Source organism: Lolium rigidum, chromosome 4 (genome assembly GCF_022539505.1).
Source record: "Lolium rigidum isolate FL_2022 chromosome 4, APGP_CSIRO_Lrig_0.1, whole genome shotgun sequence".
Taxonomy (NCBI): Eukaryota; Viridiplantae; Streptophyta; class Magnoliopsida; order Poales; family Poaceae; genus Lolium; species Lolium rigidum.
Genome location: NC_061511.1, coordinates 118,695,123 through 118,767,211, shown reverse-complemented (window position 1 = coordinate 118,767,211; position 72,089 = coordinate 118,695,123). Strand labels below are relative to the sequence as shown.

General features: G+C 45.1%; 2 protein-coding genes, 1 long non-coding RNA gene, 1 other non-coding gene and 1 pseudogene across 6 annotated transcripts; 3 read left to right on the top strand and 2 right to left on the bottom strand.

The window, feature by feature from the left end:
• Positions 1 to 4,167, top strand: part of LOC124705391 — a 6,381-nt pseudogene extending 2,214 nt beyond the window's left edge.
• Positions 4,168 to 33,862: 29,695 nt separating this feature from the next.
• On the bottom strand, positions 33,863 to 36,901 carry LOC124705387. Of its 3 annotated transcripts, none has more exons than XR_007003983.1 (4): positions 36,263 to 36,901; positions 35,341 to 35,916; positions 34,685 to 35,227; positions 33,863 to 34,286 (listed from the first exon to the last, which is right to left on the bottom strand). It is a non-coding gene; the product is annotated as an uncharacterized LOC124705387 (long non-coding RNA). The 3 variants fall into 3 exon arrangements; XR_007003982.1 differs by having other exon boundaries at positions 34,685 to 35,546; positions 35,777 to 35,916; XR_007003981.1 differs by having other exon boundaries at positions 34,685 to 35,916.
• Positions 36,902 to 58,496: 21,595 nt separating this feature from the next.
• On the top strand, positions 58,497 to 61,881 carry LOC124705386 (eukaryotic translation initiation factor). Its single transcript, XM_047237117.1, has 5 exons — positions 58,497 to 58,738; positions 59,903 to 60,071; positions 60,197 to 60,322; positions 61,470 to 61,535; positions 61,643 to 61,881. The coding sequence occupies exons 1-5, from the start codon at positions 58,512 to 58,514 to the stop codon at positions 61,691 to 61,693; spliced, it is 639 nt and encodes a 212-aa protein (XP_047093073.1). The 5' UTR covers positions 58,497 to 58,511; the 3' UTR covers positions 61,694 to 61,881.
• A 993-nt stretch (positions 61,882 to 62,874) lies between these two features.
• Positions 62,875 to 66,997, top strand: LOC124705384 (cellulose synthase A catalytic subunit 7 [UDP-forming]). Its single transcript, XM_047237116.1, has 8 exons — positions 62,875 to 63,076; positions 63,192 to 63,307; positions 63,408 to 63,477; positions 63,582 to 63,741; positions 63,845 to 64,934; positions 65,021 to 65,584; positions 65,788 to 66,138; positions 66,240 to 66,997. The coding sequence occupies exons 1-8, from the start codon at positions 62,875 to 62,877 to the stop codon at positions 66,825 to 66,827; spliced, it is 3,141 nt and encodes a 1,046-aa protein (XP_047093072.1). The 3' UTR covers positions 66,828 to 66,997.
• TRNAG-GCC lies at positions 65,683 to 65,753 on the bottom strand. Its single transcript has one exon. It is a non-coding gene; the product is annotated as a tRNA-Gly (tRNA).
• Positions 66,998 to 72,089: the final 5,092 nt, after the last annotated feature.

The following is a 72,089-nucleotide window of genomic DNA, read 5'->3' as shown; positions in this document are numbered from 1 at the left end:
CACAATCCTAATATCCATGAAGGTTCTTTTTTTTTCCCTGTGGAATGGAACCATGTTTGGTTAGAAAAATGGAATGGTCCCCCACCTTAGTACTAACTCCTTCAACAAATGAAAGAAACTACTAGGACTATGTCCTTTTAACCTATTTTAGCCTAGTTGTGGTACTGCAATGATATTATCGATCAAACAAGTCTGACAGGTGATCAACAATTAAGTAGTTATGTTATTAGCTTTTTCCTACAGTGGTTGTAGTTGATTGTAACTTTCCGCACATTTCTTTCAGATGGTTCCTTTTCAGAGTCATTATACGGTCTCAGGCGGAGACCTGTTAAGGTTTCAGTGAACCAAAGTATTCCTGGCGCTGAATCTGATGACAAAGTGTATGACTCTGCACTAAGGAAGCGCCAGAAAACCCTCTCAGTTATTTTTTTGGTATGATGTCCCCTGGCAGAGTTTAATTTCAAGTATTTTCTGCAACTGTATGTTTGATTTGTTATTTCTTGGGTTTAAGTATGTTTATTTATACTGATTTTGCGGTTGCTATTGCCTGTGAGTAACTACTACCCAAGCCCTACTAAATTCATTCCTCTATTGAATGCATCCAACATTAAATCTGGGATCTCATCAGGTTAACACTAAATCACTAAGAATAAAACTCACCTTATGTTATTGTTAGCCCCTGGTGTGATCTTCTAATGTGTAGGTGCTATGAGCCACTCTTTTATTTTGAGCTGCCTTGTTTACCGACACTCCAACAGACATCACTGCCTGGGTTATTTTACATCGCTCGCCATTCAACAATGTGAACATCCATGTCTCCTTTGCTTTAGTTACAGTCCCTTGTATTCTTATTATATCACGAGTGCAGTATTTTCAAACTAAAAGCTGAGCACAGATAAGAATTATGGTTTTCAATCTTCAATCAGGCTGTTGTTCTGTTGGCTGTTGTTTCTAATATTTGCCATCACAGTGATTCTTCCAGTTTAGTTAATTCATGTGAAGAGATCTAGTATTTAATGTGTTTCTGTTATAAACTGCACTGCTGATAATCCATTCCTTGATTCCAGGCATATTAAGCCCCAATTTTTTAATGTGCCTGTTTTGAATTTGATTGGGATGCAACTTTATTTTGCTTAGCATCTCAATGTTAAAATATAATATCTATTCAAGCACTCATATTATTTGAAGCCGTGATTTTTTTCTTAATACACTTTCCCAAGGTTCCTCAATAGCACAAACACATCAACGTAGATATTGCCATTGTCAAGTTGAACCATCTAATTTTTATTGTGTCTTGTTAAGATAAGTAGATATGATATGTAAATTGATCTAGACAAATATATATGTAATGATGAAATAACTCTGTTTTGGACTATTTCTTCTATTTATGCTAACCTGCTCTAGATATCTATTTAGGTTGTTTTACCATATTTCAAGTCAAAGTTGCAGTCCATATATAACAAAGAAAGGGAAGCAAGATTGCAGGCAAGCCTATGGGATCAGGGTGAGGTTGGTTTAGATGAAGCAGGCTTTGTATCAGATCAACAAGGGGCGACTTCTGAAGCACAAATTGAGACTGCAACTGGAGAAGTGTCACATTTGACACGTCTTAAGACGAGTTTTACGGCACTAATAGGTGTTTGTTATCCATGGATTCATGCAACCAATGAAGGTTCATACGCTACTCATATATCTTAACATCTTCCTAAGCTTCTTCTGTAGCTCATAATTTTGGAGAGCTTACTTCATTGGCGCCAGCCAGTTTCAGTTTTGCTGTTTTATTACTTTTGTATGACCTCCCTTTTCTTGTGTCAGTCAATACACTTTGTCCTGGTTTTTTTGTTTCCATTTTATGTAAGCAAAATAATTCTGCATTGATGCTCTGGCTGTTTCATTATGTGGGTAACAGAAATGTAACTTATGCTGCTATATTGATTTGCAGGCCTTTCATTTGCTTACCAGTTGCTGTATCTGCTGGATGCTACTGCATTTTATAGTCCAGGACTTCATGTGCTTGGGCTTCATGTTTGTCGTGCTACTGGACAAGAGCTGGTATAATACTTACCAGTTTGCATTAGCGTATATATATCTGGTTCGCATGTAACACAACATATAAGAAACATACTTGTCTTACTTTTCATGATAAACACATCTTTGCGTAATCTATTTAATTGGATTTGCTTACTGGTTAAAGCCCTTTTTTAATCAAATGAAGCATTGTGAGATGACAAAAGCATTTACTGTTTCCCATTTTGTTTAGATATTATTATTCTGCTGAGATACTTCCTCTTGCTTTTTCTTGACAAAGTAGATGGATTCATCTTCTAGGATATCAAGGATTAGAAGTCGTGAACTCGAGAGACTTCGTGGTCCTCCATGGTTGAAGGTATGAAAGGACTCAGACACTACTCGATAGTGTGATTGCTTACAATTATAAATTGCCAAGAATAACTTACAAAAGTTTATTTATATGATCTGTGCAGACCATGCAAAGGGTGCTCCTTAATTGTATGTATACGACTCTAGATTATGCACAAACTGGTTTAATTGCTGCGGTCTTCTTTTTCAAGGTCAGCTCAAATTTCTGCCATATGAATCCAAGAGACTAATATATCCTTTAAGGTTCAGTCACTTGTATAAACATTCTCTCAACAGACGAACAGTTTAGGTAGATTGAGTAGTAGTTTTGATATGAATACTTGGATCTTAGCTTTCTGTTATAAAAATTTATATGGTTGTCCTAGCATACCCTTCGGTAAGTGCATTATGATATAAAACATGATTCCACTGTGGAATCACACTTAATGCTGTGGTTGATATGCATTCTGATGCAAAACACCATTCCATTGTGGAAGCACACTTAATGCTCTCTTTCTAATCCTATTTAGATGATGGAGTGGTGGTATCAATCTGCTGAAGAAAGAATGTCAGCTCCGACTGTATATCCCCCACCCCTCCTCCGCCACTACCAAAGGTATATCTGCTGACTACTATACGTAGTTGTAAATGTTTGCAAGAAAGCTACTACCACTCTTTGGCATCTGACTATCAATCTCTGACAACTTTGTTATGTGAATCATTGATGATATCAGATTCTTGATTATGCAACTATGCTGTTGTCTGTTGGCTTGTGGAGTACATCCAGTTGTTTACTACTCCCTCCGTTCCTAGATATAAGCCATATAGTTTTTTGAGAAAATTTTCAGAATATAGGGTATATTGTGTTGCACCACTCGTCTAGATAGTTTTTTAGGGATTTGAGTATGTTTCCTTATCTTATGCAAAGTCCTCTATTTTCTCATGTCAATTGTTCAGGGTTAATCCTGTCCAAACCTGATGTAATTTTTCCTCCATGTGTGTTCTTTAATTTTTCCTGAGGGAGTATTACGGTTTGATATGGACGTCTTGTCATTTTTGCCAGGTTGCTAAAGATGGACTTCCCTTGCCACCTGACAGGACGCTGTGCCCTCTGTGCTGCCAGAAGCGCAATAACCCCTCTGTTCTTTCTGTTTCTGGTTTTGTGTTCTGCTACAGCTGCATATTCAAGTCCGTCTCTCAGGTAGATATTCTGATAACCAGCCATTCGAAGCAGCCTTTTTCAGTTTTTCTGTGTTGCATCTCTATAATGTGACATTGTTGATCGTTCCATTACAGCATAAAAGATGCCCTGTGACGTTGATGCCTGCAACTGTTGAACAAATCAGGCGCCTCTTCCATGATTTGTAGCTCGAATAGACACAGTTTCTGCTTCCCGATAACGAAGAGGAGGCTAGTTATACAAAGTCACACTTCACAGCCGTCCATTTTCGTGTTACAAAATCACTCATGGCCATGGGCACCGTAGGCGCTGATGATATATCTCCCTGAGGAATCTGTATGTCCATACATCCCTTTGTGCCATTTTGTTGATCGTTGAAACTTCAACTCAAGATTTAGGTAGTGGGCTATAACTATCAGTAGGTGATTACTGAGTTGATTTATTCAGGGGTTTTGACTGAAGTGGTCCTTATCCATTTTCGTGGCACTCTGTAGTCATGTAGAGGTTGTATCTGCGTTTCCTATTATGTAGGAATTGGCTGTAATGTTGATGTAAACCTGTAACAATTCGGTTGCTCTGTTTCTCACAAATACGAATTTAACCAATAGGAGTAAATGGTCTTACGAGTTTCCTGAAGGTTTATTTAAAATATTGAGAATCTCACGAGTGCAAATTTCAGATTCTGTTTGAAAAATTTCAGGTTTTAGTTTGAAGTATAGAAAATTGTCAAAAAAAATGATGAAAGAAGACATCTAATTTGTTAATGCCACCATGTATAAACTGCGTGGTTGTCCCCTTGGACATCTAATTTGTGAATGCCCTGGTCAATTTCAACAGCCTTGTTGGATCCACTTCTCTTCTCTCATTGTTCTGGGAGCTACTGTTTTTTCGCCTTTGTTCGTACACACGCCTTCCCTCATCCCTGCAGGCCAAAGAGGTGTGGGGCGGAGGGGCTTGACCATCTCCTTCGTCCTCTCCCAACTCTTGCATGTTTGGACCTAGTTTTAGGTTTTAATATACCTCCTCTTCTGTGTCATAAATGGATGATTGTATCCAAATAGGCGACGCTGATTCGGTGGACCTGGGTGCGTGCGCAACCGATTATGAAAATTCAAGAAAAATGATATTTCAAAGTTTTAGAAAAAATTAAAAAACTCATGTATATATATTATCTTGATACTTGGTACTCGCGTAAGTTTCGCGGAAAAATACGATTGTATGTGATCTATACAAAAATGAAAAAATGGAAATTTCTATTTCATTAAACAGTACAAATCAAATCATTATAGTGTCATTTGAATATTTTATTATTTTCATGTAGATCACATACAATCAAATTTTTCTGCGAAAACTTACACGAGTATCAAGATAATATGGACATGCAAAATTTTATTGTACATTTTTAAAAACTTTTAAATAGTATTTTTTTTCAATTTTGAGAAACCGGGTACGTGCGCATCCAGATTCTTGTTAAAGCTTTGTGTCTTCAAGGGTGAGTTAATATTAACCACGATTTAGCCTTCACCTGTATCTCCTATATATATGATCTTGGTGGTTTGTGATTGCAACCGTAGGATTTTTTTATTTCTATGCAAAGGACCCATCATCTCATTCTTTTCCCTCCTTTCTCTCTCCAACCTATTATCTTTATACTTGGTACTCGCGTAAGTTTCGCGGAAAAATACGATTGTACGTGATCTATACAAAAATGAAAAAATGGAAATTTCTATTTCATTAAACAGTACAAATCAAATCATTATAGTGTCATTTGAACATTTTATTATTTTCATGTAGATCACATACAATCAAATTTTTCTGCGAAAACTTACACGAGTATCAAGATAATATGGACATGCAAAATTTTATTGTACATTTTTAAAAGCTTTTAAATAGTATTTTTTTCAATTTTGAGAAACCGGGTGCGTGCGCATCCAGATTCTTGTTAACGCTTTGTGTCTTCAAGGGTGAGTTAATATTAACCATGATTTAGCCTTCACATGTATCTCCCATATATGATCTTGGTGGTTTGTGGTTGCAACCGTAGGATTTTTTTATTTCTATGCAAAGGACCATCATCTCATTCTTTTCCCTCCTTTCTCTCTCCAACCTAGAGAGTCTCCCGTGCACCCCTGACCCTCTCCTCCTCTTCCTTCGCCGGCACCGCCGGCTGGAGTGAGGATGAGGCACTACTAGGAAAAGGCCTAACCGTAAGAAGGGTGTCAGTGGCGCACCTCAAAAGTAGTGTGACACTGCTAGTTAGCAGTGGCGCACCAAAAAATGGTGCTCAACTGGCGCACTGCTTAAGGGGTGCGCCATCCCTAAAGGGAGGAGTGGTCGGGATTCTCCCGCTGTAGATAGTAGGTCCTTTTCTCCCTCCCGTTGCAGATGTAGGATTAGAAGTAGGGTTTGGTTTGCCTAGATGGTGTTTTCGTGGATGACATGGAGTTCTCCGTTCTAGCGTGGTGGCGTGGCGCTGGACGGTCGTGCCCGAGGTTCTCCAGCGTGCTTCCGAGGTGGCAGCCGAAGGTGGGGTGATCTGGGTGCGAGCTCCTTCAATAATCGCAGTTTCTTCCTATCAATCTGGAGCATCGCTGTGGTGTTTCTTCTCCTGGACAACCGTGGCGGTGCGGGGGAGGAGAAGTGTAATATCCCAGGTTTAGAGACGATCGAGGGGTAGATTTTAGAAAGGGATGTGCATTGCATCGTAAATTCTGGGGAAATTTCGCGCTTTTAAAACAAAACTGCATCGAAGGGGGACAAGTTTCTCTCTCGACACCTTACAGGGTTAGGGTTTCGAGAGTGCGACAAACTTGTTTCTCATTCAACTAAGTTAGGGTTTTGAGAAGAGAGGGAAGATATTGCATCACAACTTAAGTTGCATGATTGAATTCAAACTTAAGTTGCATGATTGAATTCAAACCTAAGTTACATTTGAATTTCAAATTCAAACAACATATGAATATCTCATAATTCAAATGCGAGGTAATTCATTAAGCAAATATGAACAATACAAATAATAAGTAAAGCTCATTAGAGAAAAATGGGAGCTTTATTAATAAACACACAAGATACATTGTCTTTACAATATTCAGATTATGAATTATAGAATATTACAATACATTACAAGAATTGGCAAAAATAGAAAAAGAAAAAGAAAGAAAATTACAATTCAATGATCTATCCTAAACTACAAGCTAATCTTCATTAGATACTTGAGCCTGATGATCTTGATCTTCACTTGATCATCATCTTGATTCCCTGCACACAACAAAGCAAATCACCAGTTATGCCAAGTGGCATTGCCACTTGGCAGGTTAGAAAGGAAATGGTTAATTGAGAAGATATGATCAAGCTCTGCCGAGCTGATCTTCTCACAGCCAAGTACCAAGCCAGGTACCAAGCACCTGGTACACACACACACACACTAGCTGCTCACACAGCTAGTGTGCATGCCCAACAGCAAGTCACCATGGGTGCATGCAGCACAGCACACACACACAAGCCAGTGAGTCACCAAGTGTTGCCAGGCTAAGCTGTCGACCAGGAGAGCAAAGAATGGATGGTATAAAAGCCTCCACAGTAAAACCTAGCCATTTCCATCGACAAGCAGCTGGGTAAGTCACCGAAAACCAAGAACACAAGAACAGGAAGAACAACCACAGTTGCTCAACCTGCCCAAACCACCACAAGCACTGAATCAAGCACTTCGGGCATGCAAGGAGGAGCAGGGCAAGCATCATCACCACATCGAAGAAATCCTCTACACCAACAAAGAATCTAGGAGCTGGAGTGAGGTATAAACAAGATCAACCTCGAGCAAAACCATGTTTTGCTCATAATTAAGCATACACTTGCATCACGAAGCAAAAAGGGTATGAAACCCTGGATATATCATCACTTGGTTGCAAAACCATTTGGTGCCAGTAAATCAAACAAAGGCTAGAAGGAAAACAACCAAGGAAACACTGGTTGTGTCAACACAGTGACACAACCAGAGAAATCCAGCATGGATTCAGTCCTATATAGCCAACCAAATTCACCAGCACCTAAAAGTTTAGCTATACCATCAGACAGATAGGCAAACTGTGCCTATTTTTTGTTTGTCAACATCAAAAGCCACTGGAAGTCCAGTATTGGATCAACTAGTGAGCCATTATCCAAATCCCAGCAAACAATCACCAACCATAGCAAGCCACGAGAGAGGGAGCTACCCATGACAAGCATCACAAGTGCTGCTAGGGCCACCTCAACCCACGACCAAGCAATTGAAACCACCACATCATCACCCATTTGGGTTCAGTAGAGGGCTAGGGTACCAACCAGTGGTTGTCATCCAGCTAGCCCTAACAAATCCATTGAAATGATCATCACTGAACCACAGTTCACATCATTCATCCATCTATTAAAACAAGATAAACAGATAAATGAAACAGATAAGCAATTGATGCACCAGGGCCTTGCAAATGATCCAATAGATCATGGCAAGCATCCACTGATGCTTAAGCAAGCACCAGCACACATCAGGCCAAGCCTGTGTGATGCTCACACAACACAGAGTGAGCCATAGTGAGGCACAGACAGGGAACAACATTTTTCACAAGCAACTGTTGATCAATTGATCATCAGAGCTTGCTAGCTCTTGCTACAGATTGCCATAGCCAAGTACAGCAACAGGAATTAACCAGCTACTGAAGAAATCCAACCAAGTCATAACTGAATAAATAGATAACTGAATTAATGACTTTATGATTCTATCCAGAAGCACATCAAAGGCATGATGAACCACTGGATCAAGATACACAAGTAAAGCACATAGCATTCATCACTGAATAATACTATTAAGCCAACAGCAATGCTCAATTGAGCATGCTCATGAGTTTGAGCACAAGAAATAGCACACCATGGCACTGGCACTTCAAATTTGCAAGGAATATACACGGTATTCAAGCCAGGTCCACATAATTGACTACACTTGAGTATCTGGCAAGCATAGTAACAAGAACAGAGGCACAGGGATAGAATTAAGCAAGAAATGCAAGCATAGCAAGCACTTAGACTAGGAATTCTTGCACAGGATCAGGGATAGCATGGCAAAGCGAGTACAACACCAATAATCTTGCACGGAAGCATGGCGGGGCTGCACACAGCGAGTAACACAAGCCTGGCATGGTCATGGCAGCAAGAGCCAAGGCCGATGAAGCACGGCATCACAAACAACACAGCGACAGCAGCAGTAGCATATGCATACACAGCTAGCTAGGCATAGCAGCAGAGCATCAACACGGCAGGCATCTCCACGAGGTGGAGCAGCCGTTGCCAGAGCTAGAGGATGAGGAAGAAGAACAGGCACAAGAGAGAGAGAGAGAGAGAGAGAGAGAGAGAAGGGTGGCGCACATACCCGGGGCGAGCAGACAGCAGTCGCGGCCATGGCGGCCACGGCGGCGCGCGCCGAGTACATGGCAGCACCTGGCCAGGCCAGGCCACGCTCAGACAAGCGCCACAGCGCCCCGCACCACTGCGGCGAGGCCCACGGCGGCGCCATCGTGTCAGGAACCCTGGGAGCAGCGAGATCGCAGTGGATCCCGTAACCCTAGCCATGGCGAGGGGGTCGAGGACGAGCAGGAGCAACGCCAGCTCTAGATCGACGCGGAGGAGAAGGACCGGCGTCACGAGGCGGTTCGATTGCGCCCCATGGCGAGGGCCATGGTGGTCGGAGTTCGCCGGAATCGGCCGGCGACGGCGAGGGCGACACAAGTCGCCAGAGAGAAGGGGATTAGGGTTCGTCGAGGCGACGTGGTGGGGGAGAGAGTGAGTGACCGCTCGGGTCGGTTGGACCCGAGCTGGTCTAACCCAACCCACTGGGCTCCACTGACAGGTTGGCCTAGGGGCAATTGTGTCAATTCACAAAATTCATAAAAATGCTGAAACTTTGAAAATCAATAGTAAATGTTTAATAGCTCTAAAAAAAATAATTAAAAATATGAAAACCACTCAGTATAAAAATCTCTATCATAATAAAATATTAAATATAATTTTTGAAGTTAAACAAGAATAAGTTCAAATTTGATGATTTAAATAATCATTTAAATCACACCTTTTATTTTCAATAATGAAAATAAGTCCATAAAGTATTTTGGACTTTAAAAAAACACCTTGACAACATTTCAAGGTTGTATTTTACCCTATATAGAGTATCCCTAAGTCATTCTTAGTATTAACCTCTCACATGAAATGATAAAGACATCGGAAGTGGGGAACAAACCCTAAAACTGGAATCATGCATAAATGCTTCTTTAACCATTGCCCTTATCGGACAATGATGCTATTTTCAGTAACGGAGGACAAGGGTCAGTCCACACCATCCAACTGCAACACTTTGCAGTGTTCAGGCAAGTTCATCACTTGCTCATGTCATTCGAGTATTTTTATCAAATTACTTGCAAAGTACTATGTTTATCACTATTGCATAAAAAGGCAAAACCATTATTTTCATAACTATGAATATGACTAAGTGGTGGGCAATGGAACCATGGATTGTGTTGATATGGTGGAGGTTCCATTGCAAGGGTTTATATCCATCTAGGATTAAACAACAAATGTCGTCCAGTGATTCTTGTGCCGTAATACCCGTGTTAACCATAAGATCTGGAGTGGGACGGAATAGTCAATCGTATTTCCACCTCTTGTACATCAACGGACGCGCTTTACCGTAGACACTTGTAATCCAAGGGTGCAAGCGGTGGGTTGGGGAATCCTAAAGTACCCACGGCATTGTTCGTAGACACTTGTAGCCCGAGGAGCAAGCGGTGGGCTAGGGAAGCCTAAAGTCCCCACGGTTATTGCGGTCTATGATGGGCTACATCCCCGGCGAAGGAGTTCATGGTAGAAAGCCCAGAACTATTGTCGTGGTCGGGGTCCATCCTTAAACTGTATAAGAGGACCGGCGAGGACCCAGGGTCGGAGTTTGCAGCAAAGGGTGGGTGTATGAGGTAGCGGAGGAATATGATTGGCTATGACCTTATACCGGGCCTCACACCGAAGGAAGTGTGGACGGGAAAGCTGCCCGGTTGGCACCAAGGTTAAGATCTCTTATGGGAAAAGCAACACACCTCTGCAGAGTGTAATGAATCGTGACCTGTCACTCCTTGTTCCGGGATTTGGAACTACGAACGCTGCCGGAAAGGAACTACATGAAGTTCTAGTGAACCGGTGAAGGCTGATGGACGTAGTTCTTTGAAATAAAAGCAACCTCTTGAAGAAATGTTTATCAAAACCTGCATTGGTATTAGACTTTTTGGTCTAATATCGTAGCTAGTGCATTAAACACCTCTTTTCTATAATGAACTTGTTGAGTACGCTCGTACTCATACCACTCTTAAATACCCTGCTTAGATTGTCTGAACCATCTGGAGGAGGACAACGACAACCCTGAAGGAGCCGACATTATCGGCTATGAAGAACCAGACCTCTCTGGAGGTGTCGAAGGTGTAGACTACCTCATAGTCTACGGAACCGAGGAGGGTTCCGGAGGAGAGCACGTGAAGACCTACCAAGTAGTGTTAGTATCCGAGCAGTACGAACTCTTAGTATTTAACTGCTTGAGGAAATAAATGTATAACTTAGTAAGACTTCTATATTGTAAGTTGAGTTGGGTTCGCCTCGAACCCAGGAGTATTCCTCTTAGGACCTAGGAGGAGCTCCGATATGATATGTACATTATGCTTGTAATAATAAATGAATGAGTTATGGACCTTCTATGTTCTGTTGTACTACTCTGAGGGATGTAATATTTGCGGATTGGTACTTCGTGAATGTTATATCAACGACTGGCATACTACAACATGCAGTGGTATGCAGGGTCACCACAGTTGGTATCAGAGCAAAAGCTTTGACCTTAGGTTGGAACCTAGTAAATGAGACGAAACATTAGGAGTCAAATAGGATTAGTAAAGAATTCTCTAAAAATATGGTGTATATTCACTTGAGAATAAAACAATCATATGTTTTAGTGCGATAATTCTTTATTATCTCTATTATGATGCATTATTACTAATATTATATTTTTCTATTCTACAGCCAACTATGGAAAGTTCACGCTCGGGACGTAACGTGAAAGTGAAGTCGTCAAACTTGAGTGAATACGACGGAGGACTGGCAGACATTCTTCGTGCCATGTTACTTGAATTTGGGTGTGATCCCCAGATCCAAGTAATGAAATACTGGTACTACGACGGACCAGTATTGGCGAAGTGTAGGGTAGGGCTAAGACTTCCAGAATCCCTAGGAATGAGCGTAGTGATGCCAGCTGGTGAGGCTAGAACTATCAACACAGCCTACCACATAGCCATAATGAGAGCCATCACTGATATTCGGGAGCATAAGACGAAGGAGCTTATGGGTTCCGAATTTGCTCATATTCCTCATATGGAGGAGGAAGATGATCCTATGCTTAACCACTTCAAGCTTGCAAAACGCAAATCAGCAGAAGCCGCTAAGTACATGGATAACAGCCGCAACCTACTGTCATTGTTCTTTCAGTTGAACCGACATTTGTCGGGAGCAATTGATACAATGCTGGAAGAGTTCACTGAGCCCAAGGAGGAGACTAAGGGGAAGGAACCAATGGAGAATGAGGTTCACACACCAGTTTATTCAGCTGGTGATTACATTAGTATTGACCATCCCGAACAACTAACCACACCCATTACCCCTAGGTACTTTCCTAGTAATTCCCATGGAGGTTATGAGGGTGGAGAGGAATCTGGAAACAATCAGCGTTCCGAGACTCCTATAGAAAACTCCACGGGTTGGCGTTGGGGATCAGATACTGGAACCCATAGTGATTCAGTTAGATATAATCCTGAGATGAATGAGGATGCCACAACCCAGAACCAGAACTATGAGGGTAATAGGGAGACGATGAGGAGTATCCGATACTGATCGAGTCGGATACAGATGGTGGATATACTTATGGCGGAGTCACAGGGGAGTACACTTGATGGGTGGATTATGATGCACTTAATGACCAGTTCATGAACACAGATTTCTCCCTGGGATCATCCTCTGATACCGACTACCAGCCGACGGGAAGACCCTATGTTCCAGATTCTGTCAGGAGGACTACACGTTCGACCGGATGGAAGCCTGAGATGTATCGGGAGTGAAGCACGACTAGAGGCTACCATGGGAGGCGAGACTACAATACAGTAGTACCACATGTATTGTAGTATGTAATATTTTGTAGAAATTTGTACATATACTTCAATAAGTGAGTTTGCATACTCACATCGTTACTGAGTATTGTAATAAGACCACTTAAGTATGTATATACATGGTATATGTTTTGTATGATTTGGATTTGCTTCTTGATTTCCATTGCGTGACTAGTTCTGTGCACAAAGTTGAGCTCAGAAAACTTGCGCATGGAGTAACTATGAGTACCACTTTGTGTTGCAGAACTAGGGGGAAATGTCGGGATTCACGGGTGAGGAGAGCGAAGCACAGCGCATCGAGCGCGAGACCAAGCAGAAGGAAGAGGCTGATGAAGCAGCCAGAAACCAGTTTCCACCACCACCACCACCCATGACGCAGCAGAATTTCCTCCAATACATGCAAATGTTGGAGGAAAGGCAACGTATGACCATGGAGCAGCAAAACAAGTTCTTCCAGGAGCTGCTTCAGCAGAACAGGGTGGAGAGGCCCGAGAACCAGGGAGTCACCTTGTCAGACTTCCAGAATACTAAGCCTATATCCTTCGCATACGCGCCCGAACCAATGGACGCGGAGGATTGGCTGATGGACACGGAGCAAAAGCTCAATACTGTTGGATGCAGCGACATGGAGAAGGTCAGGTATGCAACACACTTGTTGTGTGGACCCGCCGCATCATGGTGGGACAATATAGTAGCCGTTTATCCGGCTGAGAAGGTATTCACCTGGGAGGAGTTCAAGAGGAAGTTCAGGGAATCCAATATCCCTGAAAGTATAGTGGAACTGAAGCGTCGAGAATTTGAAAGTCTCGAGCAGAAAGACAAGGCTATCCTGACTTATGTCAGGGAGTTTTCAAAGTTGTCCCGGTATGCAGTTGAGGAGGTCAACATCGAGGACAAAAATAAGAAGAGGTTCTTGCGGGGATTAAGTCCCCAGTTCAAGGTACAACTCAGAATGATGAGAGCGACAGAGTTCCAGGAGTTGGTGGATGCAGCCATCACTCTTGAAGATGATTTCAAGCAGCTGCAACAAGAGAAGAGGAAGAAGGCTAAATTTGAGCCTAAAAGATATATTAGTAACAAGCCTAATACCAGCCTGAGTTTCAAGCCGAGGTATAACAACAACAACAACAGCAACAACAACAGGAGAAACCAAGGATTCCAGTCGGCAAACCAGATTATTTGCCATAACTGTGGAATTAAAGGACATGTCGCGAAAGATTGCAAGAAGCCCAGAATTATATGCTTTGGGTGTCGTCAGGAGGGGCACATGCTGAAGGACTGCCCCAAGAGAAATACTGGAGGAGGTCAGTCAGGAGGAGGAGGAAGCCGAGGAGGAAACACCGGAGGGAATTGGAAGAACAAGAAACCCTTCGGCAAGTTAAACTGCACCAGCTTGGAGGAGGTGGTGAACTCCGATCAGGCAGTTATAGGTACGCTTCAGATACTTACTCATCCTGGCAAAGTACTTTTTGATACTGGTGCAACTACATCATTCATTTCTCAGCAATTCATCATCAAACATGGGATTAGTTGCACTAAGTTAGATACACCTATAACCATACTTTCCGCGGGGGAACGATAGTAGTAACCCATACCAAACAAGGACAAGTCATTATGATCAATAAATGTGCGTTTGACGCAGACCTGTTCATTTTACCGATGAAGGACATTGATGTCATTCTTGGTATGAATTGGTTAGAGGCTAATGGAGCATTGATCGACTGTGTGAACAAGACTGTGTCTTTGAAAAGCCCCGATGGAAGTAGAATGATCTACCAAGGAGATAAGCATACATAGATTGAAGTAGAGCTACAGTTGAATAGCATGAAGGAAGTGAAGTTGGAGGATATACCTGTAGTAAATGAATTCCGGGATGTTTTTCCTAAGGAATTACCTGGAATGCCACCAGATAGGGAGATAGAATTTACTATCGACCTAATTCCAGGAACAGCTCCGATTGCTAAAGCACCATACAAGATGTGGCCTAAGGAGTTGAAAGAACTCAAGGAGCAACTGGATGACTTGGAACAGAAAGGATTCATACAGGAGAGTATCTCACCATGGGGATCACCTGTTATCTTCGTGGATAAAAGGGATGGAGGCCGAAGGATGTGCGGAGACTATAGGAATCTGAATAATGTTACTATCAAGAACAAGTACCCACTTCCTAGAATACAAGATCTATTTGATCAAGTTAGAGGCGCGGGAGTCTTTTCCAAGATTGATCTAAGGTCCGGTTATCATCAGATAAAGATCAAGAAGGAAGACGTTCCAAAAACAGCCTTTGTATCGAGGTACGGACATCATGAATATCTAGTAGTACCTTTTGGATTAACCAATGCCCCAGCAATTTTCATGAATCTTATGAATAAGATCTTCATGCCATGTCTAGACAAGTTTGTCATCGTATTCATCGATGATATCTTGATTTATTCCAAAGATAAAGCTGAACATGCTGAACATCTGAGGATAGTGTTGCAAACACTAAGAGAACACCAACTCTATGCCAAATTTAGCAAGTGTGAATTTTGGCTAGATCAAGTAGAATTTCTTGGTCATGTTATTAGCAAGGATGGAATAGCTGTTAACCCAAGCAAAGTAGCAGCAGTTTTAGACTGGGAAGCACCAAAGACTGTCAAAGAAATTCGAGGATTCCTCGGAATGGCAGGATACTATCGGAGGTTCATTGAAGGATTCTCCAAGATAGCAGGACCGGTGACTAAGCTGTTGATACGCGTACAGCACGCGTCCGTTGGGAACCCCAAGAGGAAGGTGTGATGCGTACAGCGGCAAGTTTTCCCTCAGAAAGAAACCAAGGTTTATCGAACCAGGAGGAGCCAAGAAGCACGTCGAAGGTTGATGGCAGCGGGATGTAGTGCGGCGCAACACCGGGGATTCCGACGCCAACGTGGAACCCGCACAACACAACCAAAGTACTTTGCCCCAACGAAACAGTGAGGTTGTCAATCTCACCGGCTTGCTGTAACAAAGGATTAGATGTATAGTGTGGATGATGATTGTTTGCAGAAAACAGTAAAGCAAGTATTGCAGTAGATTGTATTCGATGTAAAAGAATGGACCGGGGTCCACAGTTCACTAGAGGTGTCTCTCCCATAAGATAAACAGCATGTTGGGTGAACAAATTACAGTCGGGCAATTGACAAATAGAGAGGGCATGACAATGCACATACATGATATAATGAGTATTGTGAGATTTAATTGGGCATTACGACAAAGTACATAGACCGCTATCCAGCATGCATCTATGCCTAAAAAGTCCACCTTCGAGTTATCATCCGAACCCCTTCCGGTATTAAGTTGCAAACAACAGACAATTGCATTAAGTATGGTGCGTAATGTAATCAATAACTACATCCTCGGACATAGCATCAATGTTTTATCCCTAGTGGCAACAAGACATCCACAACCTTAGAACTTTCACGTCAGCTGTCCCGCATTTAATGGAGGCATGAACCCACTATCGAGCATAAATACTCCCTCTTGGAGTTAAGAGTAAAAACTTGGCCGAGCCTCTACTAATAACGGAGAGCATGCAAGATCATAAACAACACATAGGTAATAGATTGATAATCAACATAACATAGTATTCTCTATCCATCGGATCCCGACAAACACAACATATAGCATTACGGATAGATGATCTTGATCATGTTAGGCAGCTCACAAGATCCGACAATGAAGCACATGAGGAGAAGACAACCATCTAGCTACCGCTATGGACCCATAGTCCAGGGGTGAACTACTCACTCATCACTCCGGAGGCGACCATGGCGGTGAAGAGTCCTCCGGGAGATGATTCCCCTCTCCGGCAGGGTGCCGGAGGTGATCTCCAGAATCCCCCGAGATGGGATTGGCGGCGCGGCGTCTCAGTAAGGTTTTCCGTATCGTGGCTCACGGTACTGGGGGTTTTGCGACGAAGGTTTAAGTAGGCGGAAGGGCAACGCGGGGGGCCACACGAGGGCCCCACACAACAGGGCCGCGCGACCAAGACCTGGGCCGCGCCGCCCTGTTGTGGCGGCGCCTCGTGGCCCCACTTCCTTTCCCCCTCGGTCTTCTGGAAGCTTCGTGCAAAAATAGGACCTTGGGCGTTGATTTCGTCCAATTCCGAGAATATTTCCTTACTAGGATTTCTGAAACCAAAAACAGCGAAACAACAGAATCGGCTCTTCGGCATCTCGTTAATAGGTTAGTGCCGTAAAATGCATAAATACGACATATAATGTGTATAAAACATGTAGATATCATCAATAATGTGGCATGGAACATAAGAAATTATTGATACGTCGGAGACGTATCAGCATCCCCAAGCTTAGTTCCTGCTCGTCCCGAGCAGGTAAACGATAACAAAGATATATTCTGGAGTGACATGCCATCATAACCTTGATCATACTATTGTAAGCATATGTAATGAATGCAGCGATCAAAACAATGGTAATGACATGAGTAAACAACTGAATCATAAAGCAAAGACTTTTCATGAATAGTACTTCAAGACAAGCATCAATAAGTCTTGCATAAGAGTTAACTCATAAAGCAATAAATCAAAGTAAAGGTATTGAAGCAACACAAAGGAAGATTAAGTTTCAGCGGTTGCTTTCAACTTGTAACATGTATATCTCATGGATATTTTCAACATAGAGTAATATAACAAGTGCAATATGCAAGTATGTAGGAATCAATGCACAGTTCACACAAGTGTTTGCTTCTTGAGGTGGAGAGAAATAGGTGAACTGACTCAACATAAAAGTAAAAGAAAGGTCCTTCAAAGAGGGAAGCATTGATTGCTATATTTGTGCTAGAGCTTTTATTTTGAAAACAAGAAACAATTTTGTCAACGGTAGTAATAAAGCATATGTATCATGTAAATTATATCTTACAAGTTGCAAGCCTCATGCATAGTATACTAATAGTGCCCGCACCTTGTCCTAATTAGCTTGGATTACCGGGATTATCGCAATACACATGTTTTAACCAAGTGTCACAAAGGGGTACCTCTATGCCGCATGTACAAAGGTCTAAGGAGAAAGCTTGCATTTGGATTTCTCGCTTTTGATTATTCTCAACTTAGACATCCATACCGGGACAACATAGACAACAGATAATGGACTCCTCTTTAATGCATAAGCATGTAGCAACAATTAATATTCTCATATGAGATTGAGGATATATGTCCAAAACTGAAACTTCCACCATGATTCATGGCTTTAGTTAGCGGTCCAATGTTCTTCTCTAACAATATGCATGCTTTAACCAATAAATGAGTGGTAAATCTCCCTTACTTCAGACAAGACGGACATGCATAGCAACTCACATGATATTCAACAAAGAGTAGTTGATGGCGTCCCCGAGAACATGGTTATCGCACAACAAGCAACTTAATAAGAGATAAAGTGCATAAGTACATATTCAATACCACAATAGTTTTTTAGGCTATTTGTCCCATGAGCTATATATTGCAAAGGTAAAGAATGGAAATTTTAAAGGTAGCACTCAAGCAATTTACTTTGGAATGGCGGAGAAATACCATGTAGTAGGTAGGTATGGTGGACACAAATGGCATAGTGGTTGGCTCAAGGATTTTGGATGCATGAGAAGTATTCCCTCTCGATACAAGGTTTAGGCTAGCAAGGTTATTTGAAACAAACACAAGGATGAACCGGTACAGCAAAACTCACATAAAAGACATATTGTAAACATTATAAGACTCTACACCGTCTTCCTTGTTGTTCAAAACTCATTACTAGAAATTATCTAGACTTTAGAGAGACCAAATATGCAAACCAAATTTTAGCAAGCTCTTCGTATTTCTTCATTAATGGGTGCAAAGTATATGATGCAAGAGCTTAAACATGAGCACAACAATTGCCAAGTATCAAATTATTCAAGACATTTCAGAATTACTACATGTAGCATTTCCCGATTCCAACCATATAACAATTTAACGAAGAAGATTCAACCTTCGCCATGAATACTATGAGTAAAGCCTAAGGACATATTTGTCCATATGCAACAGCGGAGCGTGTCTCTCTCCCACACAATGAATGCTAGGATCCATTTTATTCAAACAAAAACAAAAACAAAAACAAACCGACGCTACAAGCAAAGCACATAAGATGTGATGGAATAAAAATATAGTTTCGTGGGAGGAACCTGATAATGTTGTCGATGAAGAAGGGGATGCCTTGGGCATCCCCAAGCTTAGACGCTTGAGTCTTCTTAAAATATGCAGGGGTGAACCACCGGGGCATCCCCAAGCTTAGAGCTTTCACTCTCCTTGATCATATTGTATCATCTCCCTCTCTTGATCCTTGAAAACTTCCTCCACACCAAACTCGAAACAACTCATTAGAGGGTTAGTGCACAATAAAAATTCACAAGTTCAGAGGTGACATAATCATTCTTAACACTTCTGGACATTGCACAAAGCTACTGGACATTAATGGAGCAAAGAAATTCATCCATCATAGCAAAAGAGGCAATGCGAAATAAAAGGCAGAATCTGTCAAAACAGAACAGTCCGTAAAGACGAATTTTATTGAGGCACCATACTTGCTCAAATGAAAATTCCCAAATTGAATGAAAGTTGCGTACATATCTGAGGATCACGCACGTAAATTGGCATATTTTTCTGAGCTACCTACAGAGAGGCAGGTCGAAATTCGTGATAGCAAAGAAATCTGTTTCTGCGCAGTAATCCAAATCTAGTATGAACCTTACTATCAACGACTTTACTTGGCACAACAATGCACAAAACTAAGATAAGGAGAGGTTGCTACAGTAGTAAACAACTTCCAAGACTCAAATACAAATAAAATGCAGAAGTAAAATAATGGGTTGTCTCCCATAAGCGCTTTTCTTTAACGCCTTTCAGCTAGGCGCAGAAAGTGTGTATCAAGTAACATCAAGAGATGAATCATTGGCAGAGGGGTTTGGAGCTTTCTCAACTATGCATTGTATCCTATCTATGTAAATTTCAGAGGCTCCTTTTCCATTACTCTTATGATTGCTATTCTCATCAAACAAATTTTCAGGAACAAGCCAACCATAGTTATTTTCTAGAGCTTCATGCATTCCTAGGAGCTTCCTAGGTATCGGTACTTTAATCTCCCCTCCATCATTAACATTATTAGTGTACTTTATTCTATTCATGTCCATCTTTTCAAGTGTTCTTGCAAAGTCGGTATAAAAGCCAAGCCTCTTATGCTTAATAAAAACTTTTCTAGCTTCTTTAGCTATATCTTCAAATTCTCTACGGAGGACTTTTAGAACAAAATTTCTCTTTTCTTCCCTTTCCATGTCAGAGAGTGTAAGAAACATATGTTGAATTATAGGATTGAGATTAACAAATCTAGTTTCCAACATGTGTATCAAACAGGCAGTAGCACTCTCATAAGTAGGAGCAAATTTTACTAAGGGTGTATCTTCAAAATCTTCATCCATACTAACATTGGTGAAAAATGCTTCTATATTATCTCTCCCAATTATAGACCCTTGTCCCACAGGTATATATTTTACAGTAAAATTAAAAGGAAACATGTTGAAATAAGTAAAGCAAATGCAAGTAACTAATTTTTTGTGTGTTTTTGATATGGAGAACAAGACAGTAAATAAAGTAAAGCTAGCAACTAATTTTTCTGTATTTTGATATAATGCAGCAAACAAAGTAGTAAATAAAATAAAGCAAGACAAAAACAAAGTAAAGAGATTGGATTGTGGAGACTCCCCTTGCGGCGTGTCTTGATCTCCCCGACAACGGCGCCGGAAAATATGCTTGATACGCGTACATCACGCGTCCGTTGGGAACCCCAATAGGAAGGTGTGATGCGTACAGTGCAAGTTTTCCCTCAGAAAGAAACCAAGGTTTATCGAACCAGGAGGAGCCAAGAAGCACGTCGAAGGTTGATGGCAGCGGGATGTAGTGCGGCGCAACACCAGGGATTCCGGCGCCAACGTGGAATCTGCACAACACAACCAAAGTACTTTGCCCCAACGAAACAGTGAGGTTGTCAAATTCACCGGCTTGCTGTAACAAAGGATTAGATGTATAGTGTGGATGATGATTGTTTGCAGAAAACAGTAAAGCAAGTATTGCAGTAGATTGTATTCGATGTAAAATAATGGACCGGGGTCCACAGTTCACTAGAGGTGTCTCTCCCATAAGATAAACAGCATGTTGGGTGAACAAATTACAGTCGGGCAATTGACAAATAGAGAGGGCATGACAATGCAATACATGATATAATGAGTATTGTGAGATTTAATTGGGCATTACGACAAAGTACATAGACCGCTATCCAAGCATGCATCTATGCCTAAAAAGTCCACCTTCGGGTTATCATCCGAACCCCTTCCAGTATTAAGTTGCAAACAACGAGACAATTGCATTAAGTATGGTGCATAATGTAATCAATAACTACATCCTCGGACATAGCATCAATGTTTTATCCCTTGTGGCAACATCACATCCACAACCTTAGAACTTTCTCGTCACCGTCCCGGATTTAATGGAGGCATGAACCCACTATCGAGCATAAATACTCCCTCCCGGAGTTAAGAGTAAAAACTTGGCCGAGCCTCTACTAATAACGGAGAGCATGCAAGATCATAAACAACACATAGGTAATAGATTGATAATCAACATAACATAGTATGCTCTATCCATCGGATCCCGACAAACACAACATATAGCATTACAGATAGATGATCTTGATCATGTTAGGCAGCTCACAAGATCCGACAATGAAGCACATGAGGAGAATACAACCATCTAGCTACTTCTATGGACCCATAGTCCAGGGGTGAACTACTCACTCATCACTCCGGAGGCGACCATGGCGGTGAAGAGTCCTCCGGGAGATGATTCCCCTCTCCGGCGGAGGTGCCGGAGGCGATCTCTAGAATCCCCCGAGATGGGATTGGCGGCGGTGGCGTCTCGGTAAGGTTTTCGTATCATGGCTCTCGATGCGGGGTTTCGCGACAAAGGCTTTAAGTAGGCGGAAGGGCAACGCGGGGGGCCACACGAGGGCCCCACTCACCAGGGCCGCGTGGCCAAGACCTGGGCCGCGCCGCCCTGTTGTGGCGGCGCCTCGTGGCCCCACTTCCTTTCCCCCTCGGTCTTCTGGAAGCTTCGTGCAAAAATAGGACCCCGGGCGTTGATTTCGTCCAATTCCGAGAATATTTCCTTACTAGGATTTCCGAAACCAAAAACAGCAGAAAACAACAACTGGCTCTTCGGCATCTCGTTAATAGGTTAGTGCCGGAAAATTCATAAATACGACATATAATGTGTATAAAACATGTAGATATCATCAATAATGTGGCATGGAGCATAAGAAATTATCGATACGTCGAAGACGTATCAGCTGTTAAGGAAGAACACACCGTTCGTGTGGTCTGACGAGTGTGAGAAGAGTTTTCAGACTCTGAAAGAGAAACTCACCACAGCACCGGTGTTAGCAGTCCCGGAAGTTGGCAAGGATTACACCGTGTACTGTGACGCATCCAAACATGGATTGGGCTGCGTACTCATGCAAGATCGGAAAGTAATATCTTATGGATCGAGGCAACTCAGACCTCATGAAGTGAACTATCCAACACATGATTTAGAATTAGCAGCAGTAGTATTTGCACTTAAAACTTGGAGACATTTTCTCTATGGATCCAAGTGTGAGCTCTATACGGATCATAAGAGTCTCAATTACTTCTTCACTCAGAAGGAACTCAATATGAGGCAGAAAAGATGGCTTGAACTGATCAAGGATTATGATTTGACCATCAATTATACTCCAGGGAAGGCTAATGTTGTAGCAGATGCCTTGAGTAGGAAGAGCACTGGGAGGAGTGGAACAAGAGTTATCACCGAGTTGAGGAAGGAAATAAGCCAAGCCCAAATACAACTTTGGGAGAAAGAAGCTCATGAAGGACTTTCGGCTTTACAAGTAGCCGATGAGCTAAGTGTTAACTTAAAGAATGAGATAATCATGGGTCAATTGGACGATCCATTCATCGTAGAGGAGATGAGAAGGATAGATGAGGGTAGACCATCAGAATTTCACCGAGGAGAGTCTGGATCATTATGGTTCCAGAAGAGGATTTGCGTTTCGGATATTGATGAAATCAAGGAAGTTATACTCCGGGAAGCACATCAAACACCCTACTCTATACATCCGGGAAGTACAAAGATGTACATGGATCTCAAAGAACTATTCTGGTGGAATAACATGAAGAGAGAGATAACACAATATGTGGCGGAATGCCATACCTGCCAAAGAGTTAAAGCTGGACATCAAAGTCAGGCAGGAAAGTTACAACCTTTACCAATTCCAGAATGGAAATGGGAAGAGATAGGAATGGATTTCATCACCGGACTACCCATGACTAATAAAAAGAAGGACATGATATGGGTAATCGTGGACCGGTTGACGAAAAGCGCACACTTCTTAGCAGTAAACCAGCATGATAAAGGAGAGAAACTCACCGATCTTTACATCAAAGAGATCGTGAGTAAACATGGAGTGCCTAAGAAGATCGTGTCAGATCGAGGATCCGTGTTCACATCAGCATTTTGGAAGCAACTACATGAAGCTTTAGGATCCAAGTTAGACTACAGTACCGCTTATCATCCTCAGACAGGTGGACAAACAGAGAGAACAAACCAGATATTGGAAGATATGCTTAGGGCTTGTGCCCTAGACTTCGGAGGATCATGGGAGGAGCACTTACCACTAGCAGAGTTTTCTTACAACAATAGCTACAAAAGCAGCATCAAGATGGCACCATTCGAAGCTCTGTATAGAAGGAAGTGTAGATCACCGATATGTTGGTATGAAGCAGGATCAAGCAAGGAATTCAACCCTGATTATGTCAAGGAAAAGCAACAGATCATTGACATCATAAGAGATAGGCTGAAAATAGCACAAAGACGACAGAAGAGCTATGCTGACCAAAAGAGAAGGACATGGGAGCCACAAGTCGGAGACATGGTGTACCTTAAGGTAATCCCGATGAAAGGTCTTCAGAGATTTGGAGTAAAGGGAAAGTTGAGCCCTAGATACATTGGACCTTTAAAGATACTGAGTCAAAATCGAGGGTTAGCCTTTGAATTGGATCTACCGGGAAGGTTAGCTCAAGTTCACAATGTATTCCATGTGTCGCAACTCAGGAAATGCTTAAAGACCCCAGATGAGCCAGTATCACATGATGAGCTCGAGTTACAACCAGACCTGACTTACATCGAGAAGCCAACTAAGATTCTCGAGGAGAACTGGAAACAACTCAGGAATCGAGCTATTAAGTACTGCAAGATACAATGGAAGCATCACCCCAAGAGAGAAGCCACCTGGGAAAAGGAAGAAGACCTGAGGAAAACATACCCCGAACTCTTCAGGTATTACAACCACAACTTCAGGACGAAGTTTTCTTTAAGGGGGAAAGGCTGTAATATCCCAGGTTTAGAGACGATCGAGGGGTAGACTTTAGAAAGGGATGTGCATTGCATCGTAAATTCTGGGGAAATTTCGCGCTTTTAAAACAAAATTGCATCGAAGGGGGACAAGTTTCTCTCTCGACACCTTACAGGGTTAGGGTTTCGAGAGTGCGACAAACTTGTTTCTCATTCAACTAAGTTAGGGTTTTGAGTAGAGAGGGAAGATATTGCATCACAACTTAAGTTGCATGATTGAATTCAAACTTAAGTTGCATGATTGAATTCAAACCTAAGTTACATTTGAATTTCAAATTCAAACAACATATGAATATCTCATAATTCAAATGTGAGGTAATTCATTAAGCAAATTATAATTAATTGTTGCGGTCAGAAACCCACCGGCGAGCAGCGACGGGCAACACAGTAGAGCCGGGAGGCTCCCAGGACTGCGGCTGGCCCTGGTCCCTCGAGCGATGGCCCGCAAAGACTCGGCACGCACGTCCGATGCTGGTGCAAGGGCGTGCCACCTGACCTATACCTGGTCAGGAAGGTGATGGATTTGCCTTGCTTAGTTTCCTGCATGACATACACGTAAACATTAAATACGAGCCTCGATCGGCTCTCAGGTTGTCCTGTGAATCGGCTCAAGGAGCCGATCCACCCATGATTCGTACGAGGTGTACGATCAGATGGTGGTCCTGCTTGATCAAAATAAAGCTAAAACAACCTACTACGATTTAGGGTTTTCACCACATAATCGGAACATCCTACGCGTGATTGAGCCTGGCGGCCACGCACGGTGATCGTAAACCGACCCTATACAAGGCCTAAAAACCAACATAAAGTTGATCCCCGGAACATCCTGTCTAGGACTAGCAAACTACACCCTACGTGCCACTGGATCCTTCAACCCGTTTGTAAGGCCTAACTATGCAGATATTAAACTAATCCTTGAAGAACAAGGAGCAATCATAACGGATCGGATCTACTGAATAATGATCAAGCGAGGTGCCGCCCTCACACCTAAGATAGGTGTAAGGGCGGCTAGATGTCTAAGGGTTGCACGGACGAAAGCATATGATACGATGAAACAATGCTAACCCTAACACATCTATGATAACTACGTTGCTCGCCATCAACAAGGCTTCAGCACGAGCAACGCATGAACAGCGAATAAACGTGTCTTGCCTAGATCGCAAGATGCGATCTAGGCAGCATGATGCTTACCCGAAAGAAACCCTCGAGACAAGGGAGTTGGCGATGCGCCTAGATTGGTTTGTGGTGAACGTGATTGTTGTTTATTTCAGAAACCCTAGATACATATTTATAGTCCGTAGACTTTCTAACGTGGGAATAATCCCAACCGTGTACGAGCCAAACTTTATCTAACCGACACGTATCCTACTATATTACAGATACACGGGCAAACTAGCCCAAACTTTGCATATAAGGCCGATTCATGTATATTCTTCAAGCCCATCTTAATCGCGGCCCACCTCTGATCCGGTCAAATTCTGGTGATAACACATGCCCCCCTGGTTTTGGAAATGACAATTCCAAAATCACTCTGTTTTTTCTTCGTCGGGTCATGTCGTGGCAGAGCAGAACTGTCGCGGTATCCATCATCATGATGCCTTGCCTCCTCAACTTCTCCGTGGGACCTGGCTAATTTTTTCTTTTGGACACCACTTCCTCGGAAACTGCTGCGGCATTGAATCTCCACCATATCCCTTTTATTTAACCGCATCGAGCAATTTGCTTCTTCATCCCCTCCTCATCCTCCGTTCCTCTGTAGTACTCGAAAACCCTTCTCCCACCATGGACTCTTCCTCCTCTTCCTCCTCCGGTCTTTCCTACCGGTCTTCCTCTTCCCGCGAGCCAACGCCGGAGGACATACGCGCCCCGGAGGAGTGGGACCAGAGGACCACGCCTCCTCCAATTGGTCCGAGGACGACAAGTCCTTGACCAGCGGAGATGAAGACCTCCAGTTCCTCGCTGATGGGGAGCTGGAATCGGAGAGCGAGGACGACTCGTTCTCCTAGGACGGTTACACCCCCTCTGAGGAAGAGGAGGAGGACGACGACGACGACTCCCTCGAGGGTTACCCACCGGCGAAACGCCTCCGCACCTGGTGGGATGACGACGACAGCGACGATGACGAGGAGGATGAAGCTCCCGTAGAGGGATACGGGAGCAGTGACGAGGAGCCCGCCGGCAGCAGTGCCGACGAGAGCTCCGAGAACGACGACGAGGGCAGCGATGGCCCGTAGACTAGGATCTACTAGTATAGGCCTAGTAGTAGTAGCAGATTGGTCAATAGACCTTCCTTTTGTTCTTCCTCCCTTGAGCAATCGGCTCTTCCTTTGTAAGAAATCCCATTATTAATGAAGAAAATATTCCCCTGTTAATTTTGCTTTCTTGTCAATTTTGCCGATTGTCGAACGAAGTCGCTGTACAGAGAGCCGATGGCAGGGCATCGGCTTGCACTATAAACGTGATTTGAGGCCAAACAGTTGCCTATTCACACGGTCAAACAGGTCCAGCCCATGTCCAAACCATCCTCCAACCTTAAACGCGCAGATTCAACTCCTCAGCAAATCCACTAGGAGATTCATCTTAAATATCATGATCTCTGGTCTGAAACCGATCTGTTAATCTGATCAATCGAGCTTGTTCCTCTAGAGTCGATAGCAATGCATCGGCTTTTATTATTCTGAAGTCGATGTCCGTGCATCGGCTGTACTAGCACTACTGTTGTCTTCGCATATTTTCTCAAGTCGATGTCACGTGCATCGGTCTGTGATTTGTATGTACACATTTTTTTTTACTGGCCGATCTAAAATCGGCCCCCATATCTCACTGCCCATCATCCCACATGCTTGGGAAATACTTCTTGAGATGTCGGCCATTGACGGCCACTGGGAACTTCACACCATCAAACTGTTCAAGCATGTAGGAATTGCCCTTCAAAACCTGGATGACTTTGTAAGGACCGTGCCAATTAGGAGACCATTTGCCATATGCTTTATCCTTGGTTCCTAGTGGCAACACGGCTTCCCATACTAAATCACCAACTTGAAACTCCTTTGGTCTCACCTTCTTATTGTATGCACGAGCTACCCTGGCTTTGTTCTCTTTAATCTTCTCCAACGACCAAAGTCTAAGTTCCGTTGCATCCTCAATAGTGTCACTCATCAGGGCTGCATATTCTTCCGCCGTCAGGTCATTCTGAAACGTGACACGTCTCGATCCAGCCGTAATTTCCCAAGGTAATACGGCTTCCTGCCCATAGACAAGCTGGTACGGCGAAGTCTTTATAGCTCCATGGCATGACATGCGATAGGCCCACAAAGCTTCGACAATGTCTCATGCCACACCCTAGGGTTCTCGTCAATCTTCCTCTTAATCAGCTTGATCGAGGCTTTGATTGGATGCTTCGGCTTGCCCGTTGGCTTGAGCATAGTATGGAGATGATCGGATCAGCTTAATCCCCATGTCATCGCAGAACTTTCTGAATTCTTTAGAGACAAAAACCGAACCTCCATCGGTCATGATGGTTTGGGGAATCCCGAACCTATGAATGACATGCTCTTTGACAAATTGGATAACATCTTCCGATTTTACCTTCTTCATAGGAACGGCCTCCACCCATTTGGTGAAATAATCTGTAATGGACAGAATCCACTCGTGGTTTTTGCTCGACGGAGGATGGATTTTGCCGATCATATCCATGCCCCAACCTCGAAATGGCCAAGGTTTGATGATGGGGTTCATCGCTGATGCGGGTACCATCTGAATTTTTCCGAACATCTGACACGCTTGGCATCCCTTGTAGTACTTGAAGCAGTCCTCAAGCATGGTGGGCCAATAAAACCCTGATCGCCTAATTAACCACTTCATCTTATGAGCCGATTGGTGAGTTCCACAGGCGCCTTCATGCACCTCATGTAAGAGCCGATTAGACTCAGTTGGTCCCGGGCATTTGAGTAGTAACCCTTCCAACGTCCCGTAGAACATGTCATCTCCTATAAGGACATATTTCATAGCCTTGTATCTTATCCGTTTAGGTGCCCCCGAGCCGAATCCTTCAAATAATTGAAGATATCGGTTCTCCAGTCCTCCTGTTCCAGGAACTGCACCTGAACTTCTGACGCGTCTGGTATGTCCTTGTATCCTGACGCCATCTGTGCGAGATCATTGGCGTCGGTATTCTGAGACCTTGGGACCCAATTGAAATTGATGTACCGAAAATGTGTCATCAGCTCACGACATTCCATCCAATATGGAAAAAGTGACTCACTCTCGCACTTGTATTCGTCCGTGAGTTGGGAGATCACCAACTTCGAGTCTCCAAAAAGCTCCACCGCCTCGCCCGGCTTCCAAAAGCAACTCCATTCCCTTGCGCACTGCCTCATACTCAGCAATGTTGTTGGTGCAAGGGGTAGATAGCCTGATGGCGAAAGAAAATGTTGCCCCCCGAGGCGACACGAGCAGAATGCCGATGCCACAACCATCGTCACAAGCTGATCCATCGAAGAACATAGCCCATGCACGTACAGATAGTGCCGCTATATTAGTATTAATCTGTTCAGCTATAAGATCGGCCAACGCTTGTCCCTTGATCGCTTTGCAGGCGATACCGAAGATCGAACTCCGACAACGCAAACATCCACTTACCAAGTCGGCCTTTCAAAACAGGGGCCGACAGCATGTTCTTGACAACGTCTGACTTGCATACGATGATGATCTCTGCCGTCAAAAGGATATGATGAAGCTTGGTGCAGGTGAAGAACAGGGAGAGGCATAGCTTCTCGACCTCAGGATACCTTGTCTCCGCGTCCAACATCCTTCTGCTGAGGTAGAAAACGACCTTTTCAACAGCCTCATAGAGTTGCACTACCACCGAAGCGATGGACGTGTCGGCCTACGATAAGTAGATATAGAACGGCTCTGTCTTGTTGGGGTGGAACTAGCACAGGCGGTGTTGTCGAATACCGCTTAATCTCCTCAAACGCTCGCTCGCTGTTCCGCCCCCGGTGAAACTCGTCATCAGATTTAATTTTTACCAACGCCATGAACGGCTCGATTCGTCCTGACAGGTTAGAGATGAATCGTCGGACGAAGTTGATCTTGCCGATAAGACGTTGGAGCTCCTTCTTCGTGCATGGTACGTACTGCCTCTTGACTTTTCAGGCCGATCTCAATTCCCCGTTCGTGAACCAGAAAACCTAGGAACTGACCGGCCGTCACGCCAAAAGCACACTTCTTTGGATTCATTCTCAGTCCGAACTTCCGAGTTCGGTCTAGGATGCGTCGCAAATCATCCAAGTGCCCCTCCATGGAGACAGATTTGACCACCACGTCATCGATGTAGATTTCCACCAACTTGCCGATCAGATCGTGAAATATATAATTCATGGCTCTTTGGTATGTCGCACCAGCATTCTTCAACCCAAAGGTCATGACCACATATTCAAACAAGCCTACTGACCCTGGTACTTCGAATGCGGTCTTGTGTATATCTTCCGGAGCCATGAAAATTTGGTTATAGCCGGCGTTGCCATCCATGAAGCTCAACACCTTGTGGCCGGCAGCTGCATTGATCAACGTTTCGCCACGAGCATCGGATACTCATCTTTTGGAGTGGCTCTGTTGAGATCTCGGAAATCTATGGCCACGCGCCATCGGCCGTCCTTCTTCTCTACGAGTACGATCATCGGAGATCCATTCGGCGTACTCGCATGGCTCCGATGAACCCGGCGGCCAACATCTTCTCGATCTCTTTCTTGACCTCTTCCTGAATTTCGGCCTTCATCCGACGTGCTCGTTGTTGGAACGGCCGAAATCCTTTCTTAAGGGGGAGCCGATGTTCAATGATGCTCCTGTCTAACCTGGGCATCTCTGTGTAATCCCATGCAAAGCAATCCGGGTATTCTTTTAACGGAGCTATCATCCGACTCCTAAGATGTGGATCTAACTTCTTGCTGATAAAAGTTGGTCGAGGCTTATCCCCAGGACCGATGTCGACTTCTTCTAGCTCATCAGCCGATGTAAACCCATACCCTAGCTTTCCGTCACCTGTGAGGTCGACACCGAATACAGAGAGAACGTGTGGTAAGGATAATACGGGCCGATTGCTTGGAATCGGCCTTCATCTTGATTGTAACCGGGATTTTTGGAAGTGTCGGAGCCGATCGCGTGGAACGGCTTCCTCGTTGTCCTCGCTATGAGAGCAAGCTGCCCTCGTCTCCGTCCTTACCGGGGTGGTGTCCGGGTCCTACCATGTTGATGTTGAACTGGTAATCACTAGGGTCACCACCGATCTTGTAGACGACGTATGCTTCGGTGAACTCGGCACTTCCGGTGCTGCCAACGTGAATGGCGGCGGTGGTCGGGACCGGAGTGGCATCTCCCCTTGGTGAGTCCCTAGAGCTGGTCCTGACGGAGAGTACGATGCCTCATGATTTCCTGGATCACCCGAAGAGCGACACGCTCCAAAGTGTTCACCAGGCTCTCGAGTGGCGGTGCGGCGAATGAGCTACCATGAAGTTAATCTCCGACGCGAGACCCGGTGCGTTCTTCCGACGGGGCGGACAGGTCCACTCCATCGAGCGCGCCTTCGGGTGAGAACCCTTTCCACCCGATGCCGTGTGAGCGGGTTCTCGTGGAAAGAGCCGATGAGGTCGGCTTCGAGGATCGCTTTGACCTCGTCATACTTCTTCTTGAGCTCCTCGGTCAGATCCTCGTACGTGACTAGAGTGCCTTCCGCCATCTCAGATGTAGATGGCGATGCGGTTGATGTCACCGGGCGTGCCAGAATGTGTTGCGGTCAGAAACCCACCGGCGAGCAGCGACGGGCAACACAGTAGAGCCGGGAGGCTCCCAGGACTGCGGCTGGCCCTAGTCCCTCGAGCGACGGCCCGCAAAGACTCGGCACGCACGTCCGATGCTGGTGCAAGGGCGTGCCACCTGACCTATACCTGGTTAGGAAGGTGATGGATTTGCCTCGCTTAGTTTCCTACATGACATACACGTAAACATTAAATACGAGCCTCGATCGGCTCTCAGGTTGTCCTGTGAATCGGCTCAAGGAGCCGATCCACCCATGATTCGTACGAGGTGTACGATCAGATGGTGGTCCTGCTTGATCAAAATAAAGCTAAAACAACCTACTACGATTTAGGGTTTTCACCACATAATCGGAACATCCTACGCGTGATTGAGCCTGGCGGCCACGCACGGTGATCGTAAACCGACCCTAGACAAGGCCTAAAAACCAACATAAACTTGATCCCCGGAACATCCTGTCTAGGGCTAGCAAACTACACCCTACGCGCCACTGGATCCTTCAACCCGTCTGTAAGGCCTAACTATGCAGATATTAAACTAATCCTTGAAGAACAAGGAGCAATCATAACGGATCGGATCTACTGAATAACTAGGAAATTAGGCGCGGCGCACGCCGCGCCCGTGGTGCATTTTCTAATACTAACTTGAAGAGGCACTAAGTATTTAAATATAGCTTCATGTTCTAAACAAATATTTGTGAAATAGAATCATTAGTAGATCATCTTATCATTTGAAGGTTATGGTTTACCCTGTTGTTTGAGTTATAATTTTGATTTTTATATTAGTAAGTGTGCACATCTTTTAAATATAACACAAGACTTTGGAATCCCATTTCTCCTTTGATGAGTTGTACTTTGTTACTACATATGTATCATGGCTCAGTGATGTAAACGTGTGCGTGCAACACACGGATACGCAAAAACAATATATTTAAAATTTGCGTAGCATAAAATAGATTAAAATTTACTGCATAGATATTACACTTCAACACCATATTGAAGTGATGTTTAAAAAATAAGCAATAAGCAACATTATTCACAATTTATTTTCTGATTAAGGTCATCTATTTATGCGATCAATAATGCCCTTTCGACGGCAGATGTATTGTTTTTCAAATATGTAACAACAACGCTGGATCTGTTAGTGCCACACAACCATATTGAAGTAATCCACGTCCTTATATTTGTTTAATAAGACAATTATCAATGTATTCAATGGAAAACAATATAAAAGCATCTTAATAGTCTACCGATCTAACATGAGCTTGATAAAAGATCATTTATTAATATCCTTACTGTAGCTATTGCGTATGATAGCGTGAGGCTGCCTGATCGTCCTAAAAGAAAAAGAAAAAAAAAAACAGCACAGCTGAAGCGGACACGCTTCAATTCTCTACCTCCCTGTTCTCACTGTAGCTGGATCTCCCTATCTGTCAAGCCTCCTCTGTCTTCTGAGGTCTTGTAGAAGTTCACCGGCGCCCCCCTCCCACCTCCTCCCGTGTCTACCCGGTCGGCTCCGCCGCCGTGGCCCATCCCCAGCGTGTCTCCTCATGGTCTCTCCTCCGCATCCACTGCCGCTTCTGGCTATCCCTTCCCAGCTCCAGCGCATCCGACCACCGCCGTGACCCCGCGCCTCCCGCCGCCCATCCTGCCGGCGCCGGACCAGCCAACGGTCCCCACTCTACCGGCACTTCTAGCTAGGTCGTCGTGCGCTGGCGCGCATGTCGTGAGCAGCGCCCAGCAGGTAGCAAACCTGCAGCTCACCGTCTCAGCTCCTCTGCTCTATCCTCTAGCGGACCTGCATCCTATATCAACTTTACTGCAGTCCATATTATATCTATTGATTTGCGAGGTACATGATATGTATTGGGAAAGTTATAATTAGGTACAAATTGACTCATGGTTCTGTAATTATAATAACTTTATGAGTGTGCTGTATTTTGGTACCGTTTATTTTGTTTTGGAGCAGCTTTTTTTATAAGAAAATGTTTGTAGTGGAGTTAAACATTAAATATTTCAGATAATGATTGAGAATACATTCTTATTCTATGAATGATTTCGTTGAAAGGAAACTTTAGGAGAGGAACCCTGTACCTGGCTCTTACTTTACCATGGTTTCTTACATACAGGAATATGTAATATGTCCTCATTGTGTGTTTCCTGTTGTAGATAAATCTGCTTGCAAGGCTCTTGATGATCTAACTAAAACTTTTCCAAGCATAGCTGTCTTTTTTAGCAAGAAAGAATGAACACTTATTGCAATCGCTCAATTTCTTTGTATACAAATCTGTAGCATCTGATTTGCCAACACAATATTTCTCTTCTTAGTTTTTTTGTGCATAGTATTTTTTTGCCTAGTATTCATGAGTTTCTTTCTGGGTTTTGTAAGCAAAACATGGAAGTTCCATTGGGGCAAAAAACAAATAGCATTAGTTCATTATATGCGCCCCTAAGGAAGGTTGATACCAGAGGTTGTTAACTCATTTAGGAAACAAAAAGGAAGAGAAGCAATGCTTTTTCTTAACATTTGCAATTTTGATAGCAGAGGTTGTTAACTCATGTAGGAAACAAAATTATATGCGTTTCTGCCTAGATGTTTTTCTTAACATTTGCAATTTTGATAGCAGAGGTTGTTAACTCATGTAAGAAACAAAAAGGAAGAGGAGCAATGCTAACATGGGACTCGACGGGCCATTTTCCAAAGACTGCGTGCCTCCAAGTATCTGGCCCCTAAGGAAGGTAATTGGAAAAGGTTGAACTTTCACTCCGAAAACTAAGATCTGTTGCACCTTATAAGCATTGAACATGCCTCATGACCTCAAACAAAGCATATATATAGTACTGTTATTTCCTTGGCTCAGAGTATTTCAACACAGCATACAATAAATAGCAAGAAATCCATGGTTCAGCTCTCTTGAACAAAACATCCCAAATATTTGTGATCTGGAAATGACAACATGGAACTAACCTCTAGTTCTAGTTCAGTATCCTCACAAATTACAGTTCAACACTCCTGCCATCTATGGTTCACCACTTTTGTCATCTCTTATTGGGCATTTCTAAGATACCCGATTGCTTTATCAGTAATCTTCATATTCTTCTTCAGCTTTGCATCAACTTCTCCGAGATAGTTGCAAGATCTCAACCACTGTGTAGAGTTTGTGGCTCTACATTTGATATGACATCCTGGTCGGTCATCTATGACCGCAAGGATTTTCCTGAAAAGTACCACTCTGTAGCAGCTAGAAATAGAAAGTAGGGAAATGATAAGCAAAACGTGGCATAGTGCAAGAGGGGATATATTTTGTGATGTGAAGTCTGCATATTCCTGCTTTCTTCTATCGACAGCAGCCCCCTAACATGCAAAATTATGGCCCAACCCCTTCCCAGATAAACTGAGATATTACGAAGTACTATCAACTAAAAAGTGGCATTGCCATCTATATACATATGCCCTGTCACTCTCAATTGCAGGACAACAAAACGGGAAAAATCAAAGTTTGACATTATCAAATTTTGACCCTTTGAGCATATATATCATGTGACTTAATAGGTGATACTTTTTCAGTGTATATGTAGGAATTTAAAAGAAACAATACAATAAAAATTATCATCACAAGGGGCAAAAATGTAAGGATACCTTCCAAAATGTCCCTGAAAATCATCTGGTCATCGATAATTTTGAATGTCTTCTCATACAAAATCAGGACCCTTTGGTCTATCATCGACCCCATATTTTTCCATCGCCGCGCCGCCTGTACTGCTGTCTTCAACAACAATATTGCTCGGGAAAGAAATATCATAAATTTATAATTATCATGCACTTCGCAACACTAATCATCCAAAAACAACTCTCTGACACCAAAATATGGGGAATACACAAATAAAAAATGTTAGCAGCATTGTAATTTACCGGCAACAATTTTGAACATAATTTAGTCAAGTAACTAATAATAGAATGCATTAGCAGCTTGTAGCAATGGACTACAAAACAATTTCACTGCTCGCTGAAAATGGACAATTAAGTTTGTAGGGTTCCCACTTTGGAATCCTGAGATCTCTTAATACAGAGGTATCTACTTTGCTTATATTGTACATGATATGATATTTGAAGCATAACAAACTAATTACCTTGCTAGAGCCGCTCCAATCATTAGTGAATGAAAAGTTTCAGAGGGAAGCCCTATAGGGGAGCAAATAATAGGAACTAACACAGAGGTCTCCAAACAAATGAAATCTCAGCTCTCAAAATAAATGATTGAGTGTGAAACTGAAGTACACAACTTAGTATCTAACCTTGTGATTTTCTGGGTATTCTTCTGGTACATAATGGTAGCCTTGGATTAAAAGACCTCAACCGTACATGATACACATTCCACCAATTGTTTAGCATAGTACTGAGAAAGATCAGAACCATGACTCCTCTTGGCTAAAGGACCACAAATGAACAAAGTAGCAAAACCCACAATATGAATATCTCATTTCTGTATGTATTGAACTGCCTGTAAGCACCATATAGTTATATTATTAGTAGTACATATAAGGTTGAATTGGCATACATCCTTTTCCCTAGAAGCAGGAAAAATGTCAAAGTAATACCTAAGATAGACTGTAGCATGTACGATAGCATCCGCAGTGACAAAAAATGCATTAAAACAACATATAGCTGGCATTCAATAAGCATTGAGAATTTCCAAAAAGAAGGTTCTATGTCAAATGCAGAACTGCCTACATGGAATCGGAGAACTATGTTCCTCCGATGATCATCCAGCATGTACGGTATGGCTACCTCTTTGTGTTTTTAACAATTCTTGTTTCTGCTTGCTCTCATGGAGGGTCTACATTTTCTTTTTCTTCCTTGCAATTTTCCACCTGCATCAACGCGGGAAAAAGATATTTAGGTTTTAAAAAATAGAAAAAATGTGCTATACTTTACGGCATGATTAGGAGTTGTTGATTGGCCAGTCTGACCTAGAGGTCACCAAGGCGACGGGACAGTAGCTGGCTTCTCATGCAAAAACAGATGTTTGATTGGTTCCTAATTACGACATGCTCCTGTGCAAACAAATAGTCTTGGTCTTTGCATAATATGATTCTAAAGACTTTACATATCATATGCAATAATACGACATGCTCCTGTGCAAACAAATAGTCTTGGTCTTTGCATAATATGATTCTAAAGACCTTTAATTTCCAAAAAAAATGCCGGTAAGCTTACATGTGTGTGCTTCTCTTTTTCTTATCTGCGTGCAGGGAGGAGAGGGAGACCCGAGAAAAAGGTAGCTTACTGGTCCGCCACTGCCTCCATGACTCCATCTATGAGTGGGATCTGGAGGCCATGTAGTGGCACACGAAGGTGTTGCCCATAGCCGAAGCCGAGTAGAGGGCGTGTAGGTTATCTCTGATTGGCGCCCTCCATGAGTGCAACCTCGCCGGTTGAAGTGGCCGAAGGATTAGGCCGGGAGAGGCAAGAACCACTGCGGCAAGGTATGACCGCCACTTCAATCCAACCAGTCTGCTGGCGACCACACGCAAGAAGATGACGAATCAGCAACACCAGGGAGGATCAGACTACCGCGCCAACAGCCGCGGAGAGACAGACTACCGCGGTGCCACCCACCTCAGGAAGGAGAGGAGGGCGCTGAGCTTCTCATCTGCGCCGGCAGCCGCCTCAGGAGAAAGAAGAGGACAGATCGCCAATAACTTCCTAAGTAAAAGCGATGGTGGTCAAAGAGGGAGAGGGGACGGAGGGGAATACGTGGGCGGAGGCACGGCGGCCGGATAGAGGAGGGATCTTGCCCTTGGGATGACATGGGCGGCCGGCCCGCCGGTCCGGCGGCAGTGAAGATGAGGGAGAAGAAGGAAGAGACGGGAAACCAGCGAAGCCTCCACTCGTCTCGCGATGTTTCGATAGCGGTGGGCCTGAGACGTGGGCTTTAACTATCGACCGCTTTACCGCTTTGACTGAAACAGCAATTAAGGAAAGCAAGGACCAGGAAACCGGCAGCGGTTTGGAAAAAAAAGAAGGAAACGTGAAATAGCCGGTAGATAAGAAGAGACTACAGGAAACCTGCCGGTAATCTAGGGATTTGCACGCAAGAAAAAAGGAAAAATGAAACTAACGCTTCTTCAATCTACAATACCGTGCACCTATCTATAGGGGAAAAACGCAACGTGGTAAGTTCTGATTGGAGAGAAGTAAACCATGAATAGTACCTAAATTGATGAGGTTAGAGCAAATGGGGTTGGCTTTTATATAGGTAATAATGATCAAGCGAGGTGCCGCCCTCACACCTAAGATAGGTGTAAGGGCGGCTAGATGTCTAAGGGTTGCACGGACGAAAGCATATGATACGATGAAACAATGCTAACCCTAACACATCTATGATAACTACGTTGCTCGCCATCAACAAGGCTTCGACGACGAGCAACGCATGAACAACGAATAAACGTGTATCGCCTAGATCGCAAGATGCGATCTAGGCAGCATGATGCTTACCCGAAGAAACCCTCGAGACAAGGGAGTTGGCGATGCGCCTAGATTGGTTTGTGGTGAACGTGATTGTTGTTTATTTCAGAAACCCTAGATACATATTTATAGTTCGTAGACTTTCTAACGTGGGAATAATCCCAACCGTGTACGAGCCAAACTCTATCTAACCGACACGTATCCTACTATATTAGAGATACACGGGCAAACTAGCCCAAACTTTGCATATAAGGCCGATTCATGTATATTCTTCAAGCCCATTTTAATCGCGGCCCACCTCTGATCCGGTCAAATTCTGGTGATAACATTAATAAAGAATATGAACAATACAAATAATAAGTAAAGCTCATTAGAGAAAAATGAGAGCTTTATTAATAAACACACAAGAAACATTGTCTTTACAATATTCAGATTATGAATTATAGAATATTACAATACATTACAAGAATTGGCAAAAATAGAAAAAGAAAAAGAAAGAAAATTACAATTCAATGATCTATCCTAAACTACAAGCTAATCTTCATTAGATACTTGAGCCTGGTGATCTTGATCTTCACTTGATCATCATCTTGATTCCCTGCACACAACAAAGCAAATCACCAGTTATGCCAAGTGGCATTGCCACTTAGCGGGTTAGAAAGGAAATGGTTAATTGAGAAGATATGATCAAGCTCTGCCGAGCCGATCTTCTCACAACCAAGTACCAAGCCAGGTACCAAGCACTCGGTACACACACACACTCTAGTCGCTCACACGGCTAGTGTGCATGCCCAACAAGACAAGTCACCATGGGTGCATGCAGGCACAGACACCCACACAAGCCGGTGAGTCACCAAGTGTTGCCGGGCTAAGTCGTCGACCCGAGAGAGCAAAGAATGGATGGTATAAAAGCCTCCACAAGTAAAACCTAGCCATTTCCATCGACAAGCAACTGGGTAAGTCACCGAAACCAAGAACACAAGAACAGGAAGAACAACCACGTACTGTTCAACCTCGCCCAAACCACCACAAGACCGAATCAAGCACTTCGAGCATGCAAGGAGGAGCAGGGCAAGCATCATCACCACATCGAAGAAATCCTCTACACCAACAAAGAATATAGGAGCTGGAGTGAGGTATAAACAAGATCAACTCCGAGCAAAACCATGTTTTGCTCATAATTAAGCATACACTTGCATCACGAAGCAAAAAGGGTATGAAACCCTGGATATATCATCACTTGGTTGCAAAACCATTTGGTGCCGATAAATCAAACAAAGGCTAGAAGAAAAACAACCAAGGGAACATCGGTTGTGTCAACACGATGACACAACCAGAGAAATCCAACATGGATTCGAGTCCTATATAGCCAACCAAATTCACCAGCACCTAAAAGTTTAGCTATACCATCAGACAGATAGGCAAACTGTGCCTATTTTTTGTTTGTCAACATCAAAAGCCACTGGAAGTCCAGTATTGGATCAACTAGTGAGCCATTATCCAAATCCCGACAAACAATCACCAACCATAGCAAGCCACGAGAGGGAGCTACCCATGACAAGCATCACAAGTGCTGCCGGGGCCACCTCAACCCACGACCAAGCAATTGAAACCACCACATCATCACCCATTTGGGTTCGATAGAGGGCTAGGGTACCAACCAGTGGTTGTCATCCAGCTAGCCCTAACAAATCTATTGAAATGATCATCACTGAACCACAGTTCACATCATTCATCCATCTATTAAAACAAGATAAACAGATAAATGAAACAGACAAGCAATTGATGCACCAGGGCCTTGCAAATGATCCAATAGATCATGGCAAGCATCCACTGACGCTTAAGCAAGCACCAGCACACATCTGGCCAAGCCTGTGTGATGCTCACACAGCACAGAGTGAGCCATAGTGAGGCACGAGACAGGGAACAACATTTTTCACAAGCAACTGTTGATCAATTGATCATCAGAGCTTGCTAGCTCTTGCTACAGATTGCCATAGCCAAGTAAAGCAACAGGAATTAACCAGCTACTGAAGAAATCCAACCAAGTCATAACTGAATAAATAGATAACTGAATTAATGACTTTATGATTCTATCCAGAAGCACATCAAAGGCATGATGAACCACTGGATCAAGATACACAAGTAAAGCACATAGCATTCATCACTGAATAATACTATTAAGCCAACAGCAATGCTCAATTGAGCATGCTCATGAGTTTGAGCACAAGAAATAGCACACCATGGCACTGGCACTTCAAATTTGCAAGGAATATACACAGTATTCAAGCCAGGGCCACATAATTGACTACACTTGAGTATCTGGCAAGCATAGTAACAAGAACAGAGGCACAGAGATAGAATTAAGCAAGAAATGCAAGCATAGCAAGCACTTAGACTAGGAATTCTTGCACAGGATCGTGGATAGCATGGAAAAGCAAGTACAACACCAATAATCTTGCACGAAGCATGGCAGTGGCTGCACACGCAGATAACACAAGCCCGGCATGGTCATGGCAACGAAGAGCCAAGGCCGGTGAAGCACGAGCATCACAAACGACGACGACAGACAGCAGCAGAGAGCATATGCATACACGGCTAGCTAGGCATAGCGAGCAGAGCATCAACACGGCGAGCATCTCCACGAGGTGGAGCAGCCGTTGCCAGAGCTAGAGGATGAGGAAGAAGAACAGGCACAAGAGAGAGAGAAGGGTGGCGCACGTACCCGGGGCGAGCAGACAACAGTCGCGGCCATGGCGGCCACGGCGGCGCGCGCCGAGTACACGGCAGTACCTGGCCAGGCCAGGCCACGCTCAGACAAGCGCCACAGCGCCCCGCACCACTGCGGCGAGGCCCACGGCGGCGCCATCGCGCCAGGAACCCTGGGAGCAGCGAGATCGCCGCGGATCCCGTAACCCTAGCCACGGCGAGGGGGTCGAGGACGAGCAGGAGCAATGCCAGCTCCAGATCAACGCGGAGGAGAAGGACCGGCGTCACGAGGTGGTTCGATTGCGCCCCATGGCGGTCGGAGTTCGTCGGAATCGGTCGGCGAGGGCAACACAGGTCGCCAGAGAGAAGGGGATTAGGGTTCGTCGAGGCGGCGTGGTGGGGGAGAGAGTGAGCGACCGCTCGGGTCGGTTGGACCCGAGCTGGTCTAACCCAACCCACTGGGCTCCACTGACGAGTGGGCCCGGGGGCAATTGTGTCAATTCACAAAATTCATAAAAATGCTGAAACTTTGAAAATCAATAGTAAATGTTTAATAGCTCTAAAAAAATAATTAAAAATATGAAAACCACTCAGTATAAAAATCTCTATCATAATAAAATATGAAATAGAATTTTTGAAGTTAAAAAAAATAATTTCAAATTTGATGATTTAAATAATCATTTAAATCACACCTTTTATTTTCAATAATGAAAATAAGTCCATAAAGTATTTTGGACTTTAAAAAAACACCTTGACAACATTTCAAGGTTGTATTTTACCCTATATAGAGTATCCCTAAGTCATTCTCAGTATTAACCTCTCACATGAAATGATAAAGACATCGGAAGGGGGGAACAAACCCTAAAACTGGAATCATGCATAAATGCTTCTTTAACCATTGCCCTTATCGGACAATGATGATATTTTTCAGTAACGGAGGACACGGGTCAGTCCACACCATCCAACTGCAACACTTTGCAGTGTTCAGGAAAGTTCAACACTTGCTCATGTCATTCGAGTATTTTTATCAAATTACTTGCAAAGTACTATGTTTATCACTATTGCATAAAAAGGCAAAACCACTATTTTCATAACTATGAATATGACTAAGTGGTGGGCAATGGAACCATGGATTGTGTTGATATGGTGGAGGTTCCATTGCAAGGGTTTATATCCATCTAGGATTAAACAACAAATGTCGTCCAGATGATTCTTGTGCCGTAATACCCGTGTTAACCATAAGATCTGGAGTGGGACGGAATAGTCAATCGTATTTCCACCTCTTGTACATCAACGGACGCGCTTTACCGTAGACACTTGTAATCCAAGGGTGCAAGCGGTGGGCTGGGGAAGCCTAAATTCCCCACGGCATTGTCCGTAGACACTTGTAGCCCGAGGAGCAAGCGGTGGGCTGGGGAAGCCTAAAGTCCCCACAGTTATTGCGGTCTATGATGGGCTACATCTCCCGGCGAAGGAGTTCATGGTAGAAAGCCCAGAACTATTTTCATGGTCGGGCTCCATCCTTAAACGGTATAAGAGGACCGGCTAGGACCCAGGGTCGGAGTTTGCAGCAAAGGGTGGGTGTATGAGGTAGCGGAGGAATATGATTGGCTATGACCTTATACCGGGCCTGATACCAAAGGAAGTGTGGACGGGAAAGCTGCCCGGTTGGCACCAAGGTTAAGATCTCTTATGGGTAAAGCAACACACCTCTACAGAGTGTAATGAGTCGTGACCTGTTACTCCTTGTTCCGGGATTTGGAACTGCGAACGCTGCCGGAAAGGAACTCCATGAAGTTCTAGTGAACCGGTGAAGGCTGACGGACATAGTTCTTTGAAATAAAAGCAACCTCTTGAAGAAATGTTTATCAAAACCTGCATTGGTATTAGACTTTTTGGTCTAATATCGTAGCTAGTGCATTAAACACCTCTTTTCTATAATGAACTTGTTGAGTACGCTCGTACTCATACCACTCTTAAATCCTCTGCTTAGATTGTCTGAACCATCTGGAGGAGGACAACGACAACCCTGAAGGAGCTGACATTATCGGCTATGAAGAACCAGACCTCTCTGGAGGTGTCGAAGGTGTAGACTACCTGACATAGGCATCCCAAATGGGCCTGCCAAAGATGGTACCCGGGATTTAATGAAGGCCCACTATCCGAAGAATAAGAAGGTTCGAGAGCCCAAGATATATTAAGGAAAGTAGAGTTGTAATAGGAAGTGTTGTTTGTAATTTGGCGGGATAAGTTAGAAACCGTCCCGGACTCTGTAACTTGTACAAAACGAAACCCTCGGTTCCACCTCTTATATAAAGGGGGAGTCGAGGGACGAGAAGATCATCGAATCATTGTTCACAAACCCTAGTTTTCATAATCATCGAGTACTTTTCGGCTGAAACCTTCGAGATCTACTTGCCCTCTACTTCTAACTAAACCCTAGCCTATAATCCGTAGGCATTGACAAGTTAATCCTTTGTCAATTGGCGCCGTCTGTGGGAACTAGAGGCGTAAGGATCTGATCTCGATGGCACGTTCAAGATCTTCGACATCGTCAACCGGAAGCAACACTATGGATCGAGGTAAACAGATCGCTGCTGGTCTTGTTGATTTTGTTCCTCACCCACCCTCCCGTTTGGATGCATATGCGTATCTGGCGGAGCCCATGGAGATGACGTTCGGAAGGTTTCACTTTCGCGTCGAGAAGGAATGATCGTATCGTGTCGAAATTCCGATTTTGTCGGGATCGTCGGCGGTCGATTCCGATTTTTCAAGCTATGCATCGTCAACCGAGTCAGAAGAAGAAACTTCGGCAACACGTTACGTCAGCATCAGAGCAAGAGAGAAACTCGCCAAGATCTTCGCCGACACATCGTTTGAGTCATCTGCGGACTCATATATAAGCGATGGCTCAAGCGATGTCGACAATTACGACTTCATCGACAAATCCATCACAGTGGGCAAGGTCTTCATCAATCTCAACAATGATGTCACCAAACCCAACATAGATCTGAGTACAAAATATCATCAGATTTATGCTATCGAAAATCAAGAAGAAACATCGGAGGCTTTCGACGATTTGGGTAATCCATATGTCGATCCCTCGGATCTAAGGAGAGGTATGGGCACTAAATATGACGGGCCCACACCACGTGTCAGAGTTCAACTTCCGCAAGCGGCTCGGGATAGAGCTGCAAAAGCCCTAGATGGTTCGGAGCCAATGACGACAACAACTACGGCTCAAGAACCGCAAGCTTATCAATATAGGCTCGCACGCACCGCCGGAGAAATAGAAAAACGATGACAGCTGAGTTGAACAGGAGAAAGGAGGCAGCCTTCGCATCCAAGCAGGAGAAGGGCAGATCTAAGTCGACAATCTAGAGTTTCGGATGATAGCCACGGGGAGGCTCGGAACAGAGGAAGATCAAGGTTACAACACATACCCGAAGCAGAAAGAGAGCACTTGGTTCAAAACCTCGACATGTCCTTTATGTCGATAGATACAAGAGGAAACATTATCCCTAAGACACCGTAAGCTGGGTATATGGCGACACAAGCTTACATCCTCGCATCTAGGCCACCCCCAGGAGATCCAAGGGAAACATTATACAATATGGCGTTAGCAGGGGTCGGAGCTATGGGGACAGCATTTGTATCAACGCCTCCCGAAGGAGCGGCAAGGCAAAATAGTCCACGACCTGCGGCAGCAACGGCGGCAGTTCCTGAAGGACCAAGCGGAGCAAGAGACATAGGAGCACAAGCAAGGGTCGATAGAGCGAGGCAAAGCAGAAGGGATCATCGGCAATCCCCGGAGCTTAACGACGAGGATATGTGCGGCTCCGCCGTGCTTCACAAGGAGAGTACGAAAAACTCGAGTCCCTTCGGGATTTAAGTTGCCCGATCACTTCAAAAAATTCGACGGCTTGCAAGATCCGGAGGATTGGCTAATTGATTACCTCGAGACGGTGAAGTTAACTCGGAGGAACTAGAGCAACATGCCATGCAAAGTATTCAGGTGCACTTAAGTGGAGCCGCACGATCTTGGATCAAAAAACTTCCGCCAGGATCTATCGACAGCTGGGAAAGTTTCGAGGACGTATTCGTCAAAAACTTCAGGTCCACGTGCAAAAAACCTGCGTCGTTAGAAGAGTTGAGAGCGTGTCGACAAAAGCCAGATGAGTCAATGAGAAAATACATCCAAAGGTGGAACATCATAAAAAACTCGGCGAGAAAATATATCCGACGAGAGAGCAATAGATGTGTTTGTCGCAGGAATTAGGCGTGGAGATTTTGTCGAGGACTTGGGAAGGACCAATCCAAAGACAAGTATCCGCGTTGATGGAGATAGCAAATAGATGGGCGAGATGGAGAAGACGCTCGTCCACAATAAACGACACAGGTCGCCGGAGGAGGACCGTGGTCGAAATTATCAATCAAGGCGACGATTTCCTCGGCAGTATCCGAACTATGACGCCCCAGGGCAAATTTCGGCAGGATTTCGGGCAAACACAGGAGGAAACAACAGAGATGATTATCAGAGAAGCAACGAGCAGCGAAGCGATAATAGGGACGACTCCCGCAACAGACAAAATAGTGGGCCAAGGTTTCCAAGACCTTTCGTGTCCCCCGAAAAAATGCTGAACGGACCGTGCCAGATGCATTTTTTCCATGACAGCAACGGGAAAAGACAGTCAGGGCACCTGCAGAAAGACTGTCGAAATTTTCAAGCAATGTTCGGATGTGCGGAAAACGCTCACGCTCGAGCAGCACGAGAGAAATCCTCGGGAGCCCGGAGCGAAGTTCACCTACCGCCACCTCCCGCGATTACGGCACGACAATCGGCATCAGCTCGGAATAGCGGCAGCACCTCCACCACCACCTTATGTCGATCCTAACTCAAACGGAGCGGTGTCGATGATTCGAAGGGAAGGCCGTCCAACGGAACTCAAAAAGTAATCTCGAGACGAGTGTTCATGGCAGAGAAAATGCCTCCACCAACGAGTTGAGTACCTCAATTGGTCGGGGCAAGACATCGGCTTCACCATAGCGGATCATCCGCGAGCAAGTTCCTCGACCAGGGCAGTCAGCACTTATTCTGCCGGCAGTTATTGCGGGATTTGATGTTTCTCGAGTATTCATAGATGGTGGAGCAGCTTAAACCTTATGTATGCAGATACATTGAGGAAGATGAACATATCCTTAGCAAACTTGAAGCCAACAGACACAAGGTTCCACGGCATCACACCGGAGAAACCAAGTTACCCATTGGGGAAGATCAACCTCGACGTTCGGCTTTGGAACCCGAGAAAATTATAGAATCGAGAAACCGGAGTTTGAAGTCGTGGATTTTCCATCGCAGTACCACGCTTTGTTGGGACGACCAAGCATATGCTAGATTTATGGCAGTACTCACACTATACATACTCGTTGTGGAGACCGCCCGGACCCAAGGGACCAATCACGAGTCAAAGGAAGCTTCGCCTTAGCCGATAAGTGCGACAAGGATTTCCATCGGTTATCGAAACTTTCGGGATGCAAGCCGAGTATTTGGCGTCGAAAAGTATGACCGATTACGACGTATCGCCCGACGTTGGAAGGCCAAATAAAGAATCAACTTTCAATACGAGAGAAAAATTCTAAGGAGGTGCAGATTCACCCGACGGACCCGAAAAAGACGACATCTATTGCAAACAACATGGATATCGCATAGGAAAGCGCGCTCGTCGAGTTCCTCCGTGAGAATTGGAAAATCTTCGCATGGTGTCCAGCCGACATGCCGGGAGTACCCGGGGAACTTGCCGAGCACCACCTAAATTTGGATCCATCAGCCGAGACCAATCAAACAACCTTTGCGGCGTTTTTCGGAACCAAACCGCAAAGCTATGCTCGTCGAGAAATCAATCGACTACAAGAAGCTGGTTTTATCAAAGAGATATTCACGAAGCCACATGGGTAGCAAATCCCGTGATGGTGCCAAAGAAAAACACTAAGGTCCTTCGCATGTGCGTCGACTTTACGTGTCTCAACAAACATTGTCCAAAGGATCACTTTCCCCTCCCGAGGATCGATCAAATTATCGACTCCACGGACTGGATGCGAACGTCTTTCCTTCCCGGACGCGTATTCTAGTTATAACCAGATCAGGTTGAAAGAAGAAGATGAAGTAAAGACTGCGTTCATTACACCTTATGGCGTGTTTTGTTACGAGAACAATGCCCTTTGGTCTAAAAAACGCGGGAGGAACATATCAGAGGATGATGCAGAGGTGCTTGGCGACACGGATTGGGAAAAACGTGCAAGTATACATCGACGACGTCGTCATAACATCAAAAGAAGGAACAACACGGATCGAGGACCTCAAGGAAACGTTCGACAACCTCAACAAATTCTGCCTGAAGTTGAACCCGACGAAGTGTTCCTTTGGTGTCCCAGCAGGAGAACTCTTGGGGTTTCTAGTCTCAGCAAGAGGGATTGAAGCAAATCCCGATAAAATACAAGCTATTGTAACAATGAGAAAGCCAACAAAGTTGAAAGAGATACAACAGACTAACAGGCGAGTCGCAGCTTTGAGCAGATTCGTCGCCAGGATAGGAGAAAAAGCGTTACCATTCTATGCTTTAATAAAGCAAGGAGACAAATTCCGAGTGGAACGAAGAAGCCGACAGAGCCTTCGAAGATTTGAAGCGCAAAATCTCGACACCACCAATTTTGGTGGCGCCGAAGGAAAAGGAACCTCTCCGCTATACATCGCAGCCCACGCCCCAAGTGGTAAGCTCGGTGCTAGTTGTCGAAAGAGAAGAAGAAGGAAAACTCCACGGAGTACGGAGGCCAGTATACTTCGTCAGCGAAGTTTTATCACCATCAAAACAAAGGTACCCTCAGTACCAAAAGCTAGCATATGGAGTATTCACAACGAGCACGAAAATTGCGCCACTATTTTTCGGCACACCCGATCATAGTGGTCAATGAGGCTCCTTTGTCAAATATACTCGAACAATCCAGAAGCTACGGGTCGTGTCTCCCTTTGGGGAATAGAACTTTCCCCTCGGGACATCACGTATGAAAAAAGAAAAGCAATCAAGTCGCAAGTTTTGCCGGACTTCATCGCAGAGTGGATGGAGCCGCAAAACACAGGACCCCAGACACTGTCGAGAACCCGGACCATGAATTTTGACGGGTCCAAGAGAGTAGAAGGAGGCTGGCGCAGGAGTAATACTTATATCACCCGAAGGCGACAAATTGAAGTATATCCTTCGGATGACGTTCCCTAACGCATCTAACAATGAAGCGTAATATGAAGCCCTCATACACGGGATGAAGATGGCGAAAGCATGCGGTGCAACTCGACTAAAAATCTTTGGCGACTCACAATTGGTGGCCCGACAAGTTATGAACCAATGTGATGCGATCAATGATAGCATGGTAGCATACAAGGAGGTGTACAATGAACTCGAGAAGCTATTTGATGGATGCGAGGTAAACCACATCGTAGATTGAGCAACGATGAAGCCGACGTCCTCGCAAACATCGGGTCGCAGTGCCTCCCGATCCCGCCGGGAGTGTTTTGGGAAGAAATATCGGAGAGATCTACAAAGCCAAAAAAGGTGCGAGAAAAAGAAAAAACTTCGACACCCCTCACGAAACCACGGAGGATAAAGAGGAACAAGAGCTTGTAATGATGGTACGAGTTCCTTGGATGCAAGCATATATATCATACATCCTCGGGAAAGAAATACCCGACGATCCAGCTTGAAGCAAGGCGAGTAATTCGACGGTCTAAAGCTTTCACGGTGATCAAAGGAGAACCGTACAAGCGAAGTATTTCGGGCGTTCCGCAAAGGTGTGTAACACCCGAAGAAGGAAGAATAATTCCGAAGGATGTACACGAAGGAATATGCGGCCACCACGCGAGTAGTCGAGCCATCGCGACCAAGGTTTTTCGGGCGGGATTCTACTCGGTTGACGAGCAATCGAGAACGCCAAAGAAATAGTAAGGACTTGCGATGCGTGTCAAAGGTTCGCCGCAAAACCTCACTCTCCGACAGCAGAACTAGCACCAATACCTTTGTCGTGGCCCTTTGCACAATGGGGACTCGATATGGTGGGAAAGTTACACAAATCATGGCCGGGAGGAAAGGAATACATGCTAGTAGTCGTCGACAAATTTACAAAGTGGATAGAAGCGAAGCCGATAAATTCGCCGGATGGAGCATCCGCGAGTAAAATTCATAAAAGGCCTCGTCTTCGATTTGGAGTGCCTCATAGCATCGTCACGGACAATGGCGGTAACTTTACATCCAACGAATTCAAAGATTACTCGGAAAGAAGTGGGTATCAAGCTGCACTTTGCGTCGGTTGCACATCCTCAAACCAACGGGCAGGTCGAGAAAGCCAATGGCATTATCTCGCAATGGCATCAAGAAACGCCTGTTGGGACCACTAGAAAAAGCTCGACATACCCGGCCCGAAGAACTACCAAGTGTGTTGTGGAGCATCCGAACAACACCAAATACAGACGACACAAGAAACCCCGTTTTTTCCGGTCCATGGCGCGAGGCAAGTACTACCAATAGAAATAGAGCACGACTCCCCGAGAGTCACAGCAGTATAATGAAGAAGCTTCAAGGACAGCATTGGAAGACGACGTAGACGCACTCGACGAAGCTCGAGACGAAGTATTATCAAGGGTCACCAAATATCAACGGGACTTGAAGAATTACCACGGTCGACGTTTGCGGCCAAGATCCTTTCAAGTGGGAGACTTAGTTCTTCGGCTCACGCAAAAAAGTCATGAAAAACTCGAGTCACCATGGCTTGGTCCCTATATCGTCACGGAAGTAATCGGAGGAGGAGCATACAGGATAAAGGACAAGAAAACGAGGTGGAGGAGCAAAACCCCGGAACGTGGCGCAACTCGAGGCGGTTCTACGCCTAGAGCTAAAATATAGTCCTTGTAAAACTTCAATGTACCGAAACGCCCACGAGTTTTCAGACGCACTCTTTTCCTTTTTCGGGGCACCGAGTGGGGCCGGGAAAGGTTTTTAATGAGGCGGGCTCGTGGTGCTGCAATATAATAAAGATAGTGGAGATATACTTCTTATTTTTCGACACGCTCGGGGGCTCAACGCCTAAGTCTCAAAATACATACAATATAGATTCACTGAAATATTTCGCCTTGGTACATTAATACCTCGCCAAATATAAAAATCGGAAGCCAGCAATCATAAATATAGTGTACACGTCAAAAATCTTAAAGTGCTCCGGTCTAAGAACCTCGCAATAAAAATATAGAACTTCGACATCAAAGATACTCGAAGATTGGCAATCCATCCAAGGGAAAAACAAGGATGTCTTATTACAACAGAGACAAGATAGATTTCAAGGAGGAAAAAAATAGTACAACCTTTGCCCAGTTAGGCTCGGGGGCTTCAACAATATAGAGGGCTTCGGCAATATACAATAAATTCCTTCGGAAATAAAAAAAAAGGGAAATCAAAAAAGAGTGAGATACAAGGTTTCCAATATAATACAAGTCAGTTAAATCCCAAGATACTATCTACGGGACAAGCCTCTGGTTGTTTTATGTTCAAGCATAAGAACCCTTGATAAAGAACTCGAGTCCATCCGAAGAAGTTCATCTATCATCGATTCGGCCACGGAGCTACCATATCATCGATTGAGTCAATATCATTTTTCCGACGCGTTTTCTTGGCCGAGCAACCGAGCAACAATCTTCGTCGGGTCTAACTTTGGATAACAGATGTTTATCATAATCATGGCGAATCTCGCTCCAAATAGAGAGTTGAGCCCGCACAAAGTTATGAATGCGGGAGCATCTCCGAATACCTCTAATAATTCAGGAAGAGTTTTTGGAACCTCGTTTCGAGGAAATAAATTCCTATAGACAAGGGTTAATGTCGCCGTGCAAAAATCGAGAAAGTCGCGCATTTGGCAAGCACGATCTTGGAACCTAACAATTTGTTGGGTTCGTTCAGAGTGGCCCGTAACAAACAGCCATGATTAAGGGAAAGATTGACAAGAAGATTTGTTCTCTCATTCACTCTCGATCATCGGCAGCAGAATCAAGAACTGAGCCTCGTTAAAGCGACAGGGCAAGAAATTGGAAGAAAGGCACAGACAAAATAAAGAGAAGGCATCTTAAGATCGAAAAACGTACCTAACATATCCGTGCTAGCTTCCAGCATTAGCTCAAGCAAACTATTTTCTCGGTCGTGGCTCCCTTTGCTTCTAATACAGACAGCATCCTTAGCAGCCATAGCTTCTTGGGCTTGTTGAAGAGCAAGTTTTTCTCGTTCGTATGCTTTCCGAGATTGTTCCATCATGGCCAAAGTTTGTTTCTTCATAGATTGAAGTTGTTGTCGAAGTTCTTGCAAATCTTCCGACAAATGTCCGCTTGATGAACTCTCGAGGGGATTATGGTCGACTAGTACTTTCTTCGAGAAGGAAGATGCGGGTGAAGCAGCGGCAGAACAAGGAGTGGTCGAGTAATTATCAAATATTAACTCGGAAAAGAAAGGCCCGGGATCAATGATAAGCACGAAGAGGAATTTCATTACTTTCTAGAAAATTTACACTGGACATTACAAAAGAAGTTCTCCGGAGGGACTAACAGAGTAATTGTCGCCAAGGCTAAAATGGCGACAAGAGCAAAAGAAACAGAGAAAGAAAAAACAAGGAGGCATGCAACTAGACCTCCGGCCTCGATGAGCTAGGAGTCGAAGCCGGCTTGATCCCGAGATATGCCAAGATCTTCTTCGTGTTGGGCTTGGTCGCCTTAATCGGCGACCTCCATCTCGACCGCTCTATCCGATCGGTGTCGCCAACTTTCATCCAATCAAGCGTCCGTTGGCCGTCGACAACCGTGGCAACAAGAGTTTTCGACGAAGAACCTTCATATTTTCCTCGACGCATCTTCAGTCCAAGGTCTTCCGATGAATTGAAAATCTTGGCAAGGGCAAGGAAAGTCGAAGGTTCCTCTTTCTTCGGAAGAAGTAGGGAAACAACACCGACAAACCTCGCACTAGCATTTGCCACGCCTTCACGAATTTCGCGCCCATGAAACTCCGTAAGAGAAAGTGCGTCAAGGAGAGGGTCATTGACGGGATTATCCAGCATCAAAATCCCGGTTTGTTTGGGCTGCCACACGAGACAAAACATTAGTCAAAACCAAGAAACAGGAAGTACAATAAAATAGAAGGGATTGATAATATTACTCAAAGTACGTCGACTTTGCGACTTCGTACGCTTGAGGATCCCTTGCTCACGAGCAGCTTGTGCAGCTGCTCGCTCGTCTAAAGCGGATTCAAGATCTTTAAGCCTTTTTTGCAGCTTCCTCGACACTAGCAAGCTTTTGCTTTGGCATCATCAGCCTCGGCTTTAGCTTCGCTAGCAACAAGTTCGGCTTTCTCGCAAGCCGCCTCACTTTGCTCCAGTTTGTGAGCAAGTGCGTCGGCACGCTTATTGGCCTCTGCAAGTTTCTCTATCGAGATAAAAAGAGGGAGGAAAGATCAAAAAATCGCGACAAACAACAGGAGCAAAAGCCAGGAAGAACGCAAATATAAAGGTTGTTACCTTCGGTTCTCGCCGGCATACTCGCGGTACCTAATAAATTGGGATCCGATGCGGATAAGATCTTTGATCATGGGCTGTCAAAGAAGAAGAACGCAGGAGAAAACATCGGCATTAAAAAAAGTGAGGGTCTAAAAAAGCAAAATAGAGGAAATATAGATATCGACAAACTTACATCGTCCAAGAGTTGCGACGAAGAGCTACTCAATTGAGGGGGAGGCTCAATGATCATTTCAACCCTTGCCCTTTTTGGTGAAGGGACAAGGGGGCTCGAAGGAGGAGTAGATGTGCCAACATTTTGTTGAGGAGGCGACGATTCTTCTCCTTCAACGGGCTTCTCCGAAATAACTAAAGTATGTGACGTGCTCGTCCGAGGAGCCACGTCACGAGTTGGTACTTCTTCCTCGTCATCACCGCGAGTGAGGATCAATAGCATAAAAAGCAAGACAAGAAAAAAACTTCGACTACGTAAATAAGGGGAAATCAAGGTGACTTACGAGTCGACGAGGGATTCAATATAAGGATCATAAGCTGCCTTCGGATGAGAAGGAACAACTTCTTCGGCTTTGGATGTGCCGGAATCTTCGGCATTACTCCTCTTCCTTTTCCTTTGTGGGGAAACGGCGGGAGGAGGAGATTGGACCGATGTAGTATCCTCGGAAGATCCCGCAGATTTTCGAGAATCCACGGGATCATTCACAAAAGATGGAGCTTCTTGATTGTCGTCAGTGATAATGCCCCTTTCTTTGACTTCTCCATCCTCAGGAAGAGGAGGAAGGGAAGCCATAGTAGGATGATTCTGCAGGAAAATAGCGGCAAAAGGAAAAGTAGAGAGATATCAATACAATGAGATGCAGGGAAAATTCGGAACAAGATAAAAATTCGAGAAGACAAAATACCTCGGGGAGAGGATTGGTGGAGCTGTATGGTTCCACGCGGCAAGAGGAAGGAATAGGATCCTTCTTGCTCAGCGAGGTAATTCTTCGAATAAGCTTCTCCAAGTCCTTCACAGAAAGATCATTGGAGAGCCTATTGGCGTCATTGACACCAAAGATACGACCAAAGGGGATTTTTGCGAGCCCGAAGAGGCTGCACTCTAATCCTAAGAAAGTAGGCAGGTGATTTGGACACCGGATAACTCTTTGCCTCGAGTATTTTGGAGCCGATGAATACGAGACATAAGAGCTTCGTCGCCTTTTCTCTTCTTCGGAAGCTTCAAGCATCCCAGGAGTAGCGGCGTTGAATTTTTGCCTTTCCGTCGAAAGGGACTATGTTGTGTTCCACGGAATTGGCACTTTCTTCGTGTATATAGAGCCACCTTTTGCGCCATCCTTGGACAGTAGTCAGAAATTTGACGTCGAAGTAATCAACGTCGGTTCGGACACAGTATAACAACACCGCCTATGTTGTAGGTGGCGTTGTGAGCGCCATTACGGCGGAGGCGGAAAATGCGTTTCCAAAGAGCCCAATTAGGAGGGACTCCAAGGAAGCATTCGCAAAGCGTGATAAAAATAGAAATATGAAGGATGGAATTGGGGGATCGACTGGTGCAGCTGAATCCCATAGACAAAGAGAAGACCGCGGAGGAAATCGTGGATTGGGGTAGAAAGGCCGCGGATGAGATGATCAACGAAACTAACCCGGTACTCCATTGGAGGGTTGAGGTAGCTTTCTTACTGGGAAAGCGGATGGCGTCTTCCTTCTTCATCGGGCCAAGCCTCTTCAAGCATATTGACATCTTGGTTGGAGATTTTAGATCTCTCCCACTCAAGATCCTCGCCGGCCATCTTGGATTCGCGGAGTGCCGTGGCGGGTGAGTCGCGTGCGCGGTGGCATCAACGGCACCGGAAAAGCAATGTTCGTGCGTGCGGAAGATCGTAAAGAGTTGGGCGCAGGGAGTCTTTGCAAGGAAGAATAGATAGCGGCGCAAGCGAAGGAGCGAACCGAGGTTGAAGAAAGATATATATAGGAATCGGGCGAAGCAAAGGCACCGTTGGATGAAGAAATCGTGTGGTGAAATAAGGATCTTGCAGAGAAAAGGGTAAAAAGGTCTTTTTACGGAGATGGAATGGAACAGGCGTTACCGAACGTGCGCCAGGAAAAGTGGAGGACGTGTGTCCCCCACTTGCACGACGTGTCAACATGGTGGGAACAATGGACCCACAAGGCAGAAAAATCTCGACTATTAATAGAGTTGAAGAGAATTTGACAAAGGAAAATATGTCGACAAGAAAAATAAAAGGAGAATGGCGACAGGAGAAGTTATTTGAATACTTGGGAGCCTTTGGTCGAAACAAGTTTTTGCCCAAATGCTCGGGGGCTACTTCGATAAAAGTAAAATTTCGACTATGGCAAATATAGAAATTGTGGGAGCCTACAACCAAGCACAAGTTCTTGGTTGTAGCCTCGGGGGCTACTCCCATCGGGAGCGCTGTTCGCGCACCCGAGATAAAAAAAGAAGAAAGAAAAGAGAGAATATCGGGAAATAATGGCAATATAGCGACAAGGTGGACTAAAATGTTGAGCCTACAACCAAGCACAAGTTCTTGGCTGTAGCCTCGGAGTTACTCCCATCGGGAACGCTGTTCGCGTGCCCGATGAAATTTAAAAAGGAAAAGAAATAAAGATAGAAAAGCAAGAGAGTATATTTCGAGTTATAATTAACTCTACATATACTCCCATCGGGAGATTAATATAAGTCATATTTGACTCGATAAAATGTGCCATTCCAACGAATCGGAAAAGCACTCGACAATATATTCTCGTAACGCCAAAGTTGCGATCAATTTCTCGAATGCCGCAAATTTGCGAAGGTAAGACCCTGTAATCCGTTCTGCCGGGCGTGGCATCGCCGAAGACTGCGCTCCGCTACTTTTATCCGTATCAATAGATACGAAGAAAAATCCTAACGGACGCGTTAGGTACTCGATAAATTTGACTCGGGACTCGACGGAATGGTAAGACCTTAAGCGGCACCCGTCGAAGTTTGCACCAGTATCCCGAGATCATGTCCAGGGACGTGATCTTGAAGTAGGTTTTTGCGGATTGCCACTAGAGCAGCTTAACTAGTACCGATCCGTCGATGAACTAGCCCCAACTACCAATATCCCTGTACAATATAGAAATTTATATAAAGAAATATAGAAAAGTTTAAATTGTCGAATAAAAATAAACAAGTGGAGATTTTCCCTGACTCTACGATTCAAGCAAAATCTCGGGGGCTACTGACATAGGCATCCCAAATGGGCCTGCCAAAGATGGTACCCGGGATTTAATGAAGGCCCACTATCCGAAGAATAAGAAGGTTCGAGAGCCCAAGATATATTAAGGAAAGTAGAGTTGTAATAGGAAGTGTTGTTTGTAATTTGGCGGGATAAGTTAGAAACCGTCCCGACTCTGTAACTTGTACAAAACGAAACCCTCGGTTCCACCTCTTATATAAAGGGGGAGTCGAGGGACGAGAAGATCATCGAATCATTGTTCACAAACCCTAGTTTTCATAATCGTCGAGTACTTTTCGGCTGAAACCTTCGAGATCTACTTGCCCTCTACTTCTAACTAAACCCTAGCCTATAATCCGTAGGCATTGACAAGTTAATCCTTTGTCACTACCTCATAGTCTACGGAACCGGGGAGGGTTCCGGAGGAGAGCACGTGTAGACCTACCAAGTAGTGTTAGTATCCGAGCAGTACGAACTCTTAGTATTTAACTGCTTGAGGAAATAAATGTATAACTTAGTAAGACTTCTATATTGTAAGTTGAGTTGGGTTCGCCTCGAACCCAGGAGTATTCCTCTTAGGACCCAGTGAGGAGCTCCGAGATGATATGTACATTATGCTTGTAATAATAAATGAATGAGTTATGGACCTCGCTATGTTCTGTTGTACTACTCTGAGGGATGTAATATTTGCGGATTGGTACTTCGTGAATGTTATATCAACGACTGGCATACTACAACATGCAGTGGTATGCAGGGTCACCACAAGAAGGATCGAGTGGTGCTTCGTGGAGCTGGAGGAAGATGGAGAAGTCAGTCGAGCTGCAAGATGGAGAGTACTACATGGTGTCCTTGTTCGACACCGTGATTTGTGGCCGATGTGGCGGCCTCTCCAAACGCAAAGGTGGTCGTCGGTGGAGTCTCAGAACTGGTGGAGAAGAGAAAGGACTTCACTGCTTTTCCTATTCTTGTTGTAGGGTCTCCGGTGCAACTATTGAGGACTGTGTTGTCAGTGTCCTATATGTAAAATGTAACCCACCGGACATAATGGCAGCCCTCAGAGTCCTTCGAGACCCCCTCTTTCCCATTTTTTTTAAAACCCGACTAACTCCATACATACCAACTTTCAACTTTGTGTTCCACACCACAGTAGGGCGGTCGGGATCGCCCGCTCGCATCAGCGGCCGCAGATTAGAGCATCACCAACCGCGTCCCCCAAAGCGGACCCCAAAGGTATTTGGGGCGCGCTGGACAAAATTTCGTTCCCAGCCGCGCGCCCCAAAGCCTCCTTCCGTCCGGCGCGGCCCAATACGGTGTCCGGCGTCCCGAGCCTGTCCCCGCTCCATAGGAGACGCTATGGGCACGCCGGACACAACGAAAAGCGAGGCGGGCTCCCACCTATCGGCGACCACGGTTGGTTCGTGCCTTTTATTTCTCGCCGCTCCTTCCCTCCCATGCCTCCCACCCCTCCGCCGCTCGATTTGCCGGTCGTTTTGACGGCAAATCTCTTCTGAGTCGAGGACCGTCGTGGTGGCTGGCTCTCTCACCGGCATTTTTGCCGCCGCCGCTTCGCCAGCGCGTCCTAGAACACGACGTCAAATCCACCCCTCCTCCACGCACATAAGGCGTTTGACGCCTTTTCAGGTAGGCGCGATAGGTCGCTGTTCATTGCCTCGTCTGCCGCAGCTGAATTTAACCATTAATTTGCTTCAGACATGGATAGCGACGACGAGATGCTTGTCCGACTGCTGGAGGACGAGCAAGCCTTCGACAATGACATTCGGGAGCATTTGCTGATCATCGCGTCCCTCCAGAACATTCTTGAGGCTGAGGCGGAGAAGCGGTGGAGGCCGCGCCGCGGAGGATCAAGGCCGGGAAGAAAGAAGTCGAAGCCTCAGGAGAGGATGGAGGGGCATACCATGCTGCACAACAACTACTTCGTAGATGACGCAACACATGCCGACAATTTTCGACGCCGGTATAGGATGAGCAAGGGTTTGTTCATGAATATCCTACACATCGTTCGAGAGTTCGACCCTTACTTCAAGCTAAAGCACGACTCTATAGGCATTGTCGGGTTCTCGTTGATTCAAAAGTGCACCGCCGCCATGAGGATGCTTGCATACGGAGCACATGCCGATACACATGACGACTACCTTCACATGAGTAAATCTATTGGCATTGAGTTTTGCCGAGATGTGGTGGGAAAATTTGGCAAATACTACTTGAGAGGGCCAACTGAAGAAGAGACTGCAAGGATCATGGCACAAAATGCTGCGAGAGGATTCCCTAGGATGCTTGGAAGCATCGATTGCATGCACTGATCATGGAAGAACTGTCCGTTTGCTTGACAAGGTATATACAAAGGGCGTCATGAATATTGCAGTGTGGTGCTTGAAGCTGTGGCAGATTATGACCTGTGAATTTGGCATTCTTTCTTTGGTATGGCAGGATCACACAATGGCATCAACGTGTTGCAGCGGTCTCTGGTGTTCAGCAAACTAGTGGAAGGTCATGCTCCACCATAAAACTATGAGATCAATGGCCACCAATATAGTAAAGGCTATTATCTCGCCGATAGTATATATCCAAAATGGGACACTTTTGTAAAACAATCCCGGCTCCATCAGGTCAGATGAATTGCCATTTTGCTTCGCGACAGGAGGCTTGCAGGAAGGATATCGAGTGGGCATTTGGTGTACTTCAAGCTCAATTTGCAATTGTTCGGTACCCTGCTCTCACGATCAATGTGGGAGGTGATGCAAGCTTGTGTGATCATGCACAACATGATCATCGAGGATGACCGCAAGAATCAGGTCATGAGACATGTTGGTCCCTATGAGTATTAGGGTCCTCTTGCGGAGGTTAATTATGAGTTGCCTGTAGATTTTGCTATTTTCCTCGTCACGCACTCAGAGATCCATGACAGCAATATTCACGAGCAACTTGAAAATGATCTCGTTAAGTATATGTGGAGGATCAAAGGATTATCAGCAAATGACGCGGCACCTTGATCTAACCTCATTTATTACATTTATTTAGTTGTTTTATTATTTATTATATTTTAATTTGAAAATAATTTTAATAATATATTTATTTATATGCTATGTATAATAAATGGTTATGTTTTCGAAAACTCTATAAAATTTCCTCCAAAAAAAAAAAACTCTATAAAAAATTGAAGGTGAGGTTCAGGGGATGCGGCTGGGGCAGCGAGGTCCCCAAATGCTCGACCTGGCGGGCGTTTGGGACGCTTGGTTATGTTTCTTCAGCCCATAGAGGATCGGACAGAAACTGGGTCGAAGCCCAGGTAAAACCCACACGGCTCATTCAGACCCACCCGTGTCTGTCGAGATATCTCGGAAGGCCGAACGAAACATTCTTCCCCTTCCTTTCCCTTCGGCGGCTGCTCTTCTCTCTCTCTCTCGCGACCCATCCTTCACACCCACAAAACCCTCGAAAAGCAAAGGCGGCGACGAGACATGGCGGAGGTCGAAGCCGTTGTTCCTGTGGCGGTGGCTGAGACCCCTGAGGTCGCGGCCGAGAGCGACGCGGGTGCGGCGGCGGCGGAGGCGGCGAAGGGGCCGCACAAGCTGCAGCGGCAGTGGACCTTCTGGTACGACATCCAGACCAAGCCCAAGCCCGGCGCCGCCTGGGGAAGCACGCTCAAGAAGGGCTACACCTTCGACACCGTCGAGGAGTTCTGGTGGTACGTGCGTGCGTGCGCTCCCCCTCTCCTGCCCTACTTACCCAATCCGATCAGATCTGATCTAGTCATCTAGACACTCTGTTGGTTCCCATCCTCGGTGGTTATATATGATTGGGGATTTTCGGTGCGAGAAGGTCTATGCCACCTTACGCGGTTACCCCAACAAATCCTATAAGAACATGGTTAATTTGTTAGGTTATTTTGAAGATATTTGTCGATTACACGATTGGCTGCTACATATGTTACATCCGTGGGTAGAGATGGGTTTGCGTTTGGACAAAGTTTTTTTGGTTGTGTGGGCGCTAGCTAGCATTGGTTTTAGAACGTCGATGTTAATGTTGGGATGAAGTATATGGTACTATTCCTTCCTGCATTTGGCCCAACTTTGTCGTTTCCACAGTTGAGCAGGCCAAGTTGTATATATTGTTCCTTCTTACAACTTCCTCCTAACGATTTTTTGAAAGTAAAATCTTCTTATTAGTACAAATAATTTGTGTCTTCGTTTTGGAGTTGAACTAAATATGTCAACATATGTACACAAGGTTTTGATGTTTATTATTAAGTCCAGCAGGTCATTGTTTATATGTTGTGATAAACAGAAGTTTCCACTTGAACCTGAAGAAAAATATTCCTAGACTGTTTGATGGTTGGTTCTGTTAGTCACTCATTATTTGGTTCTTCTTCTGTTCGGTTAGGCTCTCTCTAGTCTCTACTACCTCTGGACTTAATTAATTGACGCCCCCACATCCAAAGTGCATGCATGGACAGGTACCCTCCGCTTCGATTAAATCCGACCGGAGGGAGTACATGCTAGCGTTTCGTTTTTAAAAATGTGGGCAAGCCCTATTATTAAATATAACAATGTTGTATTGTAAAAATGATTTTTCTTCGGTTTTGGATGAAACAATCATGACATACCTTGTGTACACAAACCTGACCCTAAAACCCCTAAATGAGTAATGAATAGTCATATTTAAGAGTAGCAGTATCTAATACACATGATTATTGTGTGCAGAAACTTATAATCAAATTCTGTTTCTATTATGCTGAACTTCTACCGCAGCATCTCTTCCTGTTTTCTGAGGACGTTGTTTACTTTGATTATCCTGTATGTTCATGTAAGCTGCAATTTCTTCTCTAACTTAAGCCTTGTTTCTTTGGCAGCTTGTATGATCAGATTTTCAAGCCAAGTAAGTTGCAAGGAAGTGCTGATTTTCATTTGTTCAAGGCTGGGGTTGAACCAAAGTGGGAAGATCCAGAGTGCGCAAATGGGGGGAAATGGACTGTGATATCCAGCAGGAAGCCCAACCTTGATACTATGTGGCTTGAAACCGTAAGTTTTCTGTAATTTTATTTTTTGGACGTGCTTTAGAAATCTATTATGGCTATTCCCTTTTTTGTATCTGGCCCAAAGTTCCTGTCAAGGGAATTTGTTTGACTAACTTCGTAATCATGCAGTGCATGGCTTTGATTGGAGAGCAGTTTGATGAAAGCCAGGAAATTTGTGGAGTCGTTGCTAGTGTCCGCCAGAGACAGGATAAACTTTCATTGTGGACCAAGACTGCAAGTAATGAAGCTGTTCAGGTTTGTTCTGAAACCAAAATCATTTTTCAAATCAACTTCACCAATGGTTGTATTATTCGTTTATTTTAGTGTTTTGGTTCAAATGTTCTTGGAGACATTCATAATCTGTAGTCCAGTGCTCTGTTGCCTCGTCTATAGTCATCAATTAACATGCAGCTAGTTTTATTATAGTGCATTTTAATGTTCTTAATTTCAGAGTTTATTCTAAACAACCTGAGCGGTCCACAGACCATAGCTCCAATAAATGCACGTGGCAACATAACAAGCTTTCAGTTAGAACTTAGGATCAAAAGCTTATAAGAATTTTGTAATAGTCATCTACATGTCAAAGCAAAGTATCAATTGGACAACCAACTTCAGATTATACGATCCATGGACTCGTCTTCTTATCTCTTGAAGTGAAAACGGTTCAACTATTTCGTTCTTTTTGAGTTCATTTAATGCCATTTAGCTGTCATGGACAGTACTTGTCTATTGTGTGGGCAAACCTAGTCTTTGTGGTGTTGGCGTGTTGCACTGAAGTGGTTGTCTGTGTCTGTGTCCTGCAAGTAGTTACAATACATCAGAACACCGTGTAGGCTATTAATGTATAACATCAACATGCATGTACCCACTATGCATATATGCCAATTGGAAAAAGATGCTCTTCAGTTTTATCTCTAGGAAAAGCACGAAGGCAAACATTTTGTGCTTTCCCTAAGGTACTTAATAATTTTGAGTGTTCTCATTTTTGTATCGAATTTACAACTCACTGTTTTTATTTCTATATAGAAAAACATTATCACGTCGGCATTTTTATTTAAGTCTTGTACCATAAATTGTAATGTACTGCTTTATTACTTTGGATAGTGGTTACATTCTGATTGAATAGTGTCAGTCAGGAATTCATTTATTACATCAACGGGAAAAGAGCTTACGATAAGAGCTTCTTTGTACATATATGTGCCACATTATTTGCATTATGACCAACAAAAAGAAGCTAGAAATCCTGGAAATAATAATGTGGCGCCTTTCCTTCCATACAGTATCAGACATTCGCCACGAATAGTACCTAGCCTCCGCCCGCAACTTTTGAACTGTTGCTTTTTGATCATGTTCAGGTATTAACTCTCACTGTATTGAGTGCTCTCTTTCTTCTATCATACAGGTAGACATTGGCAAGAAATGGAAGGACATTGTTGACTACAATGATAAGATGACCTACAGCTTCCATGTATGCATCTTTTCTTATTTTCTCAAATAGCGTTTGCTGCTCTAGACACTTGTAGATAAATATTACATGTCCACAGCTCACCCTGTTTTGATGTCATTCAAATACAGGACGACTCCAGAAGTCAGAAACCCAGCAGAGGCGGACGATACACCGTGTAAGGCTGCACATGATGAAGCTTGCAGCTCGGAGAAGTGGCAGATGTTCGAAAAGCCTCTGCTGATGTTGTTTGAGGCAATTTTCCAATCTATTATGTTGTTTTGCTCTCTGATAGCTTGTGGTTAAGAGAATACAAAGTTATTGTATGCACTCAATTTTTCTCTCAGTACCCCTTGGTTTTGACAACCCAGAGGAGCAATCGTTTGTGGGTCGTGGGATGCATACGTTCTCGTACTTGAAATGTATTTTCTGTCTCTGCCAGCATATACATTTGCCATTTCTGCAACGCCTACTTCACAACACCTAGACCACGTTTTGGTTTTAGGATCTGACACGAGGGTATAATTTTCCCTAGATGTCTACTCTAACCAAGTTGAGTCATAAAATTGTTCCGGTTCCTATCAATATGCCTGCTTAATAAGATAGAACATGTGTTGATACCTTGCTTGGTCCATTGATATTTGCCCCACACAGAACTTGTTCTGTACCATTGGCGTTTGAGCAAATGGAAGATTGAAACACTTTCTTTTCTCTCCGTAGAAAGATGGATCCTGTGCGACTGTTTGCACCTACACTTTGTCCCCCAGGCAACTAGGAAGTCCCCTCTTGATCACCAACTATCACACAGGATGGGAGTTCACCTCAGATGGCTCCCCTACCATCTGCCGCCATTTATACACGCACTGCCTTCACGCTCACTCACACGGCTTCACCCTGCTACCATGAACACCGACGCGTCACTCACCATGAACCACCCCTACGTTGACGTCTCAATTCACCGCTTGCTTCACCCATGGCCTTGTTTCTTCCCAGCTCATCTCGCCCCGTTCTCCAATATACATATCCTTTTCGTATATCTTTTTCAGGGCCTTTTGCTTGAAGAACACTGCGGCATTTTCCATCACACCTAAGAGCAGCGAACGCACGTCTTGCTTTGCAAGCGAACCACGCTGTGCTTGTCATGCGTCTGCCTTGCCTTGGCTTGTGCTCTAATCAAGCCGGACTCTCCACCCCACGGTTGGTGACGGACGCCGCCCCGCCACCTTACCGCGCCATCTCGCGCGCCCCCCTCAGCTATATCACCTCTTAGCCTCCTCCATGTCCCTTCACCGATACCTCACCCCTCCACCACACCGCCACCACCACCACTCCGAGCGGCGGCGCCATCGCAGCGTCGCGCGCCATGGACACCGGCGAGCCCAAGGCCAAGGCCGCCAAGGCATGCCGCGCTTGTGGCGACGACGTCGGGACGCGGGAGGACGGCACCCCCTTCGTGGCCTGCGCCGAGTGCGGCTTCCCGGTGTGTCGGCCGTGCTACGAGTACGAGCGCAGCGACGGCACCCAGTGCTGCCCCCAGTGCAACACCCGCTACAAGCGCCACAAAGGTCAGCACTCAGCAGCAGCACACCCTGCATCCGTCAGTTAATGCCAGAGAGTGCAACATTGCATTAGGAATTTATGATGCATTTTGACATGGTAATCTGTTTCGTGATCTCGCAGGGTGCCCGAGGGCGGAAGGGGACGAAGAGGATGGCGAGATGGACGACTTCGAAGAGGATTTCCAGGCCAAGAGCCCCAAGAAGCCTCACGAGCCTGTTCCGTTCGACGTTTACTCGGTGAGTGAGATCCAATGATCGATCGATCGATCGATGTCAATGGTTTACCTGTTTCACTTTTTAAGAAAGTGTAATGTGTAACACGAAGGTTGATTTGCAGGAGAACGGCGAGCAGCCGCCGCAGAAGTGGCGCCCCGGTGGCCCGGCGATGTCCTCCTTCGGCGGAAGCGGTTAGTGCAGAACAAGAAACAGAGCAGAGCAGAACACTTCCATTTGTTTTGCAGCGAGAATCGAGACAGTGATCTGAACCGAAGAGTGTGTGATCATTTTGTAGTGGCTGGCAAGGAGCTGGAGACGGAGCGGGAGATGGAGGGGAGCATGGAGTGGAAGGAGAGGATCGACAAGTGGAAGACCAAGCAGGAGAAGAGGGGGAAGCTCAACCGCGACAACAGCGACGACGAGGACGACGACAAGAACGACGACGAGTACATGCTGTAAGCCACTTCTCCCTTCGCCAAAATTCGATTCGATTTGAAATTAGGAAGTACTACTAATTGCGCGCGCAAAAAAAATAAAAAAATTCGTTTGGTCGTGCAGCCTGGCGGAGGCGCGTCAGCCGCTGTGGCGCAAGCTGCCGGTGCCGTCGAGCCTGATCAACCCGTACCGCATCGTGATCGTGGTCCGCCTGGTTGTGCTGTGCTTCTTCCTCCGGTTCCGGATCATGACCCCGGCCAACGACGCCATCCCGCTGTGGCTGGTGTCCGTCATCTGCGAGCTGTGGTTCGCTCTCTCCTGGATCCTCGACCAGCTGCCCAAGTGGTCGCCGGTGACCCGCGAGACGTACCTGGACCGCCTCGCGCTCCGGTACGACCGCGAGGGCGAGCCGTCCCGGCTGTCCCCGGTCGACTTCTTCGTCAGCACGGTGGACCCGCTCAAGGAGCCCCCCATCATCACCGCCAACACGGTGCTGTCCATCCTCGCCGTGGACTACCCTGTGGACCGCAACAGCTGCTACGTCTCGGACGACGGCGCGTCGATGCTGTGCTTCGACACCCTGTCCGAGACGGCGGAGTTCGCGCGGCGATGGGTGCCCTTCTGCAAGAAGTTCTCCATCGAGCCGCGCGCCCCGGAGTTCTACTTCTCGCAGAAGATCGACTACCTCAAGGACAAGGTGCAGCCGACGTTCGTCAAGGAGCGTCGCGCCATGAAGCGTGAGTACGAGGAGTTCAAGGTGCGGATCAACGGGCTGGTGGCCAAGGCGGAGAAGAAGCCCGAGGAAGGGTGGGTGATGGCGGACGGGACGCCGTGGCCCGGGAACAACACGAGGGACCACCCGGGGATGATCCAGGTGTACCTGGGCAGCCAGGGCGCGCTGGACGTGGAGGGCAACGAGCTGCCGCGGCTGGTGTACGTGTCCCGCGAGAAGCGGCCGGGGCACAACCACCACAAGAAGGCCGGCGCCATGAACGCGCTGGTGCGCGTGTCGGCGGTGCTCACCAACGCGCCATTCATCCTCAACCTCGACTGCGACCACTACGTGAACAACAGCAAGGCCGTGCGCGAGGCCATGTGCTTCCTCATGGACCCGCAGCTGGGGAAGAAGCTCTGCTACGTCCAGTTCCCGCAGCGCTTCGACGGCATCGACCTCCACGATCGTTACGCCAACCGCAACGTCGTCTTCTTCGACGTAAGACACTTTCGATCGGTTCTGACTTCTGAGTACTGAACTGAGATTATCTGAGCTGAGCTGATGTGGTACTGTTTGCGTTGCAGATCAACATGAAGGGGCTGGACGGGATCCAGGGCCCGGTGTACGTGGGGACGGGGTGCGTGTTCAACAGGCAGGCGCTGTATGGCTACGACCCGCCGCGGGCGGAGAAGAGGCCCAAGATGACGTGCGACTGCTGGCCGTCGTGGTGCTGCTGTTGCTGCTGCTTCGGGGGAGGGAAGCACCGCAAGTCCAAGGACAAGAAGGGCGGCGACGGCGAGGACGAGCCGCGTCGTGGCCTGCTCGGCTTCTACAAGAAGCGGGGAAGCAAGAAGGACAAGCTCGGCGGCGGGCCGAAGAAGGGGTCGTACCGGAAGCAGCAGCGCGGGTACGAGCTGGAGGAGATCGAGGAGGGCATCGAGGGGTACGACGACCTGGACCGTTCGTCGCTCATGTCGCAGAAGAGCTTCCAGAAGCGGTTCGGCCAGTCGCCGGTGTTCATCGCCTCCACGCTTGTCGAGGACGGCGGACTGCCCCAGGGCGCCGCCGCTGACCCCGCTGGCCTCATCAAGGAGGCCATCCACGTCATCAGCTGCGGCTACGAGGAGAAGACAGAGTGGGGCAAGGAGGTAAATCATCAAGTTCAATCAATTTGGCGTAAAACAAAAAAAAAAAAAATACTCCGTAATTGATCCCTGATTTCTCAGTAGAACAAAAAAGTAAAAACTGCACCAGCCGGGAATCGAACCCGGGTCTGTACCGTGGCAGGGTACTATTCTACCACTAGACCACTGGTGCTTGCTGATTTTGATTTGGCGTATGGTTTATACAGATCGGTTGGATCTACGGGTCTGTGACAGAGGACATCCTGACGGGGTTCAAGATGCACTGCCGTGGGTGGAAGTCCGTCTACTGCACGCCGACGCGCCCCGCGTTCAAGGGATCGGCGCCCATCAACTTGTCGGACAGGCTTCACCAGGTGCTCCGGTGGGCACTGGGTTCCGTTGAGATTTTCATGAGTCGCCATTGCCCGCTCTGGTACGCCTACGGTGGCCGCCTCAAGTGGCTCGAGCGCTTCGCCTACACCAACACCATCGTCTACCCCTTCACCTCCATTCCGCTCATCGCCTACTGCACCATCCCCGCCGTCTGCCTCCTCACCGGCAAGTTCATCATCCCCACGGTAAGTCAAGTCGCATCCTTCGTCCGTAATTTTCCATGGAGCAGAGTACCACTGTACAGATCGAGCAAGCACTAACCGTGCGCGTGCATACGAATGTGCAGCTGAACAACCTGGCGAGCATCTGGTTCATCGCCTTGTTCTTGTCCATTATCGCGACGGGTGTGCTGGAGCTGCGGTGGAGCGGGGTGAGCATCGAGGACTGGTGGCGCAATGAGCAGTTCTGGGTCATCGGCGGCGTCTCGGCGCACCTGTTCGCCGTCTTCCAGGGCTTCCTCAAGGTTCTCGGCGGCGTGGACACCAACTTCACCGTCACCTCCAAGGGGGCCGCCGACGAGGCCGACGCCTTCGGCGACCTCTACCTTTTCAAGTGGACCACCCTGCTCATCCCGCCCACCACGCTCATCATCATCAACATGGTCGGCATCGTCGCCGGCGTCTCAGACGCCGTCAACAACGGGTACGGCTCCTGGGGCCCACTCTTCGGGAAGCTCTTCTTCTCCTTTTGGGTCATCGTCCACCTCTACCCCTTCCTCAAGGGCCTCATGGGAAGGCAGAACCGCACGCCCACCATCGTCGTGCTCTGGTCCGTCCTCCTCGCCTCCATCTTCTCCCTCGTCTGGGTCAGGATCGACCCATTCATCGCCAAGTCCACGGGACCCATCCTTAAGCCATGCGGAGTACAATGTTGAGCCCGCTTTGTTGCACATATGTTGCTTGCACTTTTGGGGCGTTTCGTATTTGATGACTTGTTTCTTCTCTACAAGTTTTGGAATGAGATAAATTCTTAATTGGGTCGGGGTCAAGCTGTATGAATTGTTCTCGAGATTATATTGGAATTGAGGGACATATTATTTCTGCATTTCAGTTGTTAGAGCATCTTCAATCCAACAGACGCGAGCAAACAATTTTTTTATAGGGCCGTTTTCCCTGTTTTAGTGCTCGCGGTTGCTTTGGGCTTCATCAGGCGCTGTAAAATATAGCGTGCGAAACACGTCTTTTTTAGGCGCCGTAAAATGCAGCGCGCTGGCATATGAACAAACAAAAATCAACAACTAGAAAGCGCTATAAAGATCAAACACAATCAAATAAATCAAATATAAATAGTTCATTACAATACTATGAAATAAAAATTTATCGTTAATACAATTAACTGTGAATAAATGAAATATAACAACTCTGCTGGCCATTTCATCTCCACGACTCTTCGATTAGATAATTCTGAAGCTCAAGATGAGTTTCCTCCTTCCGAATAGCTTTGTAGGAGGCAATAAACTTGGCCACACTCTCTTCTCTCCTATGCACTCGAACTGATCGGCCCATCAACTCATAGGGCAAGCAGTCATTGTCTTGACCACGCACATCCTCGATAATCATGTTATGCATGATGATACATGCATTCATGATATATCAAAGGACCTCTTAATCCCAAAATCTAGTCGGTCCTCTGACAATAGCAAATTGGGCATGCAACATTCCAAATGTTCTCTTAACATCTTTCCTTGCCACCGTTTGTGCATACAATTGATGGAACCAAGCATACCTGAAAATTCACGATTATTGTTGAACTCAAGAAGCCTTGCCATATCTGCGTCATTTGGCGCTCGCAAATAAACCTCGCCGAACACCTTAACATTGCAATGGCAAAGGCTTCACACACTTGATAGCTTGGTTCTCACCCATCGCCAAATGGTCATCAACTAGATCAGCTGGTATCCCGTGTGCCAACATACGCAAAGCAACAGTGACTTTTTGCTCCGTACTATTCCCTAGTTCTCCAGCGGCGTTCTTCCGTTGCTCAAAGAACCCGCCGTACTTCTTGAGCTCCTCGATTCTCTTGAACAAGTTGATGGCCATCCGAAAACAACGATGAAAATATATTTTTGGAAATGTGGCATTCTTCGCAAAATAGCTACGTCTCGTGTGCTTCTATCCTTCCCCTCCACAATTTCTGTCGACCAAGAACAGAATCACCATGCTTCGGCCTCTTCTTTGCGCGCATAGCCCATAGCATTGCCATCACTTCTTCTTCTTGAATGTCCCATTCTTCATCGGATGAATCGGATAAATAGCTCATCTATCCATGAAGCGAAAAAAATTTAACAAACGAACTAAAAAATCTAATTCAAAGAAGGCCGGCGCATACCTTCGAGCATCTTGCGGGCGCTCCGGATGCAGGGAAGATGCGGAGGCGATTTGGCAACGGCGGATTGGTGATTTGGACGCCTGGATGCTCGGCGGCTGCAGGTAAGTGGCGCGTCGTCGTTTTTCCGCGTCAGAGTTGCCTGGTAGGCGCCGCGAAGCCACCGGAGGAGAAAGGGGTGGAGGTTTCACCGGTGGCGGAGCGGCGTGCGGAAGTTTAAGAGCGTCAGTTAGACTTCGCGTGCCTCATTTTCCTTTACCGTGTGCGGTGCCGTGTGCGCCAAATATCCAGCGTGCTGGGCCGCAATTTCGCGCCATAGGAAAAAATTAGCGCGCGCTATTATCGCGTGTTTGCTGGAGAGATATATTTTGGCGCCGGTGCGCTAAACTGTTCCGCACGGGCGCGTTTTAGCGCGTCTGTTGGAGATGCTCTTAGATTTCTACCTTATATCTGCCACGTAGCGTTGCTAATATTTTTGGCGATTTGCTATAGGTGAGTGGGGGTGGGGAAGTGGATCATATGTTTAAAATACTTATTAAGATGGGAGACCTTCCATTATTCGGTGGGTTAAAAACATTATCATCATGATGTGTATGTTGTTGATGTTTTGAGTGGACTTGCCTAGCTATATAGATCTAGTTCTTTCCTTATACTTTTCTTTAAAAGCTATATTACCAATATACCATATTTATGTATCGATTACACGGTGAAAAACGCTACTGCGGGACCGAATTCGGTTGGCCTGTCTTATTTACCACCGGCGTGTCACATTATTGGCGGTGTGAAAATCGGACGCCGGGGGTATACCTTATGGACGGCGTGTTATGTTACCACGCCGCCGATATTCCTCTTATCGGCGGCGTAGTTTTTCGCATAACACTGATAGCGTTCACCAGCGGCGAGATATAGATGATGTGGCTAATACACGCCACTAAACCCAACATTTACACGCTACAGGTAGGATTATACCTACTAATATCAGCTTGCCGAGAAGCACTTGGAAGATTCATATTTAACATTTAGATAGAGTGTGAGATCATGTCAAAAGAAGCGTTGCATTAGAGTGTCTCATTAGCACGCCCACATCAACAAATCAAGGTCATCTAACACTTCCTTTTTATCCTTTGTCTTTCCGGAACTTTAACTTTTTTAGTAACGATATTATGCCAAAACTTGGTGTTTAATTAGAATGTGTAGGTTTAAGATGGACACTCGTGACCACCACCAAGTCTCGTTGGCTTTGATAACGGTTTCCCGTAGCGATTAGAGGAGTATTCTAACTTCAACTTGCCACACAGCCCAGCGGCGTACACGCATAAAGTCATATCATACTTCAATCAACAAGTCAAAGTTTTTCATGCTCTTAGTTACGGAAACAGGATAAAAACTTACTTAACTAATTACCCATGCAGAACAAAAACTTTACTCTAACCATCAGGACTTACTTCCACTTAATATAATATCTCAAAAATTCTAATAACTATCACGGGCATTTTAAAGTTCACAGGCCTGTCGAGTTGTTGGCATCCAATGGAACGTGACAGTACACGCATAAAGACATATCATACTTTAATCAACAAGTCAAAGTTTTTTATGCTCTTAGTTACCGAAATAGGGTAAAAACTTACTTAACTAATTACCCATGCGGACAAAAACTTTACTCTAACCATCAGGACTTACTCCCACTTAATATAACATTTCAAAAATTCTAATAACTATCACGTGCATTTTAAACTTTTAAAATGGAAGTTATAAGACATACCTCTCGTACATGACTTCACGTTGACAAGGAGTTACAAAGAGAACATGCCCTCAACTATAAACCTTGACGAAGTTCGATCCAGTGCTCCAAAAATAGTTTAGCAATAAAAAATATCTGGACAGTACTACATCAGTACTATAAGGCAGCTCCTGTTCTAAAGGCCGAAAAGTTGGATTGTTCATATATCTGTATGCCTACAAGCTCATTTGGCTTGTTGTTCCAGCAATGTCACTGGGTACTACTGGAATTTGTTAGTTGGCTTAGTAAGACCTAGACCTGAATAGATATGTAATGCAAGAAAAGATAAGCTAGGATCATGGTCTTGAAGATTAAATATGCTGGGATCAAATGTAGGAAAAACATATTCATTTTTTTCCGATAAGGGACGCTTTATTACTTAAGAGTTTTAAGCCATTACACCCGACCTCTGCATATCTAAGATGCACACAGCCGTTGTTTAGTCTTGACACCAAAATAAAAGGCGAGATTACATATCATATTGAGAAATTGTAAAGACGCCTAAACTGGAGGAGCTTCGATCCTTAGATTATGATGTCATTCATGTAGGGAAAAAGTATCCCTCGCCGTAGCTTCCAACCGTAAACAGACCTCCGTAAACAGGTCTCGATGTTCCACACGCTGGAGCGACGACCATAAGCGGAGGGTGTTGGTACATCGGTATATAACCTGCAACAGAGAAGAATTAGTACCATTAAACAATTTATCATTTCTACATAGCCAAAGCGACCAAATAATGGCAATCGCTCCCACCCTAATATGCTTCTTGAACCTAGGATCAATGCCATTTAGCCAATTCCCGAAGATATTGGTAACACTACGTGGCTGATACAAGCTCGAAGCTAACTCGGATGACTCGACCATATAGACCTAGCGAACCTGCAATAGAAAAACAAGTGCTTTATTGTCTCCTCCTGGTGACGAAAAGCACATTGTTTACTCCCTTGCCAATTCCGCTTAGCTAGATTATCTTTGGTGAGAATAACGCCTTTTCGGAGGTACCATCCAAATACCTTTATCCGCAAAGGGATTTTCAACTTCCAAAGTTTATTGTTATTAGGTGTATCGATTGGTAAATCCGGATGAATAAGTGCATTGTACATGGAAGCTACCGAAAATTTACCATTCTCATGTAGATTCCAACGAAATTCGTCATGACCAGGTTGTAGATGAACATTCGCCAAACGTTGAAGTAAGGCGTTCCAGTCCAACAACCTCTGTCCTGACAAATCCCTACGGAACGTTACATTTGGAGGAGAATTGTCCATCACCTTAGCGATGGTCTCACTTTTGCAACGCACTATAGAATACAAAGCGGGATATTGTTCTTGGAGGGGTGTGCCATCAAGCCACCTATCCTCCCAGAAACGAATTTCCGAACTATCCTTAATGGAAAATGTACCATGACGGAAGAAATGATTCTTCATTGCCATTAGCCCAGCCCAAAAATGAGAATCACCTGGTTTCCAAGTAACCTGTGATAATGCTTTTGTGCCAATATATTTCCTTTTAAGCATTGTTTGCCAGGTCCCTTCCTCCGTAAGCAGCCTGAACAACCACTTACCTAGGAGAGCAGTATTCTTGATCTCTAGGTCGTGAATACCTAGCCCTCCTTGGTCTTTAGGACAGCAAACAACACTCCATTTTTTCAATCGATATTTCTTCTTCTCGTTATCTCCTTGCCAAAAGAATCTTGACCGGTAGTAGTCCAGTTTTTGTAAGACTCCTTTCGGCAAGAGGAAGAATGAAACCAAATGCAGTACCAAATTCGTTAGTACTGAATTAATTAGAATCAATCTTCCTCCAATGGATAATAACTTGCCTTTCCAACTGCTAAGACGTTTCTGAAGTCTTTCCTCGACTAATTTCTATTCGGCAATCGTGAGTCTCCGAAAATGAACCGGAATACCCAAATACCTCATTGGAAACTGGCCATGCCCATAACCGAACAACTCGGTGTAAACGTGGACTTCATCCTGTGCCTCACCGAAACAAAACAATTCACTTTTATGGAAGTTAATTTTTAGACCT

What these genes read in the sequence shown, in the direction of transcription:
- LOC124705386 (XM_047237117.1), top strand. Translation starts at nt 58,512, where the DNA reads ATGGCGGAGGTCGAAGCCGTTGTTCCTGTGGCGGTGGCTGAGACCCCT. An exon ending in ACCGTCGAGGAGTTCTGGTG is followed by an intron (nt 58,739 to 59,902) that starts GTACGTGCGTGC and finishes TTTCTTTGGCAG; the next exon opens with CTTGTATGATCAGATTTTCA. An exon ending in AGATGACCTACAGCTTCCAT is followed by an intron (nt 61,536 to 61,642) that starts GTATGCATCTTT and finishes ATTCAAATACAG; the next exon opens with GACGACTCCAGAAGTCAGAA.
- LOC124705384 (XM_047237116.1), top strand. Translation starts at nt 62,875, where the DNA reads ATGGACACCGGCGAGCCCAAGGCCAAGGCCGCCAAGGCATGCCGCGCT. An exon ending in GTCCTCCTTCGGCGGAAGCG is followed by an intron (nt 63,478 to 63,581) that starts GTTAGTGCAGAA and finishes ATCATTTTGTAG; the next exon opens with TGGCTGGCAAGGAGCTGGAG. An exon ending in GCAAGTTCATCATCCCCACG is followed by an intron (nt 66,139 to 66,239) that starts GTAAGTCAAGTC and finishes ACGAATGTGCAG; the next exon opens with CTGAACAACCTGGCGAGCAT.